Source organism: Talpa europaea (genome assembly GCF_964194135.1).
Source record: "Talpa europaea genome assembly, chromosome: 11".
In the NCBI taxonomy this organism is placed as follows: Eukaryota; Metazoa; Chordata; class Mammalia; order Eulipotyphla; family Talpidae; genus Talpa; species Talpa europaea.
Window position 1 is genome coordinate 91314303 of NC_140078.1, and position 72089 is coordinate 91386391.

Sequence of the window (72089 nt, forward strand, 5' to 3'; positions counted from 1 at the left end):
TCTGATCCTGAGCCTCCAACACTGCTGTGCCCTGTGTCCAGCCCTCTCCAGGCAGAGGCTGAGATGTGCCCTTTTCAGCTCTGAAAACCTCAATTTGCATAAAGATTCTCAGCCTTCTAAATTATCTTTGTTTCTGTGTGGAATTATAAAGGTTGAGTGGTGAGGGCTTAAAGAATCCTCTTAAATAATTAACTGGAGTAAACAAAGTAACATCTTGAAGAGGGAGTTTTTTTCCTTCCCCTTGGGGAAAAATAGCAAATTCCTTAAGATAATAAATTAGATAGAAAGGGGCAGGCATTCTTACAGGATGGAGAAGGGGAAGAGGGTTAAGGAAACAATTTTTGTTGCTAGATATGATTTTGTGTGGTCGTCTATCAACCTGACATATCAACATCTATGAACAGTGAAGATTTAAAAAAAAATACATGGTGATGTTGTAGAAGATACTGAAAGATACATCACTGGTGACATAAGGGTGTGTGTGTGCATGAGCACATGTGCATGTGTGCACATGTCTCTGTGTGTATGTCCTTCTATACACAGAGGAAGGCATGGAAAAGCCTGAAAAATGCTTAAGGAGAGAACAAAGAATGACAAAGAATTTTCTGAGGTATTGAGCAATTCTGTCCATGAGCCGATGAAGAATCTATGCATGATTTTGATGCAACTTAACTATAAAAAGTGAAAAATGAGATCATTTTCTGTAGCCATTCATAATTTAGTGAAAACACTATATATGTAGAAAGTGATTTTTTTTCCTCATGGGGGATAACAGGAGAATGCGGACCTCCAGAGCTGGTTCAGTTCAGACTAATTATAATAAAGTAAAAATCAAAATCAACAAGCAACTATAAACTAGAGACATACTCCAGGGAGGCGGGGAGGGAGTAGGATCAAAACAAGGGGGGGTAGGAATTATATGGGGACTATAACCAAGATGAAAATGCATACATTGCGCAAAAATAAAAATGATGTAAAAATACATAAAATTTTAAAAAATTTAAAAATATAGTAAAAATTTTAAAAAAGTACAATTGAATGAAGTCATCCCTCTTTCAGAAGGTTTTCTTCATTCCTTTCTAGTGTACCTAGGAGTCTCTTGGGGATTCTGATTTTTTTAAAGGATTCATTTATTTATTTATGCATACAAGAACTGGGGTACAGGCCAGAGGCATGGTGAGTGAGAAGGTTCACCAGAGACAGAGTGGGGAGCAGAACAGGCAGGTCCACTGAAATACACTGCTGAGGGGAGCAGCAGGCAAGACAGGAGAGGTCTGCTGCGCCATATGGGTCAGCTCCATGGATGGGAATCAAACTCATGCCACAGTGGCTCCAGACAGCTTCACAGTGCCGAGACTTAACCCCTTTGGCCACCAGGGAGGCCCCTTGGGAATTCTGATTGTGCAAGACAAACCTATCATACATTTGACTATTCTAGATGAAGAAAATGTTTGGTTTGCTGTGTAGTCAGGAGCTCCTAGTCATGACTACATTCCTCTGCATAATGACCACAAATGAATAGTCCATCAAATGCACGCTGTCATTTGCCTGCCCTTATGTCCTGTTTTTCTGAAAAACAGATTTTAGCTTAACAAAATGAAAAACCATTCTCTACCTATACATTATTTACTTCTTCATTTTCCACAGAAACATATCTTTTTATGCCAAATATTAATTTCTCTTTAATTTTACTCCCAACTCTCCTTTCTATAAACCCCATCCAATTTCTTTTCACACATTCTAGTGTCTCCTCAGCATTCAAGGAACACACAGTTCCATTGGAATGATAGACAAGATATCATGGCAATTGCAGTGAACAGAGATATACACCTGAAGGGCTACAGCAGGGAAGTGAACACGGAAGTTTCTGAAAAGATATGGTGGCTGTGGTGATGTCTCAGAAGAGGAGAAGAAATCAGGTAAGCTGTGCATCCACAGCATGGAGGTTAGTGCCAGACCTGGAAATACCACCAGGGAGCTTCACTAGTATTGTAGCAATTAATGGGCCACTGTGTCTTCCACAAGGCAGTAGGACACAGCTTCTTGAGCTCTTATTATCATAATTACAGTATCTGTTATCGTGATTATGGCAACATAATCTCTGGTACCTTTAGGAAGGTGCCATTCACTGTCCTGATATACCATTTAAGGGCTCTTTTGGGCAGGAGGAGGGAATTTGGAGGTGTTCTTTGGTAACTGGTTAAGAACAATGCAATCTCCTGCTGGATGGCTGCTGGTAGACCTCCCGTGTGCTTATTCAGCACACTGTCTTTGGCAATAATACATTATAACTGCCTGGCTCTTCACAAGAGTCTTGAGGGCAGAAGCCCTGGGGAATTTGCCACTAATTCTTTATGGATGGCTGGCTGGCTGAATGGATGGACGGACAGACAGAGAATGATGAGAGATTTGGAGTGTAACTGGGAAAGAGAAACAGAGAGAGGGCTTCCCTGGTGGCCTAGGGGTTAACTCTCAGTGCTATCACTACTACAGCATAACTTCAATCCCCAGCCAGGGAGCTAACTCAGATGGCTAACTCAGACCTCTCTTGTCTTGCCCCCTGCTCCCCTCAGCAGTATATTTCAGTAGATCTGCCTGTTCTGCTCCCTACTTTGTCTCTGTTGAGTCCTCTCACCCCCAACATTGTACCTTTGGCCTACACCCCACACCTTCTATGCACGCCCCCCCACCCCGATAAAAAGAAAGAAAGAAACAGAGAGATGAGGAAGGAAAAGGATTTTATATTGTGATGGGAATATATGAAGAGATAATTGTTATTATTTGGGTAACAGATAAATATGACATATCTTTTAGAACAACTTAGTAATTAAACTAGATTCTCTTAACAATGCTGGGTTAAAGCACAAAACTGCATAGAAGAGGTTTACACTACTATGAACATGTACCACATAGTCAATAGATTAGCCCCTTGTCATAAATTCTAACCAACAATGAAAAGAATACTCATATTCTTACATTATTCCAATTTGTTGTAATTATCCAGATAAGTACATTCAAAGCATGAGGGGATTATACAAACGTAATCAGTAGATCATGATGTACTAATTTAAGAACTCTGAAGGAAATCACCTACTTCATTTCTAAGCATTACCACCAATAAACAGAGGTCTTGTTCTCTGGTTACGATGTGAAACAAAAAGACACACAATAGAATTTTTTGAAGTGATATGTTCTCAAACTCTATTTTATTTTAAACACCTGGATCATCATCCAAATCCCCAAATTTAAATTCTACATGTACATGTAGAATTTTCAATATAAATCTGCTGTCTCTCGATCAGTTTCCACGTCACCTGCACATTTCTATCAGCTCTCAGAAGCCCACTGAAAAGCATCAAGAGAACAAGTGCAGAAAGACAGAAATCGTGTCCAAGCCTTGTGGAAGGTCTCCTTTGGTAGAGTGAGAAAGCTGAAGGGAAGAAATAACAGCAATCCACCTTTTCTGTGTGGGCTCCAGTACTTTTTCAAATTATTTTCCTCCTTTCATTTAGCTGTGACCTCCCAGCTGTTTTATACAGACACACAAATCGAGCAGGCAGCAGCCACTCAAGTGATCCCATGTCACACTTTCTGGGGCTCCCTGCTTCCCAGGCTCAGTCCTGGTTTTATTTTTTTTTTCCTGCAAAATCTCTCTTCACAATGAATGCAAGTTTCTGATCACACCTCAAAATAACCAGCACATTCCTCAGTCTGGCTTTGTGAGCAACATCAGGAGCTAAGAAAAGCTCTAGATGAAAATCCTGCATCCTGGTGCCTGCAGGACCACAGGGATGGAAAAGGGAAGTGGGTAGGGTGCAGGCACCTTGAGTTGGTTGGGAGCCAAGAGAGGGCAAGCCAGGCTGAAAGTCGGGGTGGTGCTAGAGTGGGACTGTGGGGATCCAGACAGCCAGATGTGCAAATCTCTTCCCAAACCCTTTCAGTATCCTCCCCCTGAAAGTTTGAAATCACAGACATGTGTCAACACTACAAGTCAGGGTTTACAGCCTGCACCCTCCACCCCAGCCCCAGAGAGCTGGTACTTAAACATTGACTTTCACAATACATTTACCAGCATTCAAATATTTTTATGAATATGAGCCAAATAAAATGCATTTGTCCCTGGATCTAGCCCTGAGACCCTTGCTTTAAAGGTTGGGCTGCCATTGCCACTGTGTGTATGTGAAGCCTTCTTAGTTCCCTCTTTCATTCATCCTTTTCTCTTGTCCTTCTCTTCCCAGAGCTGGCTGCCTGACTTCCCAAGAAGACCAATAAGATGGTCCTACAAAATTATTACAAAGAGAACAAGGTAAAGAAAAAAACTACAACCTGCCAACAGGTGTTTACATAACTCCAGGCTCAGTTACCTTCTCTCAGTTGAAACTCTTCAGCCCACCTCTATTGTTAACACCTGTGAAATTGTGCCATAAAACAATCCCACAAGCCCTGTTCTGTCTCTCCGATGTGTAGTCTGTTACATTTCTTGTCAATGAGGCTGCACATAATTCATTTAGAGGGCCATGTGAAGTGTTCCTGAATAACAAATTAAGATTTAGTTCAAACATTCCTGATGGGGTCTTGTTGTGTTTACCAGGTTTATGGATTTGTTTCATGGGAATGCACTTTACAAAGTTGCATTTGTGAGTTGTTTATTCAGTGAATAGAATATTTTTGTCACCGTTGTAGACGTGCATGGAAGTGAAGAAAACAAACACTGGAAAAACCTATTTCAGATTTTTGCAAGTTGAAGTAGTGCTTGTAAAAATGTAATAATATGTCCAGCACTAGACATTTTGTTGGATAAAATAAAAGAATCATAAGTGTCGCTGTCTTTTTTTTTTGCATGAAATAATTTTCAGTAAATATTGGAAACATTTGATAAATAAAATCTGTAAACTGTCCAAAACCAGGTTTTTAAACTGGGGTTCACAGACACTAAAAGGGTCATGAATACATATCAGGATGTCTGTGAACTTGAATGTGAAAACAGTTACATTATCTTCACTCATCTTTAACTGAATAGCCTTCGATTATGAACACCAGCCACAACCTTATACTACTATTAGCAGTACCTGTGTGTTTATGCTAAGAGAAATCACAGATATTTTCCTATCAAATTATAGTTGTTGCAGATATCTGAAAACATTGTTTATACTCATCACTTCTTCAAAATTATAGTAATTATTAGATCTACTGCTATATTTTGTTGTTTAAAAGCATATATATTATTACATCATACATTTGACTTTTATATATTTTGATAACTATAATTCCACATAATTGGTTTCCTTTGTAATCTCTATGCATTTTAGTTAGGCATTAAAAATCTTATTCTGAGAAGGGGTCCAGTTTTCGCCAGACTGCCAAAGAGATCAGATGCACTACACCAAAAAAATGTAAGTCTTATTGTAAAATTAGTCTTAGGTCTCACTCATTCTTTCATTCAACAACTACCAACAAGGTAAAGACATTCCTTCAATATGCCCTATAATGTTCTGAACACTAGAAACACAACAACAAACTGGGAGAACAAAAATTCCTACTCTCAAGGACCTTCCATTCTAGGGAGATAGCTTATTTTTTCCCAATAGATTAACTTCTCAAACATTCAATCACAAAAGCAACAGTTGAAATTCACAAGAAGCAAAGATCCCTGATAATCAAAGTTTGGGGCATCAACAGCAGTGTGGGGATTGCCTGGGAATTTCAGAAAAGCAGAATTTCAGGTCCCTTCCCAGGATCTGCATTTGAATGCCATCGCAGGGAGTTATACAATTTAAGAAACGGTGGTTTAGCTTTCAGACCTCCTACTACCATTCTTACTACTTCCTTAATTTCCATTTGGCCTGAACCCCATAAACAATGATGAAAGACACCAGGTATCAGGAGGCCACTGATAAAGTCAGGTATACATCAAACTAATTTTTCTAAGGCTCATGAGAGAGAGGGTGGATCTCAAGAAATCTATTTCTAGTAGCCCAGAAGAGCAAAAATCAAGCCAGGAAAAAAGTCATGATTGAAAATCTCACATTTCCTCCTGCTTAATTTGGTCATTCCTTCGTAGGAAATAAAACTGGCTCATCTTGTTTAGTGTTACCTCAATGGAGTGAAATTGGCTACACCATCCGTTCACTCAAAGCACTATTCATAGATTTCTATTCTCAACCATGTTATTTATACTCTGCCTAAAAGTAGGTTTCACAGTTATTTAGAATCATGCAGCACCAACACAGTACTTCTTTAATTTCTATCTGACGAGAGAAACACATTTGAATTTCCTAATATACTATTTGGGGAGAACCCCAAAGTGTGAAGATTGAGAAGAGAATAATGATACGTAAGAAAAGTTATTAGATTCCAGTGATTGCTTAAGAACTTACCGTTGATTGAATCCTATGCATGGTAGAAGCTTCTGAAATTATGTGCAAACTACAGTAATGGGGTTTGATACTAAATCTTATTAATGGTGGGGGACAGTGCTCTCTGCACATTCGAGTCTCTGATCCTGCCTTTATTTAAACATTGGGTATTTTTCCATCATAATTTTGGATGCTAATGTTAACTTTTATTAATATTGCATTAAGATATTATTTATCTTCATTATGGAGTTTTGGGATATCTCTTAAATTTTGCACCCAAGGTCCTAGTCCTGACCCTGCTGGACATACAAAGTCACAGGTGAAGAAATTCTGGAAATAACAACAAGTATTTGTTTTGCCAAGCAACTGTCTTAATCCTCCAATAGTTATTGACTTTAAATCATTGGAATTAAATTTAAAACAATCATAACACTTGAGTCATGTTGCATTTGTACACCACTCCGAAAAAAATTAAATATGCTGTGTTTTAGTACATTTTAGAGTCAAGAAACATCCATTACTTTTTAACTACAGACCTGAGGCGACCAGAATGGTGGTGGGGGTAGAACAAGGATGGGGTAGCTCCTATGGACTGTGGTGCAGGGTTATTTTACTGGCATTTTGGTGGTGAGCATGGTGTGATAACATCCATTTGAGGAAGTATGAACATGTACTCCTAAAACATACAGTGAGTTAAACCAATGCAATCTCAATTCTAAAAAATCTCTTTTAAAAACACTCGTCCATTTAATTGATAGGTAAATTAAGACTTGGATCACTAACTCGTAGGAAAATTTGTGGTTTCTTGTAACTGCTCCTAAGTAAAATGTTTTCCAAAAAAAAAAAAACCGCACTGTGATGTAAGAAGCAGAGTTTTTATGTTTAAACATTGCATGAAATGCTATTGTCATCAAAGTTAATCACCAAGAAAGCTGAGGCTAATAAATGGCTTAGATGAATTGGAAAATTCGATCTTTACTTGGATTTAAGTTAATGAAATTATATGGTCTCAAAGACGGCCCCTCCCTTGGGCAGTTTGAGGTTGACTTTCATGATGGTCTCTAGGGGCATTGCTGGGGTGGGGGATGTCCCTGAATTGTCTAATGAGAAATTGCCTTGTAACAGTATTTTTGCCAACAAAATCTAACATCGAATTGAAAGGACCACCTATTAGGAAAAAGAGTTAAAACCTATCATCCAATAAAGTGCACATAATCCCCAATGGCAAACTGCTGAATAAAATACTCTCATGCCATGACAAACAATTCCTTGAAAGACAGGAAATAAGCAGGCAAGACACAGAGCAAACCCGGCGCTTGCTGTTGGAGTCAGCTTTGTTCGGTTCCAAGAAGCAGAGCTCAACCCCAGCTGGTTCAAGTTTAGTGAGGTTTATTCTGAGGATGAGTAGGAAGTAGGAAGGAAATGTGGCTAGCTCTAAAGGAGATGTGCTGTAAGTGTGAAATACACACTGGATTTCAAAAAGGTAGCACAAAAAAGAATATGTGTCATTTTATAGGGATGACATGTTGATATAGTATCTTTGATATATTGACTTAAAACATTATTCAAATTCATTTCACCTATTTCCTTTAATTTTCTTCAAGTGGCTTCTAGAATGTAAGATTACACATGTAGCTCACATTGTGCCTCAGGTTCTATTTCTATGGGACATCTCAGCTTTGCAGATAGTAGTGCTGGGTTGTAGATGAGGGAAGCATTCTCACTGTACAGAACACGAAGACAGGAGGAGCTGAGAGTAGAGCAGTTTCCTTTAGAAGGGAGCATTGGCTTGACAAGGTGGAATTTACATCTGACCCACTGAACAGTAAGACACACAGATAAGGAAAAAGACACTTATAGATAAGGAAAAAGAAGGGAAAACCATTCTTCCTTTCCTATTTCTCTTTCAGAAAAGAGAAGAAATCTCAAATATTCTGAATGGCTCACACAGGAGAGTGGGTGCTAAGTAACCACTAACTATATATTTTCCAGAAAATCTGAAAGTGAAAAAAACAAAATTTCAAAATAAAGCATTTATTAGGATTAAAAAATTGATTGGGATTTCCTAGTTGTCCCCAGTGATGCCAATATTTTGCTTGTTCTGTGGAATCGGGGGTTCATACCTTACTGAATTGTTCTTCCTGATCAGTCCTCCAGCGTTAGAGGTGATTCTTAAGGTTTTGTGGAGACCATCATTTATGTGTATGTCAAACAGATTGCATTGGTAACATTTAATGCCCACAATAACAATAATAAAACATGCTGGCGTGTGCTCACTGTGTAAATACTTTCTTCTGAAGATAGAGCCAGTGAAATGTTTTAGGAACTTTGACATTTATGGCTGTATTTATAATCTTTTTTGGATCATTTCCTCACAGAGTCACATGTTTGTATATTTAAATTCCCTGAAGAAATAAAAATGTTTAAACATAATATAGTGATGTGATATGCATCTTATGAGCCCTTCCTCACCATCTAGGCATGAGAAAAGCAAAACCCTGAGAAAGGTTTCTATGCAAATGTCGAATTTTCTAGATATGTGTTACAAAGTCAAGGTGATCAGAAAAAAAAACAGGGATGTACATATTCAAGACTGAGACTTTCTTTTTTTTTTTTGGCTTGGAACCACACCAGACTATACTAAAATTGAAAATTAAACATTAAACTGGTTGGGGATATGCTCAGTAGAGTCCATTGGGCAGCTAGTTACATGCTCTTTTTGTGTTCTCTAAGAAGGTGGAGACAAGAATTTTAAATGCCATTCCATACTAGTACATTATATGAATACACCTACTGTTTATTTTCTGGTCTATAGCACAGCATCCCTAAATGTATCCATTATGGCCAAAGAAAAGATTAAGATGAGTATCAAGCGAACAATAAACACATTGTTTTAAAGGAAAGAATGAAATTAACTTTCACTTAACATTTAATTTGGTATATACCAAGTATCTTACTTGTGCTAATTTACTAAATAGTCACAAGTCCAAGCAGAAAAGTGACAAAGATGGATTCAAACTCAGAGATTTCTTACACCGAAAGCGGTTTCTACTCCAATAGGCCATCCTGGAGTGAAAAAGTATAGACATTTTAAAAGCTACGTTCATTTTTTTAACATTCCTTGTAATGAGAGGGGAGATTTTAACTATTTCCCTTCCAAATTATGGAACAACTACAACTTTGTTATAGGGACTTTTAAATGTATGAATGCATGAAATCTTTACAAGAGTCATATGAAGTAATCGTTATCATTATCTCTATTTGCTATTATTTTGTCTTATTGAAATAACATTGATTTTCAATACTATTTAAATTCTAGGAATACAAATTCATACCTTGAAAGACATGTACACCACACTATGCCCACCACCAAGTCTAGTTATCATCCATCACCATCCATCACCTGAAATAATGCCAGGCATGTAGAAGGCTCTTAATTAAAAATCTCTTTAATGAACATGTGTGATAAAAAGAAAGTATATGTGCAATTTATTTCTAATTTTACACATAAAGAAACAGAGGTAGGGCCTTCCCTGGTGGCACAGTGGTTGAGCGCTGGGCTGCGAAGCTGCCTGCAGCCTCTGCAGTGCTGGTTCGATCCATGGCCGCCAGCAAGGGTCCCACATGGTGCGCAGCCCTCTCCTGCGGCCCGCTGCTCCCCTCAGCAGTGTATTTTGGTCTATCTGCCTGTTCTGCTCCCCGCTCTGGCTCTGGTGAATTCTCTCACCGTCCCACGCTTCTGACTGTACCCAGTGCTTGTATAAATAAATAAATCTTTAAAAAAAAAAAAAAAAGAAAGAAACAGAGGCACAGAGAAGCTATTTGCCCTAGGTGAGTCAGCTACAAAGTGGAGGAACTGGGATTCAAACTAGGATCTTCTGGCTTCAGACTGTGTTTTTAACTCCCCCTTTTACTGACAGGAGTCAGGTATCAAATTAGGAGACTACTTTGAAAAAAAAACAGGTGAACAAGAATAAGCATTTCCTCTCTCCTGTGGTTTTAAAGCAAGGTCACAAATTCTTCATTGCTCTCCTGTTGGCAGGTGGGGTCTATATCCTCTCCCCTTCGGGTGACATTGAATCAATGGAGTATGAATGTTGTAGCTGCTCCCATGGCCAATCCTAGGTAAGCAGCCTTAGAGGCACTGTAGCCTGGGCACTCCGATGGAAGTGAGAAGCCTCAGACGCTCCAGCCCATCTATCTGAATGCCCTCCGCCCCTTGAGTCTGCACAGCTGACATTACAAATATGGCAGAGCAGCTACGAGCTCTGTTGTTTTCTGTCTAAATTCACCCTCCAGGTAATCAGAGAGAATAATGAAATGGTGGTTGTTCATGTCCCTGGATTTGAGGGGCTTATTACCTAGGAAGAGAAGGGAGACACCCTCCTTCATCAGCAATCTCTACACTCTCCTTCTTGAAGTAAGCACCAAAAATAGTTACAGTTACATTTCCTGTCCTTTGTCTCTTTTAAACATATGTACGTGTTGTTTTTAACTTTAATAGGACCATCACATTTAAATTCTTCATACACCTGCTTTCTCATTTTATTCAAGAGATTTTTAATTAAGAACCTTCTACTTGTCTGCCATTGTTTAAGGTGATGGCGGATACAGGATGAGCAAAACAAAGTCCTAAATAACAATGCCTTGTTTTATATGTACATATAATTGTGTTTATATAATTCCTTTTCTCTGTCCACATACTATTCCTTTTATTTCCTGCTCACATAGGCCATCTGGTCACTCAGCTCATTCATATAGTTAGATACATATAATGTTTTCAATATCTGGCTATTGCAAGCATGAGTGCATGTGTGTATTTTCTCTTAATAGAAAATATATGAATATAATTGGGATGAATTCCAATTTTAATTTCTGATATTGCGAATTGTCTCCACCAATTTACACTCTCACTGCAGCAGGTGAGAATGCCTGTTCCCTAATCCTCACCAACACTCAAGTAGATGCTCTAGGAGCAAAACTCTTTCATTTAAATTCACATTTCCCCAATTACTAATGAGGTTAAACATCTTTATGGGCTAATTATAATTCTTTTTTGTAAATTGTTTATCTTATCTTTTGCCCATTTAAAAAAATAGTTGTTTGTCTTCCTTAATTATTTAAAGGAGCTCCTACATTAGTCTGATTAGGAAATCTTTATCTATTAAATGAGGTACAAACACAGCTTGTTTGAGTCTAAACCTGCTTTCATGCTTCTTATTGCTTTTTATCATACAGATTTTTATTTTTATGTGGGCAAATCTGTCCATCTGTTACTTCATGTCTTTTGAATTCTATGTCTCTCTTTATAAAGGCCTCCATGCCAAAGTTATAAAAACATTATCTTTGTCCTTTATATTTTTAAATTTTTAGAAACTTCACGGTTTTTTTATGCAAATGGACTTTTAGTGAAAGCCTGTGGTAGTTAGCTTGACTTCCCCTTCTTTTTGGCCTATTGATTGATTTTTGGTTCCACTGCTCTCATTCAAAAATACATTGGCGTTTATCTTCTCTTCCAAAGTCTGGATGTGGCTTGTTGAGTTCTCTTAAGAAAAAAATTCTTACAGGATTTTTTAAATTAATATTTAACTGAATTTACAAGAGATCTCTTCATAATCAAGAACATAATCTCCTCTTTATTTATTCAAGTATTCCAGAGAATTTTATACTTATTTTTTTCACCTAGTTCTCAGCATATTTATCTTACTTCATTTCCAATAATTTGTTTTGTTATAATCTGAAAGGGATCATTATTAAAATTTTATTTACTTACTTGTGGGACCTGGAAAAGACATAAAATTATATATGTTGATCTTAGAATCAATAACTTTATTTTTTAGTTGTCCCTTGATTCTTTCTGTTTCGGACATAAGATGATATCATCTGCAAATAATCACTGTTTTGTCTCTTCATTTCCCCCAAATTCATAGTTCTTATTTTTTTCTTTACTGATTTATTAACACTTGCCAAAAGTTTGACAAGTTGAGGTGATAGTAAGCACATGTTTCATACTCCTAAATCTAATGTTTCATTATCAAGTATAATAGTTGCTCTGTTTCTGGTAGAAAACTTCAGTAAGGTAAGAGTTGATTTTATTTTCATCTCAGTTTGATAAAATGTGGATGTTGAATATAATAGAATGCTTTTTTTTTTTTGCTATTACAATATTATATGGACTTTTTCCTTTAATAAGTACTGCAGCAAAAGTAAATATTACTTAATGTTCAATCAGTCAACACTTTTATTGAGTACCCATTATATGCTCAGTACCACATTAAATGCCAGGAATATAAACATGCAGAAAACAGGCAAGTTCTCTTCCCTGCAGTTGATCATTCTTTGTATTGTTAGGATAAACCCTAAGATGCTGTTGATGTGTTACTCTTTTTTTAAGATTTATTTAGGCATATAAGAACCAGGGTACAGGCCAGAAGTACACTGGTGAGAGGATTCACCAGAGACAGAGTGGCAGAGAACAGAACAGGTAGACTGACGAAATACACTGCTGAGCGGAGCAGTGGGCAAGGCAGGAGAGGTCTGCTGCATCATGTGGGAATCTCCCCAGCCGGCCGGGATTGAACCTGCACTGCAGAGGCTGCAGATAGCTTCACAGCGCTAAGCTCAACCACCCGCACCACCAGAGAGGCCCCTGATGGGCTACTCTTATTTGTTGCTAGACTTGGTTGTTTGGCTTAGGATTTTTGCATCTATGTTCAAGAGTGGAACTAAATTATGTTGCCCCATTCAAAACTACAGCTTTAGATGTTCTCAGTAAATAAACTGGATCAAAGTAGCATTTTTTCTCTATTTATTCAGGACTTCTTTTAAATCCATAACAAATTTTGTAGTCTTCTTCTTGTGGGGTCTTAAACATTTCTTAGTAAATAAATTCCTAGATAATGTATTCATTCATTATGAGTGGGATATTTAAATTATTTCTTCTAATTAGTTATTGTTTGTGTACATAAAACTGATTTTTGTTTATGACTGGTCACTTGCATGAAACATTATGGCAACAATGCCTGAAGGGGAGGATCCCACACTTGTATAATGGGAACAACTATGTAAACGAATATTAACACAATCAAAAAATTTTAAAAAATAAGAAAGACCTTTATTGGTCTTTTTAAAATACTTCTTATGATCATCAGAAATATATGAAGTTAAATAAATACTCTATTTAATATAAAAAAATGACCATTACTTTTTCAACTTTGTCCCCGTTTTTCAAATTTCTGGATAATTATAATGTCAATAAATATTTTTCTCTTTCCCGTCAAGAAATAAACTTTCCTCTGCCTGATTTTATTTAATGAGTTAGAAACTTAAGAACAATGTTGAAGAGTATTTATATTAAAGGATCTCCTTGCATTTTTTTTTCTTCCTTTAAGGTGAATGTTCCTACAATTTTATTATTAGTTATCACATATTGAGACAAATAATCTGTACCAACTTGAGAAAGAAGACTTTATTCCTGGAAGTACTTATCCAGTACTTTCACAAAAAATGAATGTTGCATTATTTCAAATTATCTTTTGGTATATTTTGGGATAATTACTCCATTATTCTTCTTTGACATATTGATGTGAAAATCATATTAATGAATTCATAATATTGAATTATCTTTGCATTGTTGAAACAAAACCTGCTAGGGGTTTCTTTTCATTATTTCATAAACAGTTGGATAAGTTTAATATTGCATTTTAGATTGCGGCATCGACAAGTAAATATTTGTGAGATTACTTTGACATTTCTCTTCAGTGTTAGTTTTATCATTTTTTGATGTGAGAATTATGCTAGTTTTTGAATTGGGATCTTTTCCCTACATATTTAATTCCCTTGAAAAATTACCAAATAAGAAAAACTTTGTTCTTTAAAATGATTTTCTTTAAATCCTCTGAATAGGTAAATTTTAATATTTCTCAATTTCTTCTTAAGAATGTTTTCTGCTTCTTTAGTACTTAATATTTGTATTTGTTATGAATAAGGATGATTCATTATATCAAGATTCCCAAATGTTTTTGTATCTAAGATGACACTTCCTTTCTTATCTCTAATTTTTGTCTCATCTCTTATTTTTTCCTTGATTAGAATAGAGATTTGTATAGTTTATTCTTTTTGTTGTACTTGTTTGCTTTTTAAAAAAGAGAACCACTCTAAGATTTATTTACTCTATTCCTTTTTGTTTACTCAATTTTAATTTCTGCTTTCATCTGCAATTATTTCTTCTTTTTTCCTTTTAGACTTGCTTTGTTTTGTTCTTAGCTTCTAAGTTAATGGCTGAATTTATTTGTTTCTTTTATTATTTAAAAATAGTAAAAGTACATTTTGTGAATTTGCCCAATTATAGCTTTGATAAATACTATAGTTTTGAATATGTAGTTCTTATAATTATAATTTTCCAAGTATTTTGTAATTATTCTTAAACCTCCTATTTGACCCAGAGTTACAAAAAATAATATTGTTTTGTTTTGTCACCATCAAGAACTAGGGCAAAGTGTTTTTTTCAATATTGCTGTCTAATGAATTTTGTTGCATTTTTGATCACAGAATATGATCTATACAGATCTGCTTTTTGGAAAATTTTGATGTTTTCTTTGTGATCCAATATATAAGAAATGTTTAGTGTTCCCCAAGTATTTAAAAAGAGAATGTATCTTCTACTTGTAGTTATTACATTTCCAATGTATATTTTTAAATCAACTCAGTTAACTGTATTATGAGTTTCTCTGCCTACTTTAACTTGCAAGAACATAAAAATATTCTTTTTCTGATAATGCATTCATTTCAGTTTCCTCTTTCTAGCACTTTTAACACTTCTTGGTTTTGGTTATTATGTACTCTGCTATTTGGCACACGAAAGTTGAATCCTGATACATTTTTATTTGGGATCTTCTAACCAACATCAAATGAAAAACTATGAGATATTTAAATTTTTTCCCATGAAAATCTACTTGAGCTTCTATAATTATAATTCCAACTTCTTGGTGGGGAGAGTGGTTCTTAATTATATTAATACAATCTTTAGGTTTTCCTACCCTTTCTTGGCTATCTTTGGCAGACAACTGCTGCTGGCTATGACCTAATCTTTAATATCACAAATTATGTTTGTCATAAATTTCATGTTTGTCCTTTCTCAGATTGATTCACGTTTCATTGTGTTTCAGTTTCCTTTCTATTCCCTTTGATGTTGATGCTTGGCTCTAAGATGACACTTTCACTTTTTCTTACATAGTTTCTTCTCCCTTTTCTTTCTTCCAATGTAAAAGCATACAGCCTCTGTTTAATTTTGTTAAAGGTTACCTTTACCAAAAATAAACAACTCTTGTTTTTTTGTCCACGTCAAAGGGATAGGAAGAGTGTCTACCATCTTCTCCTAGACACAATATGTCATTTCTTCCTCTAACATCTTCTCCACTGCCTGGGAATTTAAAACCAACTTCTTAATTTGCTAAATATTATTTATGTGCTATATTTTCTTTTTAAAGAATTATTGATGAGTTTGCAGTGTCTGTTGTAGCTACAGTATAACTGCAACAATTTAGACTTGATCCCATATTAAGTATTTCAGTACTAACTGCCAGGCCTTCTAATAAAATATACCTTCCTTTCCATGAGGTTTTAAAAACTGGGTCCATTTCATTGTGGTCTTGAAAACTTGATTTTTTTTTTCTCATGAAGAGAACCTTATTAATTTTTTTTTGCATTTTGGATTAGAGAATGCTTTTTAAAAAATCGTTGCATGTGCTTTTACGTGAAAATGATGATAGTTTTAGGATACTCCTAAAATGTTTTTTTTCTTTGTAGGTTAGTTATGAGGTTCCAACAGAAATCCAATGTATTTTTTTATTAAATTATTTCTTATATTGAGATAATGTTGGTTTACAACACTACAGGGAGTGGGGGATTATAGGCTCACACCTCTTCAGACATCTGTAACTATAACCACACCCACCACCCAAGCACCCATAATCCTCCAACACAGCCCACTGAGCTCCCTCACCGCTTTGCTCCTCCTGCTCCTATCCCTTTCAGATAGCTGCAATTCTGCAGTCATATTTCAAGGATTTTGTTTTTTCATTTGTTTTTCTCTGTCCCTTTGTCTTGTTTCTTTATATTCTATTTATGCATGAAATTGTCTGGTATAGGAATACTTTTCTGACTCAAAAGTGAATGATATCTTACATAGATTTAGTTCTTAGAGCCTAGACTTTCCCACAATTGGGCCTCTGAAGACATTACTTTACTCACCCCTGATTTTTTTCCCCTTGTAACTAACATTTTTTATTGATTATGTTTGTTCTACTTTGTTTTTTCCTGTCTCCCAAATTTTTTCTCTAAAAATTTAAATTCCTAGTTTCCCTAAGAACTGGTTTTTTTAATGTTAATTTTATATAATACTCATCAAACCCATTTTACCTGAATAGTTACTTCCTAAGTTCAGGGAAAGTTATTTTCTATAAATTATAGGATCACTGTTATTTTCTATTTGTTTGAGCATCTTCTTTGGGGACACAAGCTTTCTTTCTGTGGGATTTCTACCCTCTGCCCACTGAAGCTCTCAAGTCTTTTCTCAAGATGTTTCATTTTCTTTTAATTCTAAAAGGGTTTTTCAAATGTGTCCTCTCTATTACCGATTTGGTTATAAGCATTGCCAACTAGGCACTTTATTGCATTTAATGTAGTTTCAATTTTGATATTTCCTATTCAGTTTTATAACTCCCCTCCTACCCCCTTATCTTGCTCTCTCAACCAGTTTCTAGTTTCTTGACCAGTTTCGTTCTCACCTCAATATGTTTTCTTCCCTCATTTTTCATCTCCTGCTTCATGGGGTCCTTGAATGTTATTTAGATCACAAAGCATATGCTGTTTAAATTTTATTCCCACTTCCTGTTGTAAATCTTTTTCAGAAGTATGCTCTTCCTCTCTCTCATGCTATATTTTTCATTTCTTTAAGTTACAAAATTTTTCATATGCCTCATAATGACATTTTATTTTGTCTGTTTATTCATCCTTGAATGATTACTATTTTAGTTGGTCTGTTATTTATCTGCAAAACAGAGTGAATAGGTTTCTCCCATCATATATGCTTGGTTTTTGTTCTAATCCTCTGTTAGATCCAATGCACTTTTATCGACGCATCACTTAAACATACTAATGGGGAATTCTGCCTGGTTTTATGCAATTTTTTTTTTCTATGTGATGAGAAAGTGATTGTATGAGGGACTGGACCTGGAATGTCCTGGCCTCACTTTTTATACTATCACGACATAGGTTTTAAAAAAGAGCCATTGGAACATCCCCCAGTTCTGTTACCCAACTGTTAGTTTCATGGTGCAGTCACAGGTACCTGGCCTGAAGTCCAGGCTGCCTCAGGTTCTAGAGCACACACAAGGGGGAGCTCCCTGTTAGTCCCTCAAATTGTCATGTCTTCTGTTTCAGAGTGTTATTAAAATGTCTTCAGGATCTCCTACACGTTTTCCCTCTAAAAGGTCAGAGCACTTTCTCAATAGGGGAACCCTATTTTTTTTCACAAATAGAATAAAACTACATTTTTTCACAAAAAAAATAAAACTACATTTCTTTCACCTGTTGTCAGGAAGCTTCTGTCATGGAGGGCTACAGTGGGTACCAATCCAGAGGCTACGTGAGCTAAGGCTACGTGAGAAGACCTCTCCTGCTCCTCTCAGTGTAAAGATACCTCGCATGCCTTTCCAGGCAGAGTTCTTCCTCAATACACAGAGATTAGGAGGAAGCACTTCAGTATGTCACGAAAGCAATGTAAATGGTAACCTCTCGGCATTCTAATGTCACCAGATGTATCTGGAAGAAAAGAAGAGGGCCTCATGTTATCCTCCCAAGCAAACAACCTGTTGGCTTTTATTCTACTCTGCTAGCTTTGCCCATAACTGTCTGCCCTACCATGGTTCTACCTGTGAACCTTCCTTAAGGAAAACTGGTTCCATGTAGGGTATCTAAATGGAGGGGATTTAATACAAGGAGTTGTTTGTTGAAGACTAAAAGAGCAAAAAGAAGGCCTAAAAATAATTGTCACTATAGGAAGTAGCTATTACTCCAAGGGTTGAGGAAACCAAAAGAGAAATTTGTGCTTAACAAAACCAAGTTGTTGAGAGGAAGGGTCCCTTAGGGCTCAGGAGTGGTATTGCCACAGGGCTGGTGATCTGGTCCCTGGGGTGAGGAACAGCTGCTGCTCTTATCACAAAGGGTGCAGCCATAGAGTGGGTGACAGTGTCCAGCAGGGAGGGCCACAGGCTGCATCTGCAAGTGTTCTCAAAACACTGGGGGCTGGGAGTTCCTCCACTGCTAAAGAGAGGTGGTAGGAGCTGGAGACAGGAAGGAAGTCTTTCCCCATTTATCCATCTTCCAGTCTCCTGCCAGTGCCTCTCCTGGGCAGAAGGAACCTAATGGAAATTTATCCTGCAAGGGAACCTGGGAAATGTAGCTTGCAGACTCCTAGTAACTATAGAGAAAGCTGAGCTAGGGCCCAGTGACAATAAGGAAGTAAATGGTACAGTCACCACCAAGCTCTCTGCAACCAGTGACTTTCTGAAACCAGGGACTCTTTCCCTCCTATAGGATCTACCACTCAAGGAAGGGTGATAAGAGGGAGAGCACATTCCCTACACTGCCCCCTCCTAATCATCTTCCATAGGGCTATAAGCACCAGCAATATGTGAGAATTAAACCATAAGGAACAGAACTTAAATTAGGACACATTAAGTAACTGTTCTTAATTTAAGGTAGGGTTTCTCACCCTTGGAGGTATTGGCATTTGGGGGTGGATAACCCTTTGCTGCAAGGCTGCTTTGATCACTGTGGTGTACACAGCAGCAGCCCTGACCTCCACCCACTATATGCCAGCAGCACCAGAACCCAAGTGGTGACAATAAAAGAAGTCACCAAACATTGTCCCTAATAGGACAAAAATGGCATTTTGTAAGTACCTGAACACTCCATCTTGTTTCACTAGCATGTGACTATGTCAGAGGGCTATGTTGTAATGCCTCCTTAGGCTTACAGAAAAACCTAATTGATATTATGCTCCATCAAGGTTCAATGGAAAAGATGCTAGACTTAGAATTAGGAAACTAATCCTAAGTTCTAGAAAATCCTTCGACATTAGCTCAATGTGTCTCATTTAATCTCCCTGGATCAAATTTTCTCTTTCATAAGAAAAAGGAAGTAGATGAAATGAACTCTATATTTTTTTCCACTTCCATAATTTTCTCAACCAAATATCACCTTCCATAAAACACAGATAAGATAAAAAAAAAGTGCTTCCCCTAAGGCAGGGGCAGCATTACTCACTGTCATAGTCAAAGAAATGTCAACCCAATGTGGTGACACCATATAAATCTTTGTCAGTGACTTTGATGTAAGAGTTACCCAAATCCACTTTCATTTCAGATAATACATTAACATGAACAGCCTGATAGTAAACAGAACCTGGACAATTCTCCCCTTTTCAGGCTCATTCATTCATGAAGGGATTTATACAGTACAATATTTTCTTCACATAAGCTGTTTTTGTTGTGATGGTAAAAATAAGAGATGATGAGATGAAGCAGTAATCTAACACTTTAGTGGAATACACTTTTCTCCAAATCAGTGAGAAATCTTTATTACAAAGTATTCTCTTCTGGTATGAATAAAAGCTGATCAATATGTAAACATTGAGATTTCTTTCCATAAATTGTGGATTTTGCAGAAATAATTGGTATATGCCTAAGTAGTATTTGTTACTCTAGCTCATAATTACTCCATTTATTTCCCCATTCTCTCTTCATCAGTTTGATCACTTTTTTTTCCTCTTTTGAGGCCCCAAAATACAGAAAGAGTTACAGCAAGTTTGTGAAAACAGCTTTGCATGAGGGAATGATTATATTTTCAATTACCAACAAAGAACTAAACAAAGACTTGAGTGCCAGAAGAGCCATCACACATCACTGACTCAGTAGCTATTTGCCAATCAATTATTTCCTAAAATTGAAATGGACTTTTTGTTAAAGCTTGGTCATCTCCCTGACTCTTCCTTAAAGGAGAGATTCTTCACTTTTATATTTGTTCTGAATATACCATAGAAAGCTGGGAGCCATTATTAAATGTAATATACTACACTGAAATGCAAAGCAGATCATGTCATTTCTTGCTAATATTCTTCAGTTGCTTCACTTTGATCATGGGAGAAAATCTAAACTCTAATCATGGTCAACAAATCTCCACTGTTCTGGTCTCTCTGCACATCCCCAACTTCATCTTCTCCCCCTCAGCACAGCCTTGCTGTTAAGTCAAAGAACATATTTCCTGGGAGCTTCTCTGGTGGCTTAGGGGTTAAGTCTCAATGTTATCAGGTGAAGGCCTGAGTTCAATCCCCAGCCAGAGAGCTGACCCACATGGCACAGCAGACTCACCTGTCTCGCCCACTGCTCCCCTCAGCAGTGTATTTCAGTCAATCCACCTGCTCTGCTCCTAACTGTGTCTCTGGTGAATACTCTGCACCTATGGGCTACACTCCAGTACTTCTACACAAAAATAAATACAATCTTTTTTTGGAAAAAAAAAAAGATTATATTTCCCATTTACGTGTCACCAACTCAGGAGGATGTTTCTAGTTACTCATTCTCAGTAAGTTGTGACTTTATCAAGCAGCTGGTCATTCCTTCCTAGGCATATGACAACTCTGTATTTTTTTCATGTAAGTTTATCTAAATTCATTGGTTAACTTGGTTATTCCAAGCCTCACCCATTAGAATATAAATTCCAAGCAGCAGGGATCATGTGGTTGCTCTACACTTTACATAGTGTCAGGCACCCAGTTAACATGCAATAAATACTGAATTCAATAATGGATGATAGCAGATTTTTTTTTTTTTTTTGGTGGAAGTAGGGGGAAAGATTGGGTTAAGTCAAAAGCTATAGTGGGACTTCTTGGAGAATTTGAAATGACTTTTGAATTTTCATGATGGAGCTATAGAAAGAATTATAGCCTAAACATAGAATTCTCTCTTAGCATCTCAGATGGCTAATGCTTTATATAACACACTTATACACTTTTAAAATTGTAAATCAACTTAATCTTTCATCACAAATGACCAATACTTTTCTCACTGAAGAATTTCGAATCAAGTTAGAGATTATTTTCCAGCACATGTATTTTTTTCTCCTCAAGAGTTACAAAGTCTATTAATATCATAGTCCACTCACCACCACGGTTACTGGGGCAGCCGTTAATAAGTAAGCTTACTCTTTTGGAATAGGTCATTTTCATAAGGTTTGGTCTCTGTGTTAGTATTTTGTTTTAAATTTGGTACTACACCTAATCTCTAATTGATTAGATAAGGGTAAAGTGACAAGTCACTGCCCACCAATTCTGATGGTGGCAGTAATTTTTAAACCAAACATGTACCTTGACTGGTACATTTCAGTTCATTTCTCACCTTTAAAAGCTAAAGGAATCCAGAAAGTGGCAGAAGAGTGGGAGCACAGGGGTCTCCTCCTTTTCCTCATATTTACAACCAAATTATTTCTAAAGCCATAGTCCCTGGACAATGGCTAGATGACCACGGATGCATTAGAAGGACAATGATAGAGAAATTTGGAAAAACTGAAAGGATGAATTCTTTTTATAAACTCTATCATAAAGTCTACTTAAATCCCCTCTGGCATTAATTGAAAGTTTTCTTCTGAATCACTGCCTCCCATAAACCAAGGGGCAGGGGGAAGGATGAGGAGAGAGCACAATGGTTGATGTAGAGATCTACAGGTGCTTTGGGGGTTCTCCCTGACTACACCCTAGGGGGAAATCCTATACTTCCAAACAGTGACAAGGATGTAAACCAATGGTAGCTCAATTTAAAAAAAATCAACAGACAGTTTCTAAGTATTTAGCTGACAAAACAAACAGTATCAAGTTTTATTTTAATATACCATTAAAATACTGTCACTATTCCACCAAGTAAGTTTGGGGATATGAAATTCAGTTTGACTTGTCTTACTTCAAAAATATATACAAATTTCTGGCTCTAGTTTTCCAGCATATAGATTTGTACTTATTATCAACTTTTAAGGTGGGGCTTCAACTCAAATCTGCTGGATTGAATTTTGTGAACGCTAAACCTAATCAATAATTTTCAGTAGCTTTTAACCAAGTAAGATATTTACCTGAGATCCACTTAAGATGACAATGAACACATTCAAAATCACTTTCCGTGTTAGTAGAACAAATCACAAGTTAAAATTAATGGATATCATTTTAACCTTTAGCAGCACATCAAGTTTTTACCCAGAATGCAGAAATCCTCTGACAATTATCATTGTGTTGTTATCAAGTGCCAAGTCAAATTAAATCAGATTTAACTTTTTTTTCCAATTTAAAAAAGGAGGGGAAGTGGGCCTCCCTGGTGGCGCAAGGGGTTAAGCACTGCACTATGAAGCAATCTGCAGCCTCTGCAGCATGAGTTTGATCCCTGGCTGGCCAGGAAGCAACACACATAGCGCAGCAGACCTCTCCCGTCTCACCCGCTGCTCCCCTCAGCAGTGTGTTTCAGTCAGTCTGCCTGTTCTGTTCCCCGCTCTGTCTCTGGTGGATCCTCTCACCCCCCACATCTCTGGCCTGTACCCTAGCTCTTGTATGCATAAATAAATAAATCTTTAAAAAATTAAAAAAGGAGGGAAGGAATTATTAGTGATAGTGTAGTAGTAAATTTCAACATATTTAAAAATCTTTTGAAAAAAACTAACCCCTGAAATCTCTTACATAAAACTTTTCAGGCCTAACCAATAACATAGGCAATTCTTTCCAAGTTTCTAAGTAATTGATAATTCCTACATTGTACAAATGTCCCAGAACATGAAAAAAAAAATGAAAATTTTCCAAATTAATTTTAAAGCAGCAAAATTCTGTCACTAAAACTTAATGGATTTCTAATAGCTCACCTTCACCAATGAAAATACTATGATAATGTCCCAATAAAAATACCACCTAAAATGTGTAGCAATTAACTGAAAGAGTAATATTGTATAAATAAATAAAGGTTATTTTAGAAGTACAAAGATAATTCAATGAGTAGCTTCATTAATGTAATACATAATGACAAATAGGTCAAAGAGAAAAAAAACACTTTTCATATGTTGTAAAAAGATAGTTGATCAAATTGGCAGGTTCCTGGTAAAAGATACATCCCTACCATGAAAGAGAAAAATCTGCCAACTAACAGAGATTTAGCTATATAAAGAACATAAAATGATATTTTAAGAAATAGCAAAATGATGAACTAAATTTGAATGTGGATAGCATCTAAGGGAAAAATTGATTAAAATCGAAACACATGAGATACAACTAAGATAAAACAGAAAGATTGAAAAGAGAAGAATGTCAGGCCTCGCTGCTGGCTCAAGGGGATAAGTCTCAGCACTATGAAGCTATCCACAGCCACTGCAGCATGAATTTGATCCCCGGCCAGGGAGCTGACCCACATGGCACAGCAGACCTCTCCTGTCTCACCCGCTGCACCCCTCAGCAGTGAATTTCAGTAGATCCGCCTGTTCTGCTCCCCACTCTGTCTCTGGTGAATCCTCTCACCACCAACTCCCTCCCCTCACACCTCTGGCCTGAACCCCAGTTCTTGTATGCAAAATAAATAAATCTTTAAAAGAAAGAAAATAGAAGAATGTCCTCTTAATTGGGTTTAAAATTGGCCACCTGTGGTAGAAAACTCCAATTAATGGGGCCTTAAGCACACAAAGTTTTATTTTCTTGTGAGGATGGTATAAAGGGTTGGTGTAACAGTTCTATTAATTTACCAAAGACCAGGGTTCTTTGCATTTTGATCTCATCAATGTGGTTTGAGAGGGCTGCTGGGACCCAGCCATTATGTTCACATTCCAGACAGCTGGAAGAACAAATGGGCAGGAATGGCAAGGCTGCCTTTTTTAAGAACACGTCTGGGAAGCCACACATATTGCTTATACTTATATTGCTCATATACTATTAGCCAAAGCTTAGTCACTTGGTCACAATTAGGTCCTTTCATCTAGAAGTGAAATCCATCCACTCCCTTTGAATGTAGGCTCGCATTATGGCTTGCGCTGGCCAATGGAATGCAACTAATATAATATTATGTGACTTCTGAGACATGAGTTTAACAGGCCTTGCAACTTCCATTTTTGCCCTCTTGGGAACCCATACCTGCTTGTTCTGACAAAGTCCTGTCTGCCCTGACTAGATGAAAAGATGCCATGTAGACATTGAGACTCCCTAGTCAACTACCAGCATAACTGAACAAAGCCATGTTGGATCTTCCAACCCTCCAGCTGATGTAACACAAAGAATAACCCCAGACAAAACTATCCAGTACAACAATTCACAGAATGAGAAATATTTTTTTAAGGCACTAGGTTTGGGGTGTATGGCTGCACAGTAAAATATAAGAGAAACGACCACTTATCTCTAGAGAAACTGGTGGGGGGAGGGGCCATTCATGTCCCCTTCCCCAGACTTTAGCTTGCTGTCTTTTTTTTTTTTTTTAAAGATTTATTTATTTATTTATACAAGCACTGAGTACAGTCAGAAGCACGGGAGGGTGAGAGAATTCACCAGAGCCAGAGGGGAGAGCAGAGCAGGCAGACTGATGAAGTACACTGCTGAGGGGAGCAGCGGGCAGCAGGAGAGGTCTGCGCACCATGTGGGACCCTTGCCCGGGGATTGAACCTGCGCTGCAGAGGCTGTGGGCAGCTTCACAGCCCAGCGCTCAACTGCTGCGCCACCGGGGAGACCCTAGCTTGCTGTCTTTCATGGCAGCAACCACCCTGTGACCACACAGAGTGTGACCAATAAATTGAGGACAAAGGTACAGAAAGGTCAAAGAATGTTGGGTTCTTGCTGATGTTATTGAGCCCCTGAATTATCCAACCTGAAACTTTCCTACCTCTGGATTTGTGACTTATTGAGGGAATATATTTTCTTTATTTTTCATGTCACTTTGTTGTTGCCTTTTTTTTTTTTTTGGTATTTTCCTCTTTTATGAAAATTGCGGTTACATGGGTTTACAACACCATATGGGATTCAGAGACACAGGAGCTCACCTTCTCAGGTGCATGGCACACACCACACCCACCACTCAGGCACCCATAGCCCTCCACCATAGTCCATTGTGCCTCCTCCCCACTTTGGCTTGGATCTTCTGCTACAAGGAGAGGAGCACTCCTTGGTGCAGCCTCTGAGGACAACTATCCTTCACTTACCAACTTCAACTTTTCCCAAAGCTTTGCTGTTGTGGGATGGAATTTAAATAGAATAATGCTGTTAATAATTATAATGGGGAAAGTGATGCGTTATGTTCCTCCCCAATTTAAGGTATCCAAGTAATTTTGCAGATTGAAACACTTATCTTGAACAATGAAAACAAATTTATACAAGTAATAAACAAGATAATAATAAATACAGTTTGCACACAAAATGTAAGATAATGAAGGTTTATTGTACTCATCAAAGTTGACGATTCCCAAGATTTGGAAAAAGGATGCAAGTGTTGTAGGTAGAGTCCCTTTCCAGGGAAAGCAGTTCTGAAACAGCGATTGGCATGCTAAAAGTTTAAAGAATGCGCTCAGGATCAATACATTGTGGAGGAGAAGGAAATTAAGACTAGTCAGAGTAGGTATCAGCCAATTCTATAGGATGGTGCTTCCAAATTGCCCTGATTGGAATGAAGGGGCCCAGGTTTTATATTCCCACCTAGACCACTCATCGGATTGAGGCTATTCCCCAAGAATGTGGCAATATCTTGGTTAAGTATTTCTCTTCAACTTAGCACAATTCCCATAGAGGATGGCCAGTTGAGGGCTGTGAGTAGATGGTACCTCCAAGTACTTGATGATAACCCCTCAATACTAAAGGGAAAACAAGGCTCTGCATCATGGTATTCACTACAGAGCAGAGCCTTCTTTGGAAGATTGTACAAAGTCAAGAGACTGATTTTTCATTCACATAATCAATATCAGAATCACAAAGCTTTGTCATAATGTCAAAATTATTTTCTTTGGCAATTTGACCAGAAAAGAATATAAAGTTGAGCTTTGAAACACATGGAAATAGCATCATAAAAAAATGCCATATTCTAAGCACACATCCACAAAATATATCTTTCAAATTTAAGTTAATTAAAATTTCTTAAACTTCTACTACTGTCCACAAATCATCATTTACTTCCATATACTCCCTTGAAGATGCTCACTTCAGTTGACCATTTTAGTATTTGTAAGCAGCAAAGATACATTCAAGTACAACATAACTGTGTTCAATATTTGAGAAATCCATTATCTTTACATGTCATTATCTTTTAATCAGGACCCTATAAAACTGCACCTCTTAAACCTCCAAGTCATCCCAGAAAAGACCATGCAAACCCAACAAAAGGATGGATTTTTCCTTTAAGTCACGCACCAAACCACAAACATCTCTCTTCTGGTATCATAGACTCAAGCTCAGGGTGACCCACTCTACCCAAAATACTACCCCAGCAGCAGAGTCTAACGGTGACCTATACCCCTTGATACAGATCCAATGGTAACTATTCTGTGGAGAAGGGTTGACTGAGAAAAGACTATGAAGACCATAGTCTAGACACCAAGATTATAAATCGAGAATATTGGAATGAGAGAGTTTAAAATTACCGCCCTGGACCCAGAAGGTCCTGTCTCCCTTTCACAAGATTTAGTCAAGCTCATTATGGAAGCAACCTCCAGCAGTTAATTGGTATTGCAAGTGCTTCTGAGCTGTGACCTAAAAAAAAGGGGGAGCTTTAACAGCCAAATAAAGTGACATAAAGAAATCCCCATCCTGGTTCTAGGGTTGTCTGGCGAGCTGTTTCTATACTGTATGTACATAAACAGCTCTTCTTGGGTGGCGGTTTAATGTCGCTATACCTTCACTTGCAATTACACTGAATGGAGCCGCAACAAATCTTCGTAATGCCAATCCCATCTTTCCACCTCATTGACAGCTCAGGAAATGCATCTGAAATTCATAGTAGCCTCATAGCCTATGGCAAGAGAAATCCATGCTGCTAAAATTTTATTTTAGAATTCAAGCTGGTTTTCCTCAGTTTAGGATGCTCCGTTTTTTAATCTTTTGCTGCCTACCACACTGTATCAAAATAACCAGCCAATATTGTTCAACTGTCAGGGGCCTCAGCTGCCTCTGAATTTTATCAGAACAAATAAATACTGGAACATGTTAAAAATAATCCTGATAGATAGGATCTCGCATTAATAGAATTAAAAGCAGGCAAAAAAAATGTGTATAAACTTTGTCTTGACTCCCTCTCTCCAAGCCTTCTTTTACTAAGTTACCAAAAAACAACAACAAAAAAAGGTTGAATAGATATTCAGACTGATTTAATGTTTAGGCTGATAGGGATGCTAGGCTGGGTCCCAAATTTGTGCAATGTTCAAAGGGAGAGAGATTTTAAAATCCCAGAAAAAGAGATATTTCCAAATTAATGGCATTGCCCGAATGCCTTGGCTCCCTGCACCCCACCAGGAAGGTTTATTATTTTCTGGTAAAATGTTGCTCGGATGGGGAGTGGTAGTCAGCGATGCGTCAGAGCTGCTCTTTGAACACATTAAAAAGCTGAATGCACAACAAAGAACAGATGTTCCAGCATGCCTTATTTATGCACCCATCAGCAATCTTCCAGTGACCACAAAACACAGCCTTTTTTTCCCCTCCTCCTCTCTATAATATTATTTTCTGATAAACTCACCCTCTTTATTAATTCATTTATTTTTGACCCCAACTGAACTCCTGGATAATTGTCTATGCCTGTGTGTACAAGTGTGCATGTGTGCGCGTGTGTATGTGTGTGATATTTGAAAGTCTGCCTCCATCAAAGCTGAATTCTATTGAACTGTGGAACAGGTGTGGATTCTGCAATTAGATCACATTTCAGAGAGAGAGACACCGAGGGTAATAATGGCGGTGAATTCTTCACAGTCGAATGCAGCACCATAGCGACCAGCAACAATGAAGGTGAAGAGGTATTAGTATTAGGGGTGATTATTTTTAGTTTATGGGATCATCTGATTGAATACGGCCATGAGGCACTGGGAGCCTGTGTTTGGGGCTCGCCAGCTGTAAGGAAAACTTGTTTTACTGGCACTTATCTGAAATGTTTCACTCACCCACCCTCTCTGCTTACAATTGGAATGGAAGTAACGATCAGGAAGTGAGATATAATGCAGATTAAATGTTATGATGGACCAAGATCCTGTTGGGTGATTAAAAACCATTTGCTTTCACTGAGTTTAAAGGCATAGACCCTTTATTTAAAACTCTCACTCTGCATCTGAGCTTTAAAAGGTGAGAGATAGAGTGATGAGGGGGAGGGGAGGTAAAGAAAAAGAATTTAGAATCTAAAAAGAAGCAAGAATATTCCCTCTTCCTACGTGAGAAAGCTGCATTTTTTTTCCCAGTGAGTGAATCTAATCTGTGACCTCAATTTGAGCTTTAGAAAAACATGATACATTAATACAGAAAATACTCACCCCCACAAATTGATTTAATAGACTGGAAATAAATAGAGCAAGTATTCTCACAATAATATTTGGTCAATTTGGGAACTTCTGATTGCAAATGGTATTTCTTTAATATATTTTTTGTATTTTCCATGAAGTGGGAAATATTTGGTACCAAATTCAGTGGTATAAATTCAGCCCTTGGGAAAGTTCCAGCTGTTCCCTGAGGCATCTCAGAATGGTGCTGTGGGCTGGCTAGCAGCAGCTGTTTTCCCTGAAAGAATAAAGCAAGCCAGACAACAGAGGGGTGGGGCTTGCACAAAATGAGGGCAGGGGCATCCTGTGGATACATCGGGAACCTGGGCTCAAAAGAAAGAGGTGTGGGTGACTTGATAGGCTACAGATTCACCACCCACAGTCCTGGGGGCACAGAATGAGAACCTCTGGTCTTTGTCCAGTTGTCTTGACCTCTGGAAGGCCAAGGTCAGAGATCAGCATCATAATATACTGAATCACAGACAACATATTGCCAAGGGCAGAATTCTTTTTCTGGCAACAAAATGAACTCTTCAGATGAAACACCTAAGGGAAGGGAAATGGTCGTATTGGCCACAATGCTAGCTTGTTTTGAGAAATCTGTTCACCAGAATGGAATTTTTCTCATTTGTATAAGGGGCCTCACCAGAATTCTTGGTAGAAAACCAAAAGAAACAGGAAAGCAAGTACAGCAGCAGATGAATATTAATTTTTTTTAAAATGTGGCTTTCCTGTTACTATCCAATTCATTATTCCTCAGTCACAAAAATGCTATCCCATAATCATTGTTCCTCTCTCAATTAAACCAAATACTTCACATACTACTAATCACCTGGGCTTAAGGGGTAAATCACTTCCCCTTGCTTATCTAGTTTTCTAGGAAGTGTGGGATAAAATTAGGGATATACTTTACACATTTAGCAGTAAAAGCCCTTTTATGAATGAAATAATAGCTGATAATTGGAGATGCTCTATTCAAAAGTGGGGGGGGGGCTCACTCTTGGTGCGCTTCTTTATGAGGTAGCCTTTTGGGCAGCCTTTACTAAATTCCAAGACTGCTCAGAGCCAGGTATGAAAGGTGTGAACTTGAGATTATTGAATAACTTCCAAAAGAAAGGATGGTTGAATATCTGAATTTTTCCAAAGTAGCCCTTGATGGGGAACACATGGGGTACAAGGAGGAATAATCTCTCACTGTAACACCTATGACTGCACTGCAGGTTCTATAAGCACCAATGCGGGATCTCAGTTGGGAAGAGATTTTTGTGAGATACCCAATTCATCAGCCATTTGCTCCATATTGTTTGAAGAGACTGTTCTAGCTGTTCTGAAGACACAGGTTTCGTTTCATTTCTTTCTCTCCAAGTGGACGTATTCAAAAAATGACCTTTTCATTTCTCTTGTTTATCACGTCAGTATTTTAATAACCATATCAACAACCTAGAGATTAGGTGGGGGTGTCAGGCGGTGTTAGTTTTATCATTTTTCTCATCCACTCTGGGTGACTTGTCCAGTTCCACTCTGGGTCTGGTTCAGTCACCATTTTGAGTGTTTACCTTTAAATATTTGAATATACTTTTGCAAATGACCTTTTACAAAACAAGAGAGCAAGAGAATCAAACATAGACAAATCTTTCCCATATTGGCTCTGTAACAATGTCTTTCTTAGCTGAAGCAATGTAAGAGAAATGGCAGTATTACTTATTGTTATTGACATGGTGACGACTCCTATGCAGATGTTACAATGTCAATGTTTTGTGCAAATTTGCATTGTGGCTTTAACATGCATTGATACACCTTGCCACTTAGTCATTTGAATGAACACTGACAAGAGGCAGGGGAGCCCTGTTGTTGGCAGAATGTGGGCGATACTGCCTGCAAGCTGTGAAAATGAAGAAGTCAAGCCATAGAATTCTGATTGAAGGCTTGACATCACAGGACCAAGTGATCCAAACAAGATGTAAATCATAGCCTCTGAGACAGAAGAAATCATTAGCTCTCTGGTATTTGGTGTGGCAACAAATCTGTAATGAAATTAACTTGGATTCATGCATTCTTTGCCTAGTAAAGGCTTGGGTTTATAAAAGGGTAAGTAGTTTTTTTGAAAAGCAAAAAAAAATCTTTTAAAATCTTTTATTACAAATTTCACTAAACCAACCTATCCTTCCAAAAGACTGAAGACATAAAGGTAAAGCAACATTCAAATTATGCTTGCAAAGCCAACTGAATGCATCACTATGTAAATGGCTGGTTATAGGCAAATATCTTCCAAATGGATCCAACTTGAATTTCTGAATGTTGTTCTCACCACTATACATCACTACCTTCAAGCCTGGGAGAAAGCCTCAGCTTCATTGTGCTTTGCCTTAGGTCAAATACAATAAATCCAACTTAAATACAAAATATGCATTAAATACAAGGTATTAACTAAATATAAGGTATCAGTGACATGAAATTAGGCTCTGATTCCAAATACTTAATAAGCCATTTCATTCATACACACTGAGATGAATCCACAAAAACAAGTAGCCAAGGCATTTGGTCTAGGGCTATTTTTTTTTGCTCTCTTAACATGTTTCATAGATTATATAGAAACGAGTATAGCATTTACTATATAGCATTCTGCCTTAAGACAGAATGCTGACCACATGGGTCACGTAGGCTGGTATAATCATCATTCGAACCTTTATTTCAATCATTGACAATATAGCTGCTCACCAGTTATTTTTCTCTTAAAATATATGTAGAAGAAAAAAATGTGAAACTTCTGTATTAATGACATGATAATGACATTGTGAAAATAAAATGGTGATGACATATCCACTGTGGGAATAATATGCCTTCGGGCTAACAAAAGCAGCTTACCTGCTTAACTTATTAGAGTATTTTATAAACATATTCGAAATGAGCAACTCAGTTCATCCTGAAATAAAACAATGCTACGTATTCTTTTATGCACATGAAGAGAGAAGATGCTAATTGCCCAACTACAACCCACCTAAGAAACCGATGCAAATACATCTACAATAAAATCAGAACAATATCATTTCCAGTTCCTGTGTGATACTAATTCTGGTGAGTCATCCCCAAAGACTTTTTAAAAGAAAATAGAATTCTGATTCTATGTTTGCAACTAATTTGTTCAAGAGTTGGGTAACCACTTGGTTCCTCAGTTCCCTTCCATCAAAAATGAGTCAAGACCCAATTATTTGAGTGGAGTGTAAAGTGGATAGGTGTGAGTTAAAGAACTTTGGAACTGCAGAGATAAAAGGTTTTCTCTCATGGAATTCCATTATTATTAATATTATTGCCATCATCATTATTTATGCTCCCAGCACACGTATTGTGAAAATGTGTTATTCGCGTAACTGCTATGCCCTCACCATGTCATTTGCAAAATCACCATGTTCTTCTCACAGAAATGTCACTGAAATGTCATTTTTACAATAGCTGCATTATGAATCTGCTATAACTTGAATTGCTTTACAATGAAAATGCAATTTCTTAGCAATTAAAATTATTCCACCCACCCCAGTCAAATAATAGAAAATCGCCTCCCTGTCCAATGTTGCTTATAGTGCACTGCAGAATACTGCAGAACTGAAGAGAGCAGGGATCCTCAAATGCCCAGGAAGGTCTATGTGTTAGCCACACCAGTGGTTCTCTGATACCACATATGATTATCTGCTAACCCTGATCAAACTACTATAGCATTTACTAAAACTCTTGTAAGAAGATCGTACTCTCAGTCATAATCTTTTCAAGTTTACCAGGACCCTGACCCATCTAAGCTTGCACATATAACAACATTAGGTCTAATATCAGTTTTCATTGTGGGAAGAAATTATTTTTAAAGATACAACTCATCATCATTACGTCTACTTAAATCATCTTCTGTTATTAATTGAAAATTTTCTTCTTAATAACTGCCTCTCATAAATTGTTGACTTGACATGCATTAATATCATCTTTAATAAGAATGTAGTAATGTACAAAGCATAATACAAGTTATCAGCAGGCTTCTCATAGAGTGAAATTATTAATGAATACAGGGTCATGTTTGCAGAGATATTTAAGGACTCATTTACTAATTTACTTGTTTTCAAGTGAATTCTTAGATGGGAATCCAAGATGGGAAAGGTTGAAATGTAGGGGCAATGAAGGTTATTCATGATGTGTCTGGGTGCAGAATCCTAGAAAAAAATTTTAAGTACTTACAAATATACCTAACCAGACTACAAAAGGAAAAAGCAGGAAGGTCCACAGGATACATATATTTATAAGTAGATTTTTAAAAATTGCATATGGGGCATTATGGCATTTTGGTTTCTCTTTCTGAGCCTCATGAGCTAAGCTATATGTGTGAATGGTATTTATCTCCAGACTAAAGCAGGTGGTATGGGATTCTGAGTCAAAGAGACAGGAAAATGCTTCAAGTAGCTGAAAAATCAGAGAAGTAGAGAAATTTCCACACATAAAACATAATAGGTGTATGCTATTTGGAAGCACGTTCAACCTGTTCTACCCAAAGACCATAGAAAATTTGCTTCTCTATCAAGGCCAGAATCTTCATAGATGTAGAGAGGGGCTTTCAAACACAAATAGGAGCATGCCATCAAAAATACATGAAAATTTAAGGAAATTTAACATTGTTGAGACATAGGTGTGAGTTAAAGAATGAATGAATAGAAGAACTAATTTTGGAGCAAATAAAACTAATGAAGTAAGCACACACAAAAAAGATATTTTCAAACAAATGCGTTGGATATCCTTAGAGAGATCCCAAAAGATGTGTTACAAACATGAAAAAGAAACAACTATAAAAACCAAAAGCATTAGTATCAAAATTAAAATGTCAGTAGAAGAACTGAGTAACAGAATCAATACAGAACAACAAATCATTGAACCATAAGAACAACATTAAAGAAGACTTCAGATTAAAGGGCTCATTTAATGCAAATTAGGATATATAATAATAATGTAAGAAAACCTTTAAAAAGATAAACTTTAGAATATAAGAATAAGCTGCTAGTGGCGATATAAGATGACAAAAATGTAAACAAAATCAGATTGGAGTTTGAGTTCTCACTGGCAAAAATAGATGATAACAGAAGAAATAGGAGAGAAATTTAATTTGTAAGACCTATATTGAGCAAAAGCGTATTCAGTAATGTTATGCACAGACCACCTCAGAAAGAAATGTATTCCGGATAAATGAAAAACAAGCCCCCCCAAAAGAGTAAGATATAAAACAGTAATGAGTAAAGAAATCCATCATGCTTCTATTTGAATTAAAAGATGGTTGTTACACACAGAGAAAGTATCAACAATTTGGATCGAACGTCCTAAACGATCTCAACATGGAAGAGATTACAATAAAGAGTCTGACTCCATTTTTTGATATTGGGCTGCTAGCAGTCCTACCACTTCCCTTTTCCCCCTTGCCTCACATCTGGCAAGCTGATAAGAAAGCTTAGAATACCCCTTCTTTGGTACTGGCAGGAAATTCAAACCACACAAGCCTCTGTCAGTGTGGAAGAAACCTCACTCAAGTTCCGACCCTTAACCACAGCAAATGTTGAGTAAATCTCCATTCCCAGCCTTCTCAAGTCAAGTTTGGATCACCTTGGAAGTGCACCCTGCTCTCCCCAGAATGCCTTAATATGTGAGTAATAAGCCTTTTCATATCATCTTAATGGACTGTGGTGTCATCAGTCTTAATATCCAAACTGAATTCTGGGTGGGAGGTCCCTGTCACTTCTACATGGTAACCACTATTGGGTGAAGATAGAAATGGGGATAGAAAAGGAAAAGGAAAATATATAGATGCTAATGAACTTTAGAGATGATTTTTTAAAACCAGCACATTTAAATTATAAATATTGAAAGCGAGTCCTAGATAGAGCATACATAAACACAAAGTAATTAGAGAAAAAATGGAATAAGGAAAGTTTGTGCAAATCTAAAAGGAAAGAAATTTAAAAAGAAACAGCAAGAAAGAACTGTAAAAAAAAGAGAAGAAAAAAAAAAAGAATTCCTGAGGAAATCCATGATACAATAAATGTAAATGAATCAAAACCTCTATTTACAAAGAGTTATTCTTAAGTTGGGGTAACTTACAGAGAGTGCCTTGTTTCCTGTATTGGAAAATGGTGGCTAATAATAATGCCACTTTAGAGTTTAGGATTACATTAATTAAAATACATTAAGTGTTTAGATAAGTGGATAGAGAGGGCTACAATGTTACTCAAATTGTTATCAGAGATAACTCATAGATAATGAAGTAGAAAATTATAAAGAACACGGATGCTTACTTCTCTTTCAACATTTGAATGTTTATTTTAAAGAACACATTTAAAAAAAACACAAATGTATAGAAAAAGCATTATAAATAAGTTGGAGAAAAATAACCTAAGTTCCTTATCTTTATTTTCTCTTGCTTCTCCTGGGGGGAGATCCTCAGTCCCTGGGTCAGTGAAAATGAGCTGGTCTCTTCTAGTGAGTACACTCTAACACGTCTGCTCCTCTAATGGATACATGTCCTCTTAAGACCAAAGACTTGAAAGACAAAAAGCTTATCTGTGTAGGTTGGGCAAAAGGCTTTTCATTTTCATTTTTATTATTTTTTACCATGGACAGTATACAACAAAGAAAAAGTACTGATTGTTTCTCTTTCTTTGAATGCTTTGTAAAAAAGCTCTACTTTCCATGTCATTATGATGGTGGGACTTTGTAGTGGTCATTTCTAGATTTTGAGGAGTTAGGTGAAATCAATGTTGATTTATATGAAATGAAGGAAAATCAATGTTGACATGATTTAAATGAATCTAATTCAAACATGTTCTTTTGTAAATAGGTAATATTTATAAAATGACAGCAAAACAGGAGGTGGAGGAAACTTCACTAAAAAACTGAAAATCTAAAAGAAAATGTTTTTCTTCATGGATGTAAGAAAATATCAGTTTAAGATTTCCATGACAGCAAATATAAATGATCCAAAATCAAGAGTTTAGAGCTATCCACCAACCAGTTTTAGAAAACGTAAAAGCAGAAACAAGGAACTGCGTAGCCCCCAAAATTTTTATAAAGGTTTAAGATATTCTGAAGTGGCAATCTTACTGAAAGGAAAGCTGAGAGATTTATCGTGAAACTGTGTTTGTATGTTTAGCATATACTATGTTTAGTATATAGTAAAGAAAAATAAATGAAAAATTGAGTGGTAACAAGTTATCATACATGTCTAAATATAAGGCAATGTTCCCACAAAACTCAAAGAAAAAGGAATCACTTGAAATTCAAATGAGAACAGTCTATCACATCAAAAAGTTTTAACATTACTATATTTTGGATCACAAAGTGTAAAAGAGGGTCTTCCTGGTGGCACAAGGGTTAAAGTCTCAGCACTATCAAGCTATCACCAGCCACTGTGGCATGAGTTCAATTCCCTGCCAGGGAACTAACCCACGTATGGTGCAGCAGACCTCTCCTGTCTCACTCACTGCTCTCTGTAGCAGTGTATTTCAGTAGATCTGCCTGCACTGCTCGCCACTCTGTCTCTGGTGAATCCTTTCACCCCTTGTACCTCTGGCCTTCACCCCAGTTCTTATGTGCATAAATAAATAAATCTTTTTTAAAAAGTGTAAAAAACATCATCTATAAAATACATAAATTCAGGGAGAAGTGATGGTGCAAGAGATAGTAACTTCCTTGGAGATATCTGCAAATTCCTTATGGCCAATCTCCTGGAGCTTAAAGAGTCCAACACATGGAAGGCAGAGACAAAGCCTCTAAGGTAACACCACAGAGCACCACTTAAAGTCCAGGTCTCTGAGGTTGAACAAGGACAAACCTATCTTACAATCCCATGCAAAGGAGATAGTTGTCATTATTGGCTTTGGATTTTTGCTGAACAGATAAATAAAAATGCTTCCCCTAGGAATTGTCAACTACAAGTCTGCAGTTATGCATATTTGGGACTATTTCTGAAAGTTCAAACTGGAAATTCAAAATCATCACAGTCAAGTATTAGCTGCAGGCACCAAGAATAAGTAAACACAAATACTCAACAAAAAAATTTAAAACATAGATGTCAAAAAAAATCCCATGAGTGCTAACAAACATGAATTGCTATATAGAAACAGCAAAACATCTGAAGAGACAAAGCACACTGAGAAGTAAGTAGAAACAAAAAAGGACATAATGAGACACCTAAAGACTAAAGACCTAAAGATTGGTGTTATCATTTACACTATATAAGTCTGTTTTACAAGTAAAGAAATTTTTAAAAGACAATAAAAGTATAACAAAAGAGTAAGTTTCTCAAAAAATAACAAGGCATATTTTTCAAAGAGCCAAATATAAGTTCAAAGAAATAGTTAAATTCTAGGAAAAGAGTTATTAAGTTGTAGGACAGTGTATAGACGATATTGTACAGAATGCTGCAGATAAATAGAGGAGACTAGTGTATCATCATATCTAATTAGAGTTCTAGGAGGAGCTAATATTAACAAGGAGGAGAAGTAGTGTTCTAACATACAGTGGTGTATTTTCTAGAATGGATGAAAGATAATGGAATTAGAGTTGGGAAGCCCACAGGCTTTCAAAATAAGTGAAAAGAAATTTAGACTCACCCATATTCAAAGTAAAAAATATTAACGTCTAAGAGAAGGTAATAAAAACAGTAAAATATTTTCTACATAAGTGTAATAATTAGAATAACAGATGACTTCTCAACAATGACAATGGAAGTCTAAAGACAGCAGGACTTCATCTTCAAAATACTGGGTATAATTCAACTGTTAATTCGAAATGGTGCCCCTAGTTGAATTGGACTTCAAGAGAAGTGGTAAAATATATATTCAGACATTAAAATGGTGTGCAAATATTGTACGCAATTTAATAAACTCTTATATTATAATTTAAACCTGTATGTGGAACATTACCACCCCCTACAAAATTCTATCATGCCTTTTTCTTAGTCAATCCCTACTTCCTTCACTACAGGGAAGGAACCATATTCTTACACATTTTCCACCAAAGCCTACTTTTGCTATCCTAGAACTTCATATAGGAGGAATCCTACTCTTTTCCAATTTCTGTATTCTTGTGTAAGAATTCTTTCAACATGTTTTGAGATATATTCATGTTATTGCATGAATTATATGTCATCCTTTTTTATTGTTGAGTGCTGTTAAATAGTGTTCCATTGTATGAACACTCTACTCATTATTCATTTTTCAATTGCTGGATACCTAGGTTGCTTGCAGTTCAGGGCTATTGTGAATAAACTCATAAACACTCATACATGTCTTTTCATGGACACTTATTTTTTATATGCTCATGCTACACATTTGCAAAAAAATGACTCTGTGCTTGGCTAAAAATTATGGTTCAACCAAATTCAGCAAATGAATATCAAACAGTTTGAATAGCACAAGGTATAAACCAATTTTAAATGAATTAAAAAACACTTATTTTTTGTATATTTAAGTACACTTCTAAACAATTTATGGGTTAAAAGAGAAACTATAATGGCCATTAAAAAAAACTAAAGGATTTTTCAAACTGCATATTAGATGCAATTAAATGGTACTTAGAGGAAAACATATAGACTTAAATGCAAATATTAGTAAAGAAGAAAGGTTAAAAGATTAAGGCATCCAGATTAAGAAAAGAACCAATTAATTTCAAGAAAGTAAAAGGAAGGAAATTATAACAATAAGCACTAAACATAATGTGTCATACCCACCAAATCAGCAATAATACTATCTCACACTACCAAACTTTAGCTAGTACATAAAGCAACGTTGTATCATGTACTCTCCTGGCTAGATCAGAGAATAGTGCAGTTTCTCTAGAAACCTCTAAATCTGAAGATGTTCTTTTCCTGTGACCCACCTATTGTATATTTAAGTACACTTACCTTATAAAGGACATTGCTATAAAGGAAAATAGCATTTAGAGTTAAATAGAGGCAAAAGACAGCAAAGGAGTCTCTTGTTCAAAGTAAATTACTAGTTGTGTTGTGTATTTAAGTACACTATGAGGTAATTACAGAAGAGAAATTATACATGTACCCCAAGTGACACTGTGGTAGCAAGAAGCAGACACCATCTGCCATCTACCTATCAACAGCAGATTGTAGAAGTAAATTGCTGTATGTCCATAGCCTGGCATAGTACACACTAGTGAAAATGAACAACTTCACCTGGGTATTAATGTGAATGAGTCTCGAAACTCAATGTTGAACAACAAAAGTAGAAGGATCTATTCTGCTTGAGTCTATTTATAAAAATGATAAAACTGCCATATTTAAAATCATATTACTTAGAAATACACACACTCATAGTGATACTTTAAGGAAAAATAGGAGCATTATTAGGAGAAAACTTGCATTTGGAGAGGAAGAAGGAGATACATGTGTGGGGGCAGGGCACATGGGACTGGGGTTGTTCTAATTCTCATGTTTGGTCAGTGCAAGTTTATTCATTTTATTTTCTATTACTGTTCTTCGCATTGCACATAGACATTTTACACACACACACACATATGTATATATGCTGCTTCTCACAAATTTAAAAAGCAGTAAGAAAATGGTGAGCTTGTGGAGATCACAAATATATTCCAACTGGATAAATGAACAAAGCCAACTCCAATAACATGATATGAATAGTTATTTGTGACTTGGGAATAAAAAAATTAAAACCCAGTGATAACATTAGACACAGATTTTAAAAGTGCACAGCAGTTCCCATGGAGGGCACTTGGTGTGCCATGGTGTCTCAAAGTGAAATTACTATTGTATTACTAGGCTTCTGTTGGCACTCAGTGATAGAAACATAAAAACCTAGTTAGTTATCTTAAGCAAAAGGGTGAACTTTATTAGAAAGTTCATGGGAATGGCTGGGGTGCAGCCAGCCTCAGAGATCAGGTTTCTGCCATATAAAACCAGAGTAATAAATATCCCTTCTTTTTGCTTAAGATACTTAGGTTTTTAGGTTCCTAACACTCACAAGCACAATCCTAAACAACACAAATAGTAATTTACTTTGAACAAGAGACTCCTTTGCTGTCTTTTGCCTCTATTTAACTCTAAATGCTATTTTCTTCTTTTAAAGCAATGTCCTTTACAAGGTAAGAAACACTGTTGATGATTTTTCCAGAACTACATATTTTCAGGTTTCAGTACATAGAGGCATGAAAACACCCCTGGAAACCAAGTTAAACTATCTCTGTGAAAGGCCCTGATAGATCCAGTCTAAGTGCCCATCCCTGGACTAGATAAACTGTAGTCAGGAAGGTGAAACTATGAGACAATGATAATACCAGGCCAAGCCCCACTGTCTGATGAGGAGAGGGTCCTTCTTATCCTATAAGTCTCAGCTTAAATATCACCTTTTTAGAATCCTTGTGCACAGTTGGTGGAAATGTAGAAACAAAAACATTAATTTGAAAAGATATATACACTCTATGTTCTTTGCAGCATTATTTACAATAGCTGTGTTATGGAAACAAACTAATTGCTTAAGGACAAATGAGTGGGCTGGGAAAATGTGGTCTATATACACAATGGAATACTACTCAACAATAAAAACTAGATGAAATCTCGCCCCTTGCAATAACATAGATGGGACTGGAGGGGATTATGCAAAGCGAAATAAGTCAGAAGGAGACACACAAATACCAGCTGGTTCACTCACATGTGGAAATTCAAGAAATAAAGCAAAGGAACAAACAAAATCCAAGCAAACAAACACTTGAAATCTGACTGCAGAACTGAGGCCACTAGAGGGGGAGAGTGAGGTGGGAGGGGCAAAAGGATGAGGGCCCCAGTGGACTATGATGGAGGATATAGGGTGCTTTTGTTGTGGGCATGGTGTAGTAATGCACATCTGAAGAGGAATGAATCTCTACGCTTAAGGCATACACAGTGTTATAAACCAACATTATCTCAATAAAATAATTTAATTAAAAAAATAAATGATTATCTTCTCTGTAAGACTTCTCCTGATTGCACTGCCTATAGTGAAGAATCTCTTCCCCATAGCTTTGCTTCCTTGCCACACTGGCCACAGCACCTAACTATTGTATTTTTTTTAAGATTTATTTTTTTATTTATTTATGCATATAAGAACTGGGGTGTAGGCCAGAGGTGCAGTGTGTGAGAGGATTTACCAGAGATAGAGTGAGGGGCAGATCTGAAATACATTGCTGAGGGGAGCAGTAGACGAGACAAGAGAGGTCTGCTGTGCCATGTGGGTCAGTTCCCTGGCCAGGGATCGAACTCATGCCACAGTGTCTGGCAATGGATGGCGACAGCTTAATAGTGCTGAGACTTTAATCCCTGCATCACCAGGGAGGTCCTAACTATTGTATTTTTATTTATTTATTTACCTGATGTGGGCAGCAATATCCTGGTCCCCCAAAGATGCCCATACCTTAATCCTCAGAATCTGTGAACAATTTGCCTTATAAAGCAAAAGGGCATTTTGCAGATGTCATGAAGGGTACTGGATTTTGAGATGAGCTATGATCCTGATGAGTGCCTGCTGTAGTCACATAGAGATGCGATGACACAAGAAGAGTCAAAGAGATGTGACTTGAGGAGAACTTGCTCTGACATGGCTGGCTGTGACTGTGGAGGAAGGCAGCCTTGAGCTATGGAATACACATAGCCTCTAGGAGCTGGAATTAGGAAGGAAATAAATTCTCTCCTCGAGCCTCCAGACATAATACCCCTTGATGGTAGTCCAGCAAGATCTCTGTTGATTTTCTGACCTACAGAATAGTAAGATAAATTTACATAGTTTTAAGGCACTAAATTTTTGGTAATTTGTTATAGCACCTATGGGAAACTAATATCCTTGGTTATTATCTTTTATTAGAATGTAATCTTCGGGAGAGAGGGCATACCTCATTTTTTTTCACTGTTTCCAGTTTTTAACACAGTGCCTAGCACATATTTGTTGTATGAAGAAGCAGATAGATAAATGAATGAACTAAAACCTGTGACTCATATGCGAAAGTTCATCTTGCAGTCTTCAGGCAAAGTGTTTCTCTTCCCTCTATGGGAATCACAAATGTGGAGAATCAAATAGAAAATGAAGCTGATGATCTCGAGTTTCTCTCGATGGGTCAGAAGGGAAAACTCTGCCTGAAAGAATCTGAAAAATGAGCCCACTTCTGCAAAGAGAGAAGAATTATGCCAAGCCAAGAGAACAATCAAAGATACTAGCAAATCACAGAGCTGAGACTGCACTTAACTCTCCATTTGAGCCTTCAGATGGGATGTGCTTCCAGTCAGCTGACATTTCCTATTCAATTTCCAGAAAGATCCCACTGTCATAAGTTTGGTAAAATACTGGGTCATCCACTTCAACTCCAAAATGTTCTCTTTTCCGGTGCAGTTAGATTTCATGATTTATACCCATTAATGGGAACTAGTAACTTTTCCAGAAAAAAAATGATGACATATTCTGAGGAAGGTATCCTTTTTCAGGCAATTTGTTTTTGAAGAGAAAGTTCAAATGAGTCATCAGACAATTCACCCTGTCTCTACGGGCTCAGCAAGAGAATACCTTTAATACTCAGAAACAACTAGTTAAAACTGACAGCTCTCTTCCCCTGGAATAATAAAGCGAGGGTATGCCAGAATATGAGCAAGCCCCACAAGGAAAGAGTTGAAGCAGTACCATCTGAGATGGACTCAGAACCACAGTAATAATATGTAATTATGCAGCAAAACAAGCTGTTACAGGGATGAAAGATGGTCCTTGAGGGGCCTCCCTGGTGGCACAAGGGATTTAGTCTCAGCACTATGCAGCTATTGGCAGCCACTACAGCACAAGTTCGATCCCCAGCCAGGGAGCTGACCCACAGGGTGCAGCAGACCTCTCCTGACTCGCCCGCTGCTCCCCTCAGCAGTGTATTTCATCAGTCTGCCTGTTCTGTTCCCCACTCTGTCTCTGATGAATCCTCTCACCCCACTGCACCTCTGGCATACACCTCAGCTCTCATATGCATATTTTTTTTTAAAAAAAGAATGCTCCTTGAATGTTTTTGTACCAAAATATTTCTTCTACACCCTATCCTTAACTAAAACATACACTTCTATCTCTACATCAGTAGATGCAGAGCAGTAGATGACTTGAACTTTCGCACTCAAAACACGTACAGACGTATGGAATATTTTGCAAGGTAGTCCAGCCAGCCCGGCCCTGGGCAGAAAAAATGTACCTTCCCTCAGAGTCCTGGAGCAATAAATCATGATTCTCATCCCAGATGAGTGCCGTGTGTGAACTCGAAGGTTACCTTCACGTCCTTTCTTCCACCTCCCTCCTCCACCAAATATTCTTACATCCTTGAGTCTCTGTGGAGGAAATGATTTTGGACGGAATTAAGTGGGCACAGGTGGTACTGCAGCACACTCTAGCTCCCAGCATAACATCTGCTTCGGATTCTTCAAAGCTTCTTATTTTTACAACAGTTCTCTTTGTCTTTTCTCGCTTTTTCTGTAGTTCTATGGGGTTGTTTTTTCGCTCCATTTCAGGTCTGGGGAAGAAAGAGGAAATGGCGGCAGAGGACAGAGGACGTTGCATACGCTTCTGAAGATGATAGCACATCGCTCTGTCTGCAGGGTGTGATGCCAAAGCGCTCTTACTCTCCAGACCTGCCCACAGAGCTGTCTGCAGTGATGGCACAGTCCTGGGCCTGCCCTGGGTCTGTCTGCCCTCTTCATGTGTCCACTGAGTACTTAAAATACAGCATCACCTAGTAACTTACTAAATTTTTTATTTTGTTTAATTTTTAGTAATTTAAATTTCAGTACCCATCTGTGGCGAGTAGTCACCGCGTTGGCTAGCACTGTTTTAAACCCTCGATGAGCATTATTCTAGTTCACTGTGGGCTGTGCTTTATAGTGTACTCAATCTATGTAAGGGAAAATCCTCTCAAGTTAAAGTTAACATCTCCAGGCATGAATGTGCGCCCAGCATAATGACCACTCACACTTTTTTTCTCACAGTCATGCCACCTTGCTGCCTTTCTAACCCACTTTGTACCCACTGTCACATACAATCACTTACCGATACACAAATACATACCCACAATGAACAGTAGACATCATAAGCAAGAGATGCCAGTCATTTCTATGTATATCGCCTCTGGGGAAAAAACATGGGCAGCTAGGGAAGGGGGAAATGTGTGATGGCTAGTCTCATAACATTTTCAAGTGTAAATATTAGGGCAAGTGTATATAAATAGCATGCAATGCACGCATGCAAAGCCAAGCAATGCACGCATGCAAAGCCAACAGCCGCTGCTCCTTACTGATACGCTCACAGTGACAATGCCTTGTCCAAAGTCCAGTGTGTGATGAAGTGTTATCGTTAACAGGGAAAGGAAAAACAAAACAGAATGGGAGGTTTTTGAAAGTTTAGACTTTTAATAACTTTGGAGTTTCATGAAATTACTTTCCCCTCAAGGGAGATTTTTCTTCCCTAAAGCCATTGTTTGTCAAGTGAATGTTTAAAAAAGAACTGACTTTTATTCCTAAGTGGTAGGCTGGCCTGTGTAAGTAATGAGGCCTGTTGTTTGACAGTCTTGCCAATTGTCTTTCCATCATGGAAATAAAGATGGTGACAGGCTGCTCCAAATCCAACCAGAACCAAAACTTCCCATTAGAAGTTAAGGTTTAGCTTCTAAATTTAGTTTTGAGGATTTCTCAGAAGTGACCACTAATAAGAATACTGGTTTCGGCACAACAAAATGTTTCTTAGAAGGACGTAAGAATTAGCATGCTGTACCAGAGGACCCTTCCTATTGAATACATCTTCACCAGTAATTACCAAGTTGCAGGAACACCCTCTAGGAAGAATGTCAACTATTCACAAAATCCTGCAAAGATGGCCCAGAACCTTAATATCTTTGTAAGTAATGATCTTGTTCTGCTGAAATGAACGTTGGTTCTCTTGGTTTATTTGAGAAGAGCAGACACACTAATGCCAGTGGGCAGTAAATGCAGGGGAGGGAAGGTAGCCAATAGCAGTGCATTATTAAGCCAGCTGCTATAGGGAGTGACTGACATGCAATCCCAGGGATTAAAGGGGATATGGTATGACATGTTGGCCAAAGACAAGGGAGTTGGGATACAGCCCCTATAGCTGTGAGTTATTTGTGAAGGAATGCTTCAGGGGGGTATGTTAATTCCCAGACATATGACTAGGATGAAGTGGGTTCTTTTGACCCAAAGATGCAGGTACTGGCCATTAGAAGCCACACTGGCATGCACCAGAAGGATGGAGGGTTTGGAGGCATATGGACAGAGCATTAGCAGAACCTGCTACATAAATATTATATGAGATGGAATTCTTCTTAGGGTAAAGTACATAAATTTTATAGAGCTCCTTTTAGTTATTCTAAATATTCTATTGACTGGTTGCAACAGCTAGCAGTCTACAGTTTGATAAAGTCTTTCAGATTCAGTTCAGAACTTAAGTGAATTTCAATAATGACCTTTTCAATTTTCTAAGGTTAAGAAGGACTAGTCTTTTCAGCAGAATCCATTCTATGCCTTTGATTATTATAACCACATGATTTTCCCAATTTGCTTAAATTTTTCTTCATATAGAATCATCTTAACTTATAAAAATTTTCCCAGGTTTTGATCCACTAATGGTTAAGCCCTGTACAGGAAAGGCACAGAACTCCATGAAACTCTAATTGTGGATCTTCCAGAAGTTTTCATCTAATTTATACATACATGTTGACTTAGAGTTGTCCTTAAACCATGACATGATTCAACTTTGTATCTCAGAGCTGACAAAGTAGACCTAATATATATTTGGGATTCTGCTCATTTGGTCAATGAATTTTAAATATTTATCGACAAAAACAGCACAAAGTCATCATACAGAGTAGTATGGAAAATACAGAAAAATATCAAAGAAAATAAAATTGCCAACAATCAGAGATGGTTATGTATGCTCTATATTTTATCAAAAATAATGCAATAATATAATATGTTTACGATAGAATAGAATGTGCTCTTTTGTGACCTTTTCATTTAATACTCCAGGGTATTACTCCAATGAATGACACTTTGTCCATTTGCAAGAAATACTAAGCTAAGAATTTACTATTTGTGTAGGCAAAAATGTCACTGCCATCGCCATATCACACACAAAATATGAAAGAGCAAAGTATTGGTCCGTGTTGGGAATGTCATTTCCTAACATACCAGGGTTACTGTGTTGCTCATACTGTTGACACTCAGTGTTTAAATCAGTCAGGGTCCAGCAGAAAACAGGCTACCCTTGAGGAGGGGCTAGAAAGGGTGCAGGGAAACTGCCAGCACCCCAGGAGGTAGGAGCAACAGGAGAGGGAGTGGTCCTCAGAATGTGGAAGGAGATTCCTGTGCAGAAGGCCTCACCAACAGGATCTGTGATTAGAGACAAGGGCAAGAGCCAACTCCAGATGTCCCTGCTGGGAGGAAACCCCCCCAAAAATATTCTCCAGTCCTACTTCGATCTTCCTTTGACATTCTCCAGGACTCCCTCTTCCCTTGCTGAACTCACCTGGAAATCAGCTATCAAGTAGATATTTTGATGTAGGTCAAACAGATCAACTTTCTGTGGCAGAAAGCAAGAGAAAGAGGACTAGAGAGTAGAACCTCTAAGGGGGGTACTTGTCTATGCATCCTAGACAACAGAAACTGTCGTCTTTCATCCCTTCATTTATTTATTCGCCTCCTCAACAAAGATATTCAAATATCAGGTAAGCACTAGCAAAACTGGGGGAGAGCAGGGTGGATAATTTAAATACCCAACAATAAGGGATTGTTAAATGTTGATACTGATGGAGTTCTATGCAGATAGTAATAATGCATATTATTCAAATAATTATGTCAATTTTCTTTTTCATTTTAGTAATCTAGTATCGCCACCTTTGGAAGGTGGAACACATTTCATTCAAACAAGTGTGGGTAATTTTCAAGTGCCTGGGTCAATTCCTTTCTATCTGCTATGTTTGAAAGAAAATTTTCTACAGTTTGGTTCAGAGTTCTGGTTTAATTTTTATAACATCTTCTCTTTGTGGCAGTCAATATGCAAACTTGATATCAGAAGAAAATGTTTGAGCAAGAATTAGAAACAAATAGCAGAGAAATGCTTAAGTCATTTGAGAATAAAGATAAACCCCGACTTGCTCTGTTTCCATTGACTCTCTGCCTAGTTATTTTCTTCCTCCTATTTTATGGTGTTTTATCGAGTTTTCTTTACAAGTCAAGACTTGACATAAGGTGTCAAATTATAAGCCAATTCCTAATACAATAGAAGAGTATCCACAACACATATAAAACAGTTTCTCTGCAGGTGTACAAGTGAGAATAACTTTGATCCCACTTCATCAGGTCACTTTTCAGGGCAAATAAAAGATCTCTCCTCCTAGACTAAGTCACAGTGACCTTGTGAAGTCCCTGAGCCAAAATGGCTTCCAGTTGCTCTCTGCACCAATCCATATTGACTGGTCATGTCACTTTTCTAAACAAAAGTACTTGCTGGAAAGGCCACAAAGATTAAACTCCTTTTCCAAATCAGTTGTTGGCATTTTATATTGCAAAAAGATAAAGTCTTACTATTCTGTTGGATGAAATAACCAACTTTGAATTAAGACAAAGTATATGAGTCAGATGTTTGATTGACACAAATTCCCCTCTCTATACTACCACATTTTACTTAGGTTCATATAAGCGAAAAGAGATAATGTGCAATAAAAATAAATATAAGGTTCACTATTGTTAATAATCTCAGAAAAATTGGCATTTGCTTTTGATGGCATTTGCTCAATACTTCAACTGACAGAGGGTTGCACTCTCCCCAGAGGAGAGAGAAGTGAAATCTTCTTGGGGAAATAGTGTGATTGTGTGGGGAGGTGCCTCTAGTTTCTTAACCCAGTGAAAGACTGTGACAAATTTCCTTCTACAAGTGAAAATTGATATTATATATACAAGACTCTGGTAATTGTGAATGTAAATCACCCTTCCTTAGATATTAAGGTGCTATTTGTGGGTTATTCAGAAAGCGAGTTATTTTTAAGAAACAGATTTTATTACAAGGCAAGAAATCATTAGAAGTGTTTAAACAACTAATTAATACTTTTCAACATTATCCCCTAAGCAATTTGAGACTCTCTCTTAGTTCGGGATATGCTTATTGCAGTGGTTGAATAAAAATAATGGCTCCTTAGAAAGCTCACAGGTTTCTGCTCATGTAGCATCACAGCCCCCTAACAACTCATCCCTGTTTGGCTACCCTTTGTATACCTTCTAAAAAGTTGAATGAATTGTCAATAGGCTTTCGTTGTTGTTAATTTTTGAGTTGATTTTTATATGGCACACACTTAGTCCACAGAGGTGGGGGGAATGGGGGAAACACATGTTTAGAATTGTGGCCATTTTAAACTAAGGGGACGCCAAATCACAAACAGTCATGCAGCTGATCCACTTTGCAATGTTGTCACACATGCCTAACAAAATATTGTACTAACCAACACAATCGTCGTATTCTGCACTGGTAATTAACCTTGTAGAGTTATTTTAAACAAGCCTCATGCATATGTCATAAAGCAAATGACAAATTAAATGTTCAGATATGATTACAAAAGCTATTTTCCTTTTGGATTTAATTCTTTTTCCAGGAGAAGCTTGTTAAGAAGTGTTTTATAGATCCACAATGCTGGAAAGAAAGAGTCTACATACCTCTTATGTTTTTTATTTTTGTTTTCTTTGTTTTTGGGTGAGGGCCAAGGAAATATTATGAGTTGCCCAAGGTCATACAGCTAATTTTTGATGGAATCAGTAATAGATACTCATGACCTTGTGGTTAATACTCATTATTCTGGTCTTTGTCTTGGTGGATTAAACATATGGCCCAATGTGAGAAGAGAAAATATTTGGCTGTATGAGTTAAAAACAAGCATATGTATCTGCTTCTGAAAAATATCTAAGATTCACTCCTGTTCTATTTCTTCTTTGTCTTTTACTTCCAAGTCAACCAAACCTTATGCAGGAACACTCTCAGTTTTCCAAACTCAAACCTCAAAATTCCTTTTATCTGAACTAACACACATTGGTGTGGTTCATGGACTTCAATACCATCCCTTGTGCTATCGTCATCTGTATTCCAACCCACTGGACTGAGATGATTAAAAAAAAAAAAAAGCTTCCTCTTTGAAAAGGACTTGTGAAGAAGTATTTGAGGCTGACAATATACAAGACACACTGTATTTCCATTTGAGGAGTTAAATACCATTTTTACATGTAAGTATAGGGCGATAGGTCATTGAAAGCACACTGGAAAAACTGTGTGCAGAAAACAGTGTTCATTTGCAGTAAATCTGCTACCTATTAAATTTTAGGATCAAGAGCCATATCTATTAGGGTTGACATAGTTACCCACATCATCTTCCTTTTGACCCTGATATTTCCACTCCACAGTTAATGTATATTTGGCAAAGGTGGTTTAATATCACCCAGATAATCATCTAACTCTGGCTTTATCTATCATTTTCATTTTCTTGTTCTAAAATTCAGGGACTCAGTCCCAAACTACAAATCATCAATGATAAAATTAATTTAACCATTCTTTGTTCCAATTTCATAACAACTCCTCCTGGTCCTGAAATGTCACTTGAAGCAGAAAAAATAAATAAATTATAATGTGCATGTATTTTACATGTTATTATGGCTTATGACATAAAGGAAACTGAGAGATAGATAAGACAAATTTGGAGTGATTTTCACACTGATTGAGATTCTCTAAATTGCTTTCTTTCATAGTTTCAGCTTTGAGCTTTAGCACTTTGTGATTACGTGGCAGGCAGCTGAGGCAGCCCAGTTCTTCACTCCAGTTTTACTCATTTGGCTGTAGATGGATTTGAATGTCTAATAAATGGACCGTAAAATAAATGTTCACTTTTTTTCTCCTAACCACAATTGACCACATTTAAGTCATATGTGTGTATCACAGGTTTGGTAAAAAGGTATACAAATAAGCAGATGGCTACAAAGAGCCCACTCAACAGAAATAGAAAGACTAATTTGATTCCTCTCCTTTATCATTCTCCAAGGAGGACAGTAGCTTACCATTCCCTTGACTTTACTTTTGCAAATTCTAAATACATTTGGTTTTATACTCAGAGACATAGATGTGCATACGTATAGATAGTACCTTAAAAGATAGTATATTAAGGAAAACTTTTATTGGCTCTTTCTCTCTTTTCTGTGACATTGTTACTTTACAATTAATATCTGTGTGGCCAGGAAGAGTGTGAGGGTGAAAGCAGTATAGGCAGATGTTGTCATTGTCTTTCCCAAATGCCCTCAGCATATAGTGAAGGCTCTTGGTGCAAACCCCTGTGACTCTGCCTGGGATTTTTATAGTCATACAGCCACATGTGGCCTATTTTCAGGTCAAACCAGAGTGCCATAGGGTTAATACCCTTATAAACAGGCCCCGACCAATAGCAGAGGAGGATTTAGAGAATAATCTCTCCAGTTTCTTCACCCTCATCTGGGATAATTCTGGAGCATGTTCCATGCATTCTCCCTAAGCTTCCCAGTAAGGGCTGAGATCCAGTTCAGTTTTCCCATAGGGTTAAGCTTAATAATTCAATCTTGTTGGCTTTTGTCCATTCCTTATTTCACTTCTTTTCAACTCTACTAACACTATTGGCATTTACTAGCGTACATTTCCAAATAAACCACTTGCTCTTGAACCCTTGTCTCAGAGTTTGGGGAAAGACCCAGGCTAAACATAAATATAACTGTTAAAAGCATAGGGCCTATAGTAACCTGTGCCTCATCTCAACCCTAGCTCCACCATCCTCATATGACTAGGAGCAAGTTAGTTCAACTCCCTGAGCTGCAGTTTCCTGATTCTTAAAGTAAAAGGAAGAATTAATAAGGTTATTGATAAATTTAATTGAGGAAATATAAAGCATGTATCCCAGTAAATGGCACATTAATAGATGTAAATGGCACATTTAATACATGTTAATTCTGGTTATCTATTGTTGTGTAATAAATCAGCCCAATACACAAAATTTTAGAATAAGACTTGAATGGATCAAAGTGATCTGCAAGTAAATTAACTACCTTCCAGGAAAAAACAAACAAACAAAAAACCAATGCAACACCCTTTAAAGAAACATGATGAAATTAAATACTCAAGAATGATAGGCCTCCTTGATGGCCTAGGGGTTAAGTCTCAGCACCATCCCTGTGAGGGCCTGAGTTCAGTTCCCGCCCAGCGAGCTCACACACATGACATAGCAGACCTCTCCTGTCTCACTGCCCTGTCCTGCTCCCCACTCTGTCTCTGGTGAATCCTCTCACCACCCCTGCACCTCTGGCCTACCCACCAGTTCCTCTATGCATAAATAAAAATGTAAAAAAATACGAATGTTGGGTGGACAATGTCCAGCATATCATCAAAAATCATGTCATGTGAAGTAACAAGAACATTTGACTATGTACAAAAGAAAAATTGGTCAAAAAGCAGATTAAAATGAAAAGAATGATGGAACTAGTAGATGGGAACAAGTATGGATATTTGAGGACTTAAAGGAAAACATAAAACAATAAGGAAACAAATAGAAAACCTCAACTGAATTATAAACTATTAAATCAATCAAAGTGAATAATGTTTCCAAGAAAACACATATTTCTTATGCACAGAAACACATGTAAAAGTATAATAATAATTCTAAAGTACTGAGGAAAAGTAGTTATCAACAGAGTTGTGTACCCAGAAAAAAATATTGTTAAAACCTTGAGAGTGAAAGAAATTCATTTTTAGAAGAGATGAGAGCATTTATACCATAAAAACATCTACTTAAGACCTCAGTCCCTCACAATAAACACTACTGAAGAATCTACTTCAGCAAGAAAATAAACTGAACTCAGAAGAAGCAGAGGAATACAGGAAGTAATGGAGAATAACTGTGGATAAATATAAATAAGCACTGGCTGTAAGAAAAACAAAAATAAAATAAGCTTTAATTATAGCAGCATCAATAACAGCAATAGGTTAAGTGTGAAACTAAAATATTAGAGGACAATATTTTGGAAAGTGAGAATGTGATTTGATATAAAGGAGTCCAAAATTCTTCTAAATTTATTGTTTGAGAGAAGCACAGAGATATCAGACTTTAAGAATATGTTCTCAGCAAAATATAAACTTTAAACTCTTGTAAAGTCAATTTGTATTTAAAAACATAAGGGAAAAATTTTAAATATATATACATAAAACCCTAAAGCTATAAATTAAATTTTAAGAAATTAAAGAAATTGTGAGCAATTAAGGCAGGAAAGGAGGGGTGGGAGGAGCAAAGACAACACATGAGAAATATATATGCAAAAATGTAGAAATATATCCAAGCATACAAGTAAGTCTCAATAAATGTAAATAAAACAGACAAATACCAAAGAAGGAAAACACTACTCCATACATATGCTTTATCCCTCCCATCTCTGTATGTTCAATTCTCAAGAAGACTTGCATTTCCAGCTTCAGTGTGCCGTTGGCGCATCTTTCCTATTGACCTATTTCCATAGTCATGAACCATGATAAGGTGGTTCAAATGTTATCTGTGCTCTACATTTTAATGCTCAAAACTCTAAGAAGTAAGTACTGTTTTTATCTTCACTCTTCAGATGAGTCAACGTAAATGCAATGAAGACCAATGTTCACTCAGTACATCGTTTTGGCTACGACCTTTTTTGTAGTATGTACCTTTCTTTTTGGCTTCACTGTTACCTATACATATGTCTTATCTTTCCTTATAGAGTTGGATGAAAATATTCTTTATGCATGTTTGTCATTTCAACCTCCCAGGTCCTGTATCACCATCATCTAGCAAGTTTCTGCACCCATGGTAGGTGCACCCCAAAAATAATTTGGATGGATTAAACTTTTGTTTTATTATATATAATTTGCTATGGTTTCTCAAAGAAAGATAAACATGTCATGGGGTGGGAATACACTTATTTTGGCAAAACAAAGTAGATGTGGAAAGTAATTTTTACTTATGTTTAGTCACCATATAATAAGTTAGATCATTTGACAAATATAACTTACTGGAAAACCAACAAAGCATAACTCCTGCCTTCCAGAAGTTTTTATTTCTAAAACAACATAGTATATAAAATACAACAGAAATAGATCTATGCATGCATATCTTTGAATAAAAGCTGGAAGACTTGAACTGGCACATATTACTCTGGCTGAAGAAGACCTCTTGTTTTTTAAGCTAATACAAGCACTAACTTATTTAATTCTTACAACAACCCTATGAGTCAGGTATTATTGTTTTCCACATTCAGTGTTGAGGAAAACAAAGAACGTAATGACCAAGTAACTTGCTCAGAATCATAAAGACAGTAATTGCTGGAGAAAGGATTTTAATGCTGGCAATCTAGCACCAGAAACTGCACTCCTACATTATACAATCTCTTATAAGGCTATGTGGTCAGGTTAATATCAAATTATTAATTGAAAAGGAAAACAGCAGTCATGCAAGATTCCTGCCCCCTCAAACAGCTACCACAAACAGCTGCAATTGTCACAGACAGCTCTTCTCCAAGGAGAGTCATAGCCATTTGGCACAGAGGAAATATATTATGGGCCATGTGGTATAAATAGTATTATTGTTATCAGTGCAATTCTGCCTTAGAGGCAGAGTATATTTTCCTTCTCCCCAACACTCATGTCAGATTTGCCCATATGATTCCCACAGGCTAATGGATGCAAGTCAACATGACAGCATTTCAACTCCAAGCCCATACCTTAGAAGGTTTTGTGTATTTCTGCTCATCTTTCTTACACATGCACCTCCATGAGAAGTACACGACTTGGGTAGCCACTAAGCCAAGGAGCATGAGAGACTCTTGGAATGGAGTTGGAGCCTGCCTGCACTTGGATCTAAGCACAGCTGAGCCAAGCCTAGATTAACCAGCCCCGAGTTAATCCATGGAATAAAGAATTGTAAGCAACTGAGCTGGAGTAGTTTGTTACACAGCAGTATCGTACGATAGCTAACTGATACAGGTTGGCACGAGGGGTGTAGTGCTTACTTTAGCTTCAGTGACTATTGTCTGTTTCTTCCTTTCTTACAATAGAAATGCCTGGGGCAAGTGGGTGTGGGGTCCAAATAAGAAGAACAAATGTCAAAACCAGAAAAGATATATTTGGGAGTTTTCATTTTCTGCCATGTTGGCATTTAATTCACACATTAAAAGTCCCTGAAATATCGCTTGTTGGCTATGCTGTCACGATCCGTTCTATAGACATTTTGATGCACTTTATTACAAACTTTAAAATCATATTAGCAGCTGTTATTTTATATCACAATGGATTAATAAGATGCATTTTCACAAATAAGACACATTTTAGAGAGTTTTGAAAAAATTTCAGTGTGAAAATCTTGTGCCAGGATTCCACATTTTAAATGACACATTTCCAAATAGCCTAAAGTGAAAATGCTCAAGTAATATGCCTATTTGTACTGTGCTTAAAACTATCAGCACCCTCACCAACCCAGGAACCTTCCTACATATTGCATTGTTTTCGGTTGTGGCATATGAAATTCAGGGAAAATAAACCTCCTGGTCCTTGCTGCAGGAGAGTTCAGTGAGTAGTACTGAAAAAATATGATAAAAGTAAAATAAATATCTTTTTCATGTTTCTGATGCAGTACTTGGAGAAATGTACAAGAGAATGATCAAAAAAGCATTGATTCCCCTTCAAATATTAGAATAATGGAATGTTCTATTGCCTTTTCATGTGGAATAATTAGGAAAGATAAAGATTTTTTTATTCTTGGAGGCAATCCTGCTTCCTATGGTGTTGCTAAGGAATAAGGAATTTTCCTTCCAACTGATCTTAAAAGAGATATCTAAGATCTATATTGCCTGTTTATGGATTACAGCTAACTTTACAGTCATGCATAAACTGTACATTTGAGTGCAGTAAGACATGTCCCCTGTCACACAATAAAAATATTATGGAACATTATCTTTCCATATAGTAATGGTAGTCTTATTTTAGTCATAGAAAGGTATAGTACTAATTTAATTGACTAACATAAAAGTCTCTCAAGTAAGATCAATACTTTGTTTTCTCAACAGTTTTCATAGACAAAGATTTAATTCAACATGTATTCTTTAGCCCCCAAGACAGAGCTAAGGGCTGGGCCTGCTGACCAGCCTGTTCTCTGTGGCACACACAGGAAGCCTTCAGAGCTGCTTCACAGTGTGAGCGCTGAATCTCTACCTGGCTGTACATCACAATCGCCAGGGAACCTTTAAAAGATACCAACACCCAAGCTCCTCCTCAGAGCAATTAAATCAGAATCCCTGGGGGTGGGTTTGGAGTATTAGTACATTTTTAATACTCCCCAGGTGATTCAAATGTGCCACCAGATTCCCCATCCATTGATCCACACTCTCCATTTTAAGGACAGGGGAGGGGGTGTAGGGCCAAACTAAGATCTTGAGTAGATGGGCTCACCCGGTGCCTGCCCTGCATTCCTGTTCTGGTTGCTAAGGACAGAAATTCCCTGCTCAGTGCCCACATTAGGCAGTTTTTCTAGTTGGTGGTGGTGGGTTTTTTTTTCCCTTGTACAACGGCAGATCTTTATTGCCAGTTGCTTCAATGCTTTTGAGTGCAGCTCTCCCATTGACATCGGTGGGGGGCTGCTCCTGGAACGAGTTTGGAATGCACAATTGAGAGCTCCTTGGTGTAGCTGGAGAAGGAATTTTGCCCTGAGCTTTTTTCATGCACCAGGGTTTCGGTTTCTTTCTTCTCCCTTTGCTTCATTTTAATCTTGCATTTCATGTCTGTGCCTTGTGATTGTGCATTTTGACTTCAGAGTGCCTCCTTTACTTGTTTCTGAACTTTGCACATGTCCTCTCTTTAGGTCTCAGTAAGGTCTGCCCTACAGGAGGTTTTCCTCTGGGTCCACAGTTAGGAAGTCCAGTTTCACTGCTGACCGAGTGAGATGTTGGACCAACAAGGTTAGTGATTTAGGCTTCACATTCCTGCTCAGTGTATTGAGCAGAGCAAATAAGGGAAATTTTTCAGTTCCTTCTGGTAAAAGGAGACTTTACAAATCTGGGTAGGGTCCTCAGTGTCTAATGATATTGGGCATATGGTTATCTGGAAGTCTATGGATGAAATAATGTACAGTGAACTTTTTAGTAAAGGAAAAGGCCAGTGAAGGCAGTGTCTGGGGATTCCTCTATTTCCATGCAGAGATGCCCAAGTTTCCATTCTGTGAGAGTCACAGTTCTGTCTTCTCCCAGCCTGCCAAGTATAACATTAACCTATCAACCAAGGAGACAATTAATAGTGGGGCTAGTTCTTCAGAATTCTATCATGTTATAAATGGACATGCAAACATATGGCTGAAATGATGCACCCAATCCATTGGGTTGTGGGTGGTGGGGGTGTGGGAGAGACTCTTAATCCAGCTACACAAATGGCCTTAAGTGTATAAGATGATGAGTCTCTCAACTGGTCTGTAAATTACTTATGGTGGCATCAGGTTATATAACTCGGCATCACTCCAGCTATTTTCTCAAGAAAAAGTAAAAGACAGTTTTTGATGGAAAATAATTACTTTCATCACCCCAGTTTCTTTAGATAACTATTCTTCAAATCCTCCAATCCAGAAAAAAATCCAAGAATTCATGACAGTTCTCATTATAAATCCAAATTGCTAATTTTTCTCTCTTTAGAGGAAAATGGATGTTTTCACTTATAATCGTATTGTGGCGTTGATACTTTGCTCCAAACTCTTGTCTTTAAAACTGATGACAGAGTTCTCACTGGTGGGATCAACTCTAATGGGTAGATCACATAAAACCTGCCAGGGTTTGAATGGTCATAAAATCTCCATGGTGTTGAATGACTTCTTCTTTTTTTTTTAATTAGTCATTTGTGAGCTATTTTCAAATAAGGTATCAAAAGAAACAAGATGGTAGAAGTCAAAACTCAGCTGAAAACCTATGTCTTTATTCTGTTCAGATGGGAATCACATGTCAACAGTATAATGCATATTTTATTCCAAAGAAACCTTAGAAAATGTATTTAGCATTAAAAAATTAATATAAAATCCTCCATGTTTTAATTGTTTTTTTTTTCTTCCTGCCTGTGACTAATGTGGAACAGGCTGTGACCAATTTTGTTTGGATTTACAAATGCTGGACTTAGACACAGGTTGGTCAAGAATATTCATGATTAAAAAAGGAAGCCAAATAGGTCTTGTATTCTCATTTACTATTTTTTAGTTCAGTGCAATTTAAATTTAAATTTCAAAGGATATGTGAATTATTACCTGTGCTAATTATTTAGCAAATCAAAGTCAAAAGACAGGTCTACTTCCTTTCATGAGTCTGATATATTACTGCTCCCACAGCAAAGAAGATCAAGTATTTCTGGAAACCCAATGTGGGAAATCTTCAAATTCACGTTTATATTTGATGCTAAGATTTCCTTACTATCTCAATAGTTTTTCAAAATGGAAAGACTGAAATGAAAATCATGGAGAAAGAACCAAGTTAAAGGAAATTTGTGGGGACTTTATCTCCAGGGTTATATTTTTTAAAGGGATCCAAAAGAAATACATAATGTGGTGAAACATTTCCTTTATTGTCTCAAAAAAAAAAAAACTTTCTGGAGCAGAAAGTCAACACATTGGCATGCGAGACTCTGCTTGTTCTTCTGTGATGTCAGCAGGACAGAACTAATTCACATCCTGGACCTCACATTTCATGTAGTTAGCTGAATGCATTTATTCTGAATCACATTTTGCTGAATCACTTTTCATTATAAGGTAAGAGATATACTCCTTGGAAAAGATAAGATGAAACCAAATAAAATACCAGGGTCGCAGAGGAGAATAAAGAACCATATTCTGCATGATCTGAAACTCTGTATTTGAGAAATGCTTGTTCTCTGGCAACATTCTAGCACTATTAAAGATGATGCTTTAAAAAATGTGGTGCACGTCCACAAGCCCTTCGGTGTGAGAAAACAACAGCAAGGCACGCACCTCACTAGCTAGTTCCTCCATTCAGTACACAAAGCTGATGACAAACAGGGTATAAGAGGGGAGCATGGGGGTACCTAGAGCCACGAGTTCACTGAGCAGCATCTAAGCGTGTGAAAATTTCCCACCACGTGCTGAACTTGGTAGAAGGCTGGGCAGAGACTGCTAAGTGGGCAGTGTGAAAGTACAACTCATTTATATTCAGCAAATCAGATCCATTGCTTGGGAGATAGGAAAACTAATGGAAAAATGAATCTGTAGAAGGCCCCCCAAAACATTCATCCAAATGTTGGCTCCGACTGGTGCTTTCTTACAAACATGGCCAGTGAGTTTTCAAGGTGCAGGTGAAAGAAACAGAAATGGGGGGAAATGAATATGAAGAAATTAATTTACACATACAGCACATAATGAATAATAAAAATATATATGGATGAGAGGAAAATAGCTGAGTAACAGAATAAAACGCCTCACTGGAAAAGTCCCTAATGGGTGAATGGGTGAATGGGTGACGTGCCCAAACTGAGTCTCCATCTCATCTGCTGCCTACCCCTCTGGTTACTTATACCAGGACTCTTCACACTTGCCCACTGGCACAGGACAGTGGCCCCCTGGAGCTCTGGGACAATCTGAGAACTTGGTTGTTTTAAAATAAATGTCCATTTTATATTTGAATCCAAATTTTACTCATATTTATGCATCCGGGTTTCCTTCAAATACAGAATGACCAACACTTCCCATGATTGATACAGCTTCGCACCGCTCTCAGGACACACTCTAACCCAGAGCACACAGCTTGAAGAAGCAGTGATAAGGGAAGAGGAAATTAATTCTCAGCTACTAATAATGGGCCTTGACCTAGACAAAGGAAAAGGCGTCTACTTCTTAGCAGAACAAAGGGCTACGGGCTTCTACCAACATTTCATCACACGTTTGGGGCCACCTGAGGCATGACCCTGATGTGTTAAAGTGAGCTGGTGCCTGGGAAGGACTGTGAGAGTGGATAGAAGCACAGCGAAGATGGGAGTGAAAATATTAGCATATTATATCAACAAACTGCATTTTTAGATCTAAGGCTTTCTCTCAACCTCTACTCCCGAAGCCACTTATTCCTGTCCAAGACAAGCCTGCCTGGAATCAGCTGGAAATCTTCTCAAAACACAGATTTCCTGGAGCCCATTCCCACAGCTCCTGACCAAGCACGACTTGGGGGAGACCTGAGAATCTGCATTTGCAACACATTCCCAGGTGATATTGATGCTGCCTTTCTGTGGTCTACACGGCGAGAAGCACTGACCTCAGCAATTCTTTACCCGTGCTAAGGAATACACAATGGAACCATTCTAAGATCTGAATTTTAAACCCTAGGCTGGGGGGATGGGGGAGCACTTTGCACAGAAAAAGATTTGGGAAAATTCCCAAAGCAATTCCTTCTCCCCTGGGGGAAGTTGATTAGGACTGAGATGCTGGTGAGGTCCCTGAGAAGTGAGTTTGGATTCTGACAACTCCCCTAGGAGGGGAGATGGGGGGAAACAGCTGTGGGCAAGAAATGAAGGTGTAGAGAACTGACATCCCAGACCCACAGCAGAGCCCTGGGAAGGTGGGAAGATCTAAGGACTTATGGGGGCATGATCTATCTGCACCAGGAGTTGGCAAGTCTTTTTCTTTAAGGTCCAGATAGTAAATAATTGTGCCTTTCCGTGCCATATGGACTCTGTCACAACTACTCAATTCTGCCATCAGCACAAAAGTAGCCACAGACAATATGCAAATGAATGAATGTGGCTAGGCTCCAACAAATTTTTATTTACATAAACAGGCAGCAGGCGGGTTTGGCCTATGGGCTGTAGTTTGCCTACTGCTGATGGAAGGTGACAGAGCTTCACCTAACCTGTGAGGGTTTCCTACATACCCGCATGTTCCAGGAGGCCCAGAACTATACCACGTGTTGGAGAGCAGCCTGGGAGCCGGGTAGGGTCTTGCACAGTCTCTCTGAGATTCCGGCATCCAGCAAATGGGGAGAAGTAGCCGAGGCAGGCCCTGCAGGGCACGCAGGGGCCTGGCCACGGTGGAGGCATGCTAGGGCTCCATGTGGCCCCCATGTCATTAGACCAGGTGAGCACCCAGGATAGTTAGGAGCCTCAGCAAAGAAGAGAAAGAGAAGGTGACCCCAGACCACTCTCTTTTCCCCATCCTTGTAGAATAGAGGTCCCGAATAGAAATTGAACTATTTTTAAAAGCCAGGTTTATGTCCCACTCCATATTTGCAGGAATGAGCTATTTTTAATTTTCTGTTAATTTGAATTTTTTCTTCAAAAAAAAAAAAAAGGCACATACCTAAACTCACATTACATCACTAGCCACATTTCAAGTTCTTAGTAGTTAAACGTGGCTCGGAGGTTCCACAGTGGAGTATGTGGTGCTGGACACGAAGGCCCTCCATTTGCCCCCTTCTCAGAGCAATCAGGTGACCCACCAGCCCTGCCTGGCTGGCCACCGGCGTGAGTTAAAAAGAACATCATTGTGTAAGGAAAGTCAAGTGCAGGCCCTTAGCTACCAGAGGTCTGAGAGGAAGATGAGAGGAGAAATTTTATTACATTTCCAAATTATGTTTATTAAGGTAAAGTAGGTTTACACTTTTATATATGTCCTGGGAGTTGTAGTTTCAAGCTTCTAAGAATTCTTTCACTCCCAACTATCCAACCATGTTCCCTTGGGACTCTGCTTTTTTCCCCTGCTCCCACTCTGCACCCTCCCGCTCTGGTCACCTCAGTGTTACCACTAGACATGAAGGGTTTATCGCTAGTTTGGTTTTGAATGACCCTTTGTTATGTTTCTCGAATTCCACATATAAGTGAGACCCTCTGTATTTGTCTTTCTCCTGACTTATTTCACTTAGCACTGTTACAAGAGGAGGAGTTGTTAAAAGCCTCCTTTTTGAAGCAGTGGTGAGACCAGGAGGAGAAAAGATGTCCTGGGACACCCATTTTAAGGAAATTTGAGTAATTTAGGTTCATATAAAGGTCAGAGTATATGACCAGTCAAGGAAAACTTGTACCATGGATTAAAAAGTCTAAATATAGCAACATTCCCCAGTCATTACTCGCTTTCAATAATTTTGAAGTAAAAGATGAATAGAGAAGTAAATTAATAGTATTAAAATAATTTATACTTCATTAAGAATAATAAATGAATAACTTGATGTTCACACATTTCCGAGGGAACACCCATCATTTATACGTACACCCCAGGGCATAGTTTATCATTCAATTTCTGTCTATGGGTACAAGTTGGAGGTCAGATGGTTCACCCTGACACTCATGCCTTTAGTCCATCATGGGACGGTTCACCATTTAGGGTACACTGAGAGATCTACTCCACATGGGATGTGTTCACCAGATCTATATGCTTTACCTCTAGTCCAATGGATTTATGAATTTAAATCACACTTTGAATATTTGATCCCTAGAATATGGTAAACTAGCCCCTATCTGGAAATATAGAGTTTCAGGTGGTGTGAGGGGCCCTTCTGGTGGAAGTTTGGGAGCACTAGTCACATTGCACCTACAAAGGTAGTAAAACACTGTATTTCCATGGACAAGAACAGCTAAATAAAGATCACTTCCTTTTAACTTGTACTAAAACACAAAGTGAGTTGCTTATAGATTTTTATAGAAATATGAAAAAATCAAGTGAAACAACATTTTTCCATGTCTAACTAAATTCAAGAGCTGACAATGGGTTATCATGGATTTCTCTTTGGGCAATACCTTTCCTGTCTCTCCTGCTAAGCGTGGTCCTGTAGAAAGATATCGTGAGCCACAAACATCAGTTTTTAAGTGTCCTGTTTATAAAAGCCAAAACATACCTCTGAGAATGCCTATTATCCACAAGACAAAAAACAACGTTTGTTAGAGAGGAGGTAGAGAGAAGGGAATCCTTATGCACTGTTGGTAGGATTAAAAATCAATGCAGCCATTATGGAAGGCAGTATAAAGATTCCTCAAAAAGTAGAAAATAGAAATTCCATAGGATCCAGTTATCCTATTTCTGGGCATTTACCAAAAAAAAAAAAAAAATACAAAGACCTTAATTCAAAGATACATATGCACCCCCACGTTAATCGCAGCATTATTTACAGTAGCCAAGAACTGGAGACCAACCAAGTGTCCATCATAGATGAATGGATAAAGATGTGGGATATTCATACTAATCAGCTATAAAAAAAAAAAAAAGACATCCTGCCATTTTCAGTAACATGGACAGACCTAGAGGGTATGAAGTATGCTTGGTTAAATAAGCCAAAGAAAGACAAACCCCTTATGATTTCAGTCATGTGGGACGGAGAGAAAACAAACAGATGAACTAAATAAACCACAAAAATACACTTTTGGACTGTATGACCCATCTGTGTCACCATTATGTAAGAGTACAATGCAATAGTGCTTCAATGAAAAAATATTTTAATATGAAACATGGCAATGACACACTTCACATTTTTTAATACAAAATCTTTGAAAGCTGGTGCCTATTTTACTCTCAGAGCATGTCACAGACCACATTTTAAGAACAGCCACATGTGACTTGGGGCTACCACGCTGAACAGCGCTATTTCAGACACCCTGAGCTCACAGGGACTGATGAGCAATAAGACCTCTGTTCTGCCAGTTACAGTCCAGGTGCTTGTCCGCTCCAGCCAGCACAGAACTGCCTACGAAAGTGAGTTCAGTGCAGTCAGCACATTTCAATGAATGGAGACTCTTAGTATCACTGATTTTAACATGTGACACGTGTGGAGAACCTGATTATTCCCACCCGCAAAATAGGAATAATGCTCAGCTGTTAATGACAGCTAAGTGTCAAACAGCAAAGACTCAGCATGACACCTAGAGTCAATCACATGTCCTTAGCTCTTTTTTTTTAAAGGAAATTGAAATCTTCAAAACCTTTCTAGAAATTACATTGTTTTTATTCTTAGAATTGAAAAACAGTGTATGTGTTGGGAGGTAGGGAGCAGTAGGTGAAAGATTCTTGTTTTCATAGCTGATGTGCTGCCTCAGACAAAGTCCCAGGGAGGAGGAAGAACAGAGTCCACCTGCAGCCGCATCCTGCCTCACTTGACTGAATTTGCTTTGACAAACATAAATAAAAATATGGACCAGCCAGTGTGTAAGAGGGGCTGTCTTCTTGTCCTGTAGAGAGGAGGGGAAGATATGTTCTCAAGTCAGTTGGACCTTAATGCCCAGGATTCAGGAGGCAGGATAGACTCAGTAACTGCCAGGTTTGCTGGGGGTGGGGGGGGGGTGTCAGAAGAGTGGGTGTCTTTCCATTCCACCACAAAGAGAATACAAGGTGCTGGCCATTTGGGCTGGCATCTCTGGTTTGGAACCACACTGATTGATAATCTCACAAAACATCCCCAGAGGAAGTCAAATGCATGGGTGTGTCTATACAACCTGAGCCAGAATGGAAGAGGCTGCAAATGTTTTGCCACCTGATCAGGCTGCTGGGCTGCCAAGTTGGCTCCAGAAGGCACAGACAAGACCAGTGTGTAGAAGCTGCAGGAAGTAATTTCCAATGCATGATTTGGAAAGGACTTTGAAAAATCAAGAGTCCCACAATAATATGGATTCTGGGAAAAGGAACTTCCAATCAATGGGTCCATCCAAGAAGGGACCGGAGGTCCTTTCTCAGGCACGCCGCATTGGGAGACCTTACATTTTGGAGGGTTCCTTTATCCACAGGGAACCTCTGTGTGTCAGAAATAAAAAAGATGTGATCCCAGGTCTCAAATATCTCTGAGGCCCACAGTTTTATCCACGTTTGGTATCTTTAATCACAGGGTAAGTCTCAGATTGGGCAGGTTAGAAGGCATGTGGGCCACACAGAGCCCATGCTCAATTAAGGCAGCTGACCTCAATAAGAAAGAAATCAAAGCATTAGTAGCAATTCACTCCTCAAGTTGTACCTGCCTACCTGCCTGGAATCTTTAAACTGAGTTACTCTTCTTGGAAATCATACAAGCAACACATACATACACATACAACACAATCATACAATCATACACATACAATCAACACCATCATGCTCTAGTCATTTCATGTCTTTTTCTCTTCTCAATATGATTATAGAGTTCTTAAAGTTCGGGGCACGCACAGTCTGGGTTTCTGTATCTTTAACATGAAAGGTCTAGGACTATTTGTATCAATGGTGAAAAACTATTCATTGAATGAACTGAAAAATCAAGAGTATGCAGAATATTGACAAATCAAATATATTAAATATAAATAACATCAAACAAGAAAATCAATGAGAAAACTGCTTCCTGGCACTGAGGAAAGAAGAGTATGTAGTCACAGGAAAAGACACAAAAGTGCAGCGATCTATGCACCAGAAATTCAAATATTTGTTGAATTACTAAATTAATTAGTATCTGAAACTCAGTACATATATTAATTAATTAGCAGTAGGAACTCTATGTATACCTGGGTCTTGGTCACATGTGCTCAATACAAAAGGCTTTATTGGATAATTGGATTTTAAAAGAATCATGTCCCTATTATGTTTTCTTTCCTTAATAGAATTCTTATTGTTGATTACTGATTTAGGTATATAATTAATTCAAAGCTCTTTTCACAGTGTCTAAGGGTTATTTTATGGTACTCAAATATTCTTCAATAATTTGGGCAACAAACCACCAAGGCTTCCCTCAGGAAACGGCTGCACCCCACTCTCAGTCCCAACTGATACATTTCTATCTTCCTCCTCACTTTTTACAATTTTGAACCCATGGTATAATTCCCATTAAAACAGAAAACTCATTTAAAAGTATATGCTGCAAAGTAATAATCAAAATCAACAAGCAACTATAAACCAGAGACACACTACGGGGGTGGGGCGGGAGGGATTAGGGAGGGGTGGAGAGAGGAAGAATTAGAGTCAAAATAAGGGGGGGGGGGTGCAATTGTATGGGGAATATAACCAAAATGAAAATGCATACATTGTACAAAGATGAAAAATGATGTAAGAATTATATAAAAAAGTAAAATAAAAAAGTACATGCTGCATTCTCTATGAGTAAGAAGGATACTGAATCAATTGCTTCTGCATTTTTGTTATTTATTCTGATTTTTTTTTAATTAAGAAACAGTGTTTCACAATACTGTATGTGATTCAATGGCAGAGAGTCTCACCTCTTCAGATGCACGTCACCACGCTACACCCCCTTACAAGGCACCCTCAATGCTGTACCACAGCCCATTGTACCCCTTCCTGCTTTGTTTTTCTCACCTTTCCCTACCCAGCTAGTAATGTGAGTCCCACAGTCAGATTTTTAGTGTATGTTATGGGTTTGGTTTTGTCTGCCACTTTGGTTTCTATATATTCCACATATAAATGTAACCACTTGGTATTTGCCTTTCTCCTTTTGGCTTATTTCACTTAGCATTATACTTTCCAGTTCCATCCATGTTGTCACAAATGGCAAGAGTTCATCTGTTTTTATAACTGAGTAGTATTCCATTTTATTTAGACAGACAGACAGGAAGAGAGAGAGAGAGAGAGAGATCTATAGGTATCACATTTTTCTTATCCACTTCTCTATTCTTGGGCAACTAAGTGGCTTCCATAACTTGGAAATGCAAACAACTAAGACATCTAATCCCAAGTATAATTAGTACTTCTCTCTGTCTCACCCATGAGGCTGACACGAGCAAACCTTCCTTAACACAGTGAACACTTACATAACGTACACTTCCTTTTGTCTTCTTTACTTTTTTATAGCAGTATTTATGTCAATGATATGGAACACATTTGGTGGAGAAAACCAGATGGGCAGGTCATAAATAATGGCACCAAGGAGTCAGGTACCAAATACCTGGTTGGCATATGTAACCGCCTTCCTGTCAAGGTTGAAAAGGACCATGTTCTTGTTCAGCCCCACCCCTCAAAATACAAACCTCAAGGAGGAGGAAATGTAAAAAGAAGACCCAGCTTTGCCAGCTTGGAATATTCAGGTTATGCTTATTTAATATTCACATTACATGGCTTTGGGGTCTCACTCTGCGTATAATGAGAATGTTTCTTCAGCATCCAGGGTATTCCACCTTGGATCCCTCTGAGACCTCCTGGTATATTTACACAACCCCATGGCCCATGTCCTGATTACTTTTTCCCTGAGAAGACAAAGCTAAAATCCTTGTTCAGTCAACCCCAAGGAGCCTGATCCCCATTAGTTCTGTAGTTCTTGGGTTACACTCAGTACCCACCTCGCCCCTAGCTAGACAGTCTGCAGTGATCTCAACAAGCCCTGCCTCTGACATGTGGAGACCAGCAGTCACTGAAGAAAAGAGCCTTTGTGACCTGGAACCTCCATTCCCATCACTGGCCTAACAGTGTTTTCCCCAGCTCCAAGGAACATCTCTGTTCCAATTCCTATGTCCCAATTTCATGTCACCTTAGGGTGAGACATCCTAGTTAAAGCCCTTTAGTCAGATAACTTTTCTGTTTCTACACACCCACTTTGGCACGTGCACACACAACATGGCTCCTTGTGCTGGGGCATCGTCAACATCATCATCATCATTATGTTTAAAGGATTATTGTTAAAGGCTTCATTGCCAATGATTTATTTAATATTAATGATCCTTCAAAGTGGTTCCCCTTTTTATAGACAACAAAACTGAGATACAAGGGATAAGCAACTTTTCTAATGTCACACAGCTGGAAAGTGCAGAGGCAGGACCTGAACAAGGCACATTGATTCTAGAAGCCATACTCTGTTCTGTGCCCAGTACACCCCCCCAACAAACACACACGCATACACACACTCACTTCCACATTCCAATTCAAGAGATGAAACCGTCTCCACAAAACCCACGGCAACACTGTGATGCCCAGGTCCTGGAATGGTAGAACCTGGACACATGAGTTCAGGTGAATTACCTCTGAACCGGGCAGCATATGGTCAGTAGGTGTGTGTTTTTAGCAGAAGTTGGCACTAACATTTAGAGGATTCTCTCTCCAGAATCTCTCTGGATCAGTTCACAGGACATTGATGAAACAAGGCACAGAGAGATCCTTCTAATACTTCTCCCCATCAGCAGCCAGCCCTGCTTCCTTTCTAAGCCATAAAAACCCTTTGTTAAAAGAGCCTACTCTGGTTAGTCTGGCTGGATAAGAGATTGCTCTAATTTCTATTCTGCAGTCAATGTCTTCCATGTCCATTTTCAGATACAAGGATTGTTGAAAACATTCTAAACTACTGGGAGTCTGGAATATGTGTGTAGACCATAATAGCCATAAAGGCAAACTATTTCTACCATATCTACTGGACTCAGAGTATATTTTTGGGTCGAAGCTTCTGTGTTTTCTGTGCCATCTTGTAATTAAGGTTGAAAGGAATTATCCAGTTCCAAAATGTGGATGGCCTAAAAAATTATTGTAATGTATCCTCATAAGACAGAAGGGGGTACCTAAACTACTCTGATTCCATCTATTTTAACACCTCCCTCCCCACCAAAGAGGACAGGATTTGCCATTCTGTAAGAAACCATCTGATTCATCTTGAACCTCAGTGAATCTGAAGCTTAATTCCATGTGACATTTCTGGTGGGGCGTTATATTTTTGCCAACGTAAAATCCCTTTGATTAAAATTTCACACCTAGCTGAGAACCATGAAACGCTGATTACCTGGTCCAGTCCTAGCTCAGCATTGCCAAAAGGTTTATAAACCTCAGTACAACTTGAGGGGAACTTGGCCTAGGCATCGAGTTAGTGGAATCAGTCAAAGCCCAAGGCATTTGCCAGGTGGTCTGTTCCCTGTCCTGTGTCAGCAGCTCTAAATGAGGCACATGCTCTTCAAACCAGCCAGGAAGATGACTGGTGAGTGGCATCCGAGCCCAAAGGAAATAAGAGCAGGCTGGCCATGGCTGAGGCCAAGGGCATACAAGAAGTTCAGCACTTCCCCTCTTCTGTCATCCTCTGTGGGTTTGAGGGCAGAAAGCAGAACCTATTTTCTGAAAGCAGATGCGGGAGTTCCGGCGACAATGAAAGAAACAGAAAGAATAGCAAATGCCCAGATTTGCAAACGTTGGTGTATGAAATAGAAGCAGGGGCAATCTCTGGGCTAATGATATTAGAAAAGAGTTTGTAAAGCCTCGGGCTTAAACATCTCGAGTGCCATAACTAGCCACTGTTTTAGAAAGGACATTAGATTTACATTTGCATCTCTGAGATAAAGATTTTATGTCAGAAGTTCAGCCCTCTGGACAGCATAAAATTTTAAGAAATGCCATCTGGGTTATACCAGTTGTCTATGAATCCAGTGTTGGGTCTTTGCTGACGGTCTGTGGTCTGGGCCCTGCGTGACTTCGCCCTCCAAAGGTTAGGGGGATGTGTCTAAAGTATCAGGCAGAAATTTAAACCCTTCTCAAAGCCATTTGCATTCTTAAACTGGATGGCCTTCCGGATGCTATTGATGTGCTATATAAAACAGGGTTTTCTCGTGTTTATTCTTGAACACTTGCTAGTTTTAAGCAGTTCATTAGTTCTCTAATTACTAAAGTTGGTGAACAAGTTCCATGATCACCTTTTTTTGATTAGACAGACTTTAATCATATCCAAGCTCAGGCACCCGTGTCAATGTAGAAGATGAACTGACACGTGTTGTGACTGAAAGCAGACTGGTGGGGGCAGCCCAGAAATGGTGGAGGAAGAAGATGCAGAGAAGATGCACTGAGAGAAGATGCACTGGAGTAGCAGGGAGGTTTGGAGACGAACGGGTGAGTAGGAACTACGTCACTGTCCTGCAAGGTTCCACCTCATCTTACAACCTCAGAGTAGAGTCCAAATCATCCAAGACCCTTTAAAAGTATTTAGAGATTTTTTAGCAGAAACAATGAGGGTTGAAAAAGGTATAATGACGGGAAGCCATAAGTGCAATTCGAGGCAGAAAGCCTGCTAGGACAAGATCTAGAATGTGGCACAGTCCTTTGAAAGGATGTGGTAGAAGTGCACTGTCAATGGATGGGGTTCATTTAAAAATGTGTAAAGCTTTGATTTGAACAACGAATCAACCAAAAAGTCGGGACAGATGAAGTAGACATAAAGACAACATGAAATAGTGGGAGGTGTGGGAGGGGAGAGGGTGGAGGGCTGGGTCCAAGGCCATCTATTTGGAAAATGTGGACACATAGGACCACCTGACAGATGCATGGAGGTGTGACCCACACAGATCCCAGAAAGGAACAGAAGCAGCAAAATAAAGTGACTGATGACTTTAAAATTAGAGAAACTAAATTTGGGCTTATTATGCCCAAGAGGAATATAGCCTGATGCACAATTTATGCAAATTGATAAAGCTGATTACACAAATTAGCCAAGGCTTTGGCTTGTTTTTTTCTCTGGTCAATAAATCCCTTCCTTCTTCTTCTTCCTTTTTTTTTTTTTTTTCCTCCAATTCAGTCTATCACTATTGGCATTTACAACAAACCCTCTTGTTAGTTGTGGTGGCCAATTAGTTGAAAACATGAAGTGGAAATAATTTCTTATTTCAGCCTCTAGGCCTGAACTTAGAGGATGCTGAAGAAGCAGGGTAGATGGGAATCGCTGAAGAGTGATACAGTAAAATTAACCCGGCACAAAGCCATTCCTAGGGAGATTTTCAGATAACCCTCTGCCTAAACCACACCCACGTTTCATGGAACAGAAAGCATACTATTTGTGAAACATTGTCAATATGCATCTCAGCTGATCCAGAGTCACCCTAGGAAATAGAATCTATGATGGTCCTTCAAATGTCAGAAACTGAGGTTCTGCAAGAAGCCCAACAAGGGTGGTGTGGTGCACTGGTGAGGAACATAGGGTGGGGGAGGAAGCGGGTCCTGACACTTCCTAGCTTTACTGACTTACCTCGAGTTATTATCTTTAAACCTCGGCTTTCTCCTCCATACAAAGAGGACACCATTTTATAGTACTTTTCTTATACAATGCCATGAAGATTAGTGAAAAAAATTAAAGTCCATAAAACACAAGGCCCAGAGAAATCTGCCAATATGCCACTTGCTTTTTAGGATATTCTTATAGTAACACACACAGTCCGTATATTGTTTTACAAAACACACGTATAATGCTGATGGGCAGTGGCTACTGTTCATGTGCTACTCATTGATCCTTTCTTATAAGTCGAGGAGGGAAAGTTATCACCCCAGCCCTACGCCACAGCGGGGGAATGGAGGTCAGGGCTCTTTGAGGCCACAGAGCTGGACAAGGTCAGGGAGCACACACTCCCTCAGTTCAGGTTAGGCCCGTGTGCTCAAGGTCCCTGCTCCCCCAAACAGCACCCCCACCACCATGGATGGCTGTTCCCCTCCCTTGCTTTGTTCAATTTCCCAGGGGACTTAAACAACTGTTGTAAATCAATCTATCCTACGGAAACGTGGAGTCAAATACAAACACCAAACACAATAGAAGCCACTCTGTCAACCATCCCATGACTGGTCCCTCTCAAAACAAACAGAAACAAGCACTCTAAGTCTTAAAAGAGAAACATCCCAAAGAGGGAACCCTGATCCCCCAACAACCTGTGTTGTTCAATTTCCTTCCCCTATATTTAGCACATTCTCGTTGAAGAGGCTCACCATTTCCCATGAGTGAAAAAGGATAAAGTAACAAGGAAAAGAAAGCTTGCCTGAATAAAGCTCTGCTGTGTTCTTTCCTCTTTGACCTGCCCGCATGCCTGCTGTGGACTGTGATGGCTTAACAGGACCTCCCCATAGTCAGGGACAAAGGAGCTGCCCATCAAAGAGTGGGGACTAGTATTGCCAGCAAGGTATAGATGTCATTTCTCCAGGTCAGTGACATGTAGCTGACGATGAGGTCATCAGGGCAAAGGAGAAACTCTAGAGGAAAAACCCTGTGTTTTAGCAAAGATTTAAATAAAAATGAGCCTCTTCATTATTGGGCATTTATCCCGACGCATTCTCAAGCCATTTGGTAACATGTTTTGAAAAGTCCACCCAGAAAATAGAGATCACACTTGCTTCTCAGTGTCACTGTTCTTAGTAGTGGCTATTTGTCCAAAGACAATGGGCATCATGGAGACATATTTTTAAATTATAAGAAACATGAGGAAATATAACACTCCCTGTGTGAAATATAAAGAGAAATCTGATTATCTTTGAGCTAAGAGAAGCAGAGAAAGTTCTCAAGTGTGGGAAATGCAAAGCCTTGATAAGAATTTATCTCCATGCAAAGGGAGAAGAGCTGAAATAGGAAAAAAGTGGAAACAAGTTACTCTGGCATAAAATTATAGCTCTGGAGAGAAAGTAAGATACAGGAGTTGTATGTTAATATTATCAGGACAATGACTTTTCCTTCCTTTTCAGTACCGTGTTGGAATACTGTAGAGCCAGATGCCTGTACTTAGAATAACTGAGATCGCAAAGAGTTCACAAGAAGGGCGATAAAAAATCTGAGACATCTTAGGTCTTTATATTTATTACTCAGCAACACAATTAATGGAAAAGTTGGTCAGCAGTTCATTGAGACACATACCTCAAATTTGAGGAGAAGAAAGAACATAAATTCCAGGTATTTACAAGTCTTCTTAGATCAAAAAGTAACTAGCCAAGCTACCATCTGAACACAGACTCATGAACAAACCCAGGTGAGCCAAGCCAAGCCTGGCCCATATCAACAGAACCACCCCACTAAATCATAGACTCATGAGAAAACAATAAATGCCTGTTGTTTTAAGCCACTGAGCGTTGGGATGATTTGTTACACTGCAATAGCTAATGGAACCAGCTACCAGCTAAAATTTCTCTGCAATATATACTTTATCCAATGATAATATATTTGAAACTTCACATGTTGAGGTATTAATAAACAATCCAATTCTCCTTTCACTTTTCCTCTTCTCTGGGTAGGTAAGCACATATTGTTACAGAACAGTAAAATCATACCAGACATAACCTCTTGAAAGGACTATAGGTGAAATCTAGTCCATATTTATAGGGAAATTTCACCAGAAGCAAAAAGCATCAACAGAAAAAGACACA